Source organism: Gossypium raimondii, chromosome 1 (assembly GCF_025698545.1).
Source record: "Gossypium raimondii isolate GPD5lz chromosome 1, ASM2569854v1, whole genome shotgun sequence".
Lineage (NCBI taxonomy): Eukaryota > Viridiplantae > Streptophyta > Magnoliopsida > Malvales > Malvaceae > Gossypium > Gossypium raimondii.
In genome coordinates, this window is record NC_068565.1 from 30,904,057 (window position 1) to 30,976,145 (window position 72,089).

General features: G+C 34.1%; 3 protein-coding genes across 3 annotated transcripts; 1 reads left to right on the forward strand and 2 right to left on the reverse strand.

The window, feature by feature from the left end:
* Positions 1-1,442: 1,442 nt before the first annotated feature.
* Positions 1,443-7,830, reverse strand: LOC105785567 (uncharacterized). The gene is made up of 6 exons (XM_012611676.2): positions 7,079-7,830; positions 6,803-6,999; positions 6,182-6,404; positions 5,828-5,947; positions 4,869-5,636; positions 1,443-4,662 (listed from the first exon to the last, which is right to left on the reverse strand). The coding sequence occupies exons 1-6, from the start codon at positions 7,490-7,492 to the stop codon at positions 1,600-1,602; spliced, it is 4,785 nt and encodes a 1,594-aa protein (XP_012467130.2). The 5' UTR covers positions 7,493-7,830; the 3' UTR covers positions 1,443-1,599.
* A 14,359-nt stretch (positions 7,831-22,189) lies between these two features.
* LOC105786961 (uncharacterized) lies at positions 22,190-26,004 on the forward strand. Its single transcript, XM_012613429.1, has 7 exons — positions 22,190-22,384; positions 22,568-22,717; positions 23,095-23,395; positions 23,913-24,223; positions 24,421-24,646; positions 25,537-25,631; positions 25,705-26,004. Exons 1-7 carry the CDS (start codon positions 22,190-22,192, stop codon positions 26,002-26,004), a joined length of 1,578 nt encoding a protein of 525 aa, XP_012468883.1.
* A 15,289-nt stretch (positions 26,005-41,293) lies between these two features.
* Positions 41,294-44,851, reverse strand: LOC105785568 (proline-rich receptor-like protein kinase PERK12). Its single transcript, XM_012611677.2, has 8 exons — positions 43,496-44,851; positions 42,967-43,413; positions 42,794-42,880; positions 42,579-42,649; positions 42,417-42,493; positions 42,104-42,251; positions 41,838-41,999; positions 41,294-41,759 (listed from the first exon to the last, which is right to left on the reverse strand). Exons 1-8 carry the CDS (start codon positions 44,382-44,384, stop codon positions 41,478-41,480), a joined length of 2,163 nt encoding a protein of 720 aa, XP_012467131.1. The 5' UTR covers positions 44,385-44,851; the 3' UTR covers positions 41,294-41,477.
* Between the last annotated feature and the right edge of the window lie 27,238 nt (positions 44,852-72,089).

The window sequence follows — 72,089 nt, forward strand, 5'->3', positions numbered from 1 at the left end:
AAGAGTCATGACTTATAGGCTGTCCATCATGAGTTATAACCGAATTTTTAATGTTGAGATAATGGCTGATGTGAATATCGAATTTGAATAGTCATATTAGAGCCTATATATAGCTTGTAAAAGAACAATGGTAAGGTTAGACTACTTTGAATATAAACTTGATTTGTGACAATTATTCTCTCTCGGTTCTTCATTGAACTAAACTAAACTTATCAAACTTTTACGAGTTTGTGGCATTCACCCAATTGTCTTATCACTTCGTTTCTCATCACAGAATGTGGCAACTTCACTTATCAAGGTTCGAGTATTCTGTCAAGTTTAAGTGGGTCGTAGTTTTAATATAGCTACGGTTCCTTAAAGTATTCAAGTGTTTTGGGTCAATGTTTCCACCAATTGAACCAATTCAAGATGGTCCTTCCATTCGAGCTATTTTCCAAACTATCCAAGCTCGGGAAATCACATCACAAAGTGCTCTTCTTCTTCTCTAAACCCAACATTTATTCTCTCACAATTCAAGTCAAGATTTTACTTTCAGCTATAAATAAAATATATATTATTTTTTATGATCTGAGAAGAGCAGAGATGATGTCGATTTGCATGAAAAAAGAAAAAAAAAATGGAGGGCAAAGAAAGATGAAAATGGAGAGAGCATAAAACAACAAAGTAAATGAAAAACCGAGTAGGACCAAAGTGAAAAAACAACAAAGACTGATTTTTTAAGAGACTGGATGTGGAAAAAATAGCTAAAAAGTTCTTGGTTTTTCCTTGCTACAATTGATTTTTTATATGAATTATTTATTTATTTTACATTTTTTAATTTTATTTACAACTATTGTTAAGAAAATTTTAAAAATATTAAAATTTTTTTAACCATAGCTCAGGAATCAAATTAGCTATTAGCCCTTTGAGTTGAGGTGAAACATTACTCTTTTAACAAAAGTTAATAGTTGAGTGATAAAAATTAACAATTTCATAATGTCACTTATTATTATGTAACTTTTAAAAGTTAGTTGATTGAAATGTAATTTCAAACAAAATTTAGAGACAACTGGTGTAATTAAGCAGTCACACATCTTTGAAAACAAGATTTAAGTCAATTTTGGCAACTTCCGACTCTCGACCTGACTCGACCTTCAATTCAAGATCATTTCCTACTAGTAATTTGTGTATCATTAGGATATTTTTAAAATATTTTATATTTTTATATAGTTTGATAATTTAGTAATACACATTATATATAAGATTTTGATAGGATGGTATATCTTTTTATGTCAGTGTTGTTATGTTCAATTATTGATTTTCAAATTATATTTTCGTTTTTTCAGTTTCATTCAATTAAATATGATGATAGAGATAGTTTTATCAGTGTCGCTATGATCAATGTCATGCTGGTAACACTAGTTAGTCTCAAAACTGCAAAATATCATCTCAATAGATAGCACTGCAATTCAATGAAGTCTATGTTTGATAATAGATTAAGCAGGCTCCTTTGAATAAGGACTTATTGCACACGTCATCAAAAATTGGTGAGATATAAGGCATTGCTTAATCTAAAATATAACATCAGCTACATGGACAAAAGGTGTTAAAAAACTGAAATTACAAGTGCAAGCCTGCCGGATATGGGGTTCCAATTGTGGTCACAAAAGGCACCAGCCTTCTATATTCCCTTCGTCTCCCCAGGGCACAGCTATCGAGTACCCGCCCGAGGATCATTCTAGTGTTTTGCAAAGCCACCTCTCTAGGTGTCATACCTGACTCGGTGGATGATGTTGAACTGATCCCAGAACAAGCTCCGAAACCGTACTGTAGAGTCCCACCTCGAGCCTTGAAGGAGGTCTGAGAAGCTAGCAGCTTCTCATCCGTCCCATTTTCAAATGACCCAGACTCATATGGGTGCGAAGTAGTCAATGAAGTACAACTCTGAAAAAGAGCTTCTAAAACACTTAGTGCTTCCCAACACAAACTGCTCTCAACTAGCTGGGATACAATGGCATACATGTATGGGATCTGAGCCGTATCAATGGGAGTGTGCAAGAGCAGTGCCTTAAGCATGAGCAATATAACGCGTTGATACTCGACCGGACCTCTCTCCAGTAGCCTTAGCAAGTGTCCAAAAGCCAAGGCTGAGTGCTTAGGGAACCATTCGTTGCATAACAAGGGTGAAACACAGGCAAGGAGATTATCAATGCTTTTGATCTCACCTCTGGAGTATGCCATAAACACGGTAGCTAGGTCATCCATTGATTCTACTTGACACCAAATCGAGATGTTGGCAGCAACAGAGCAAGCTTTGTGGTACTGTTGTTGGAGTGGTGAAGCTGGTCCTACCAATGGGTCTTTGCTGAGCTGTAAACAAATCCATGGAAGCAATCCTGTAATGTGCATCAGCAGTCTAGTCTCACGATCCCCAAAAATGGAGTCGCATGAGTGCACTGTCATACGAGAGAGGACCTCTATCGCTACACCATGACTAACAGTGGACATAAGGCCTTTAAGTACAAGAGGCTGCACTCCTTCAAATGCTGGCAGATTGCCGCTAGTTGCTGGCAAGTCATATAACCTAGATTCCATCCGCTGAAAGTCACCAATATCAACATTACTTAGCTCATCTCGAGGCATGCTGGAAAGGAGAACATTTTCAATTGTTCTGTCACGAAACGATAAGCGATCAATCACGCGTGAGAAAAGCTCTAGGACCTGGCAGTAGATGTGAATGAAATCTGTGTGCATCATTGCCACACAACCCCAAAAGAGTTGTGGGAAGAGTATTACCTTCTCTGGATCCATGTTCTCAACCATTACTTGCAATGTCAGTAAAATCTCCATAATGAAGCCCAGAACATGAGGTACTGGATTTCCCAAGCATCTATGTAGGCAACGAAGGAGTAAAACACATGTGTCACTTGTTACACTAGGCCGCAATGCACGATAAATCTGGTGAGAACGACAGGCAAGGTGTCTGGAAGTGCACTCCATGGCCCATTTGAGTGCCTCAACTCCCCAAGTCTCACGAAGATCTCCTTGGAAGAAGATTGCATCAACCATACTCTGAACAAGGGCAGACAAAAGTGAAGCACTAGGAAGGTCAGTCCTTGTAACTGTAGAGTCCTCATTCTCCCACATCATGCTCCCTCGCTTTGACTGAACGTACTTGATCAGACTAACAACCTGTTGTTTGTTCTCTCCATCGTTGTTTTCAACCTCGTACAGCTCTAGATGCCTACCTGCAAGTGAGTATAGTAGATTAACAAGCAAATGCTGGCAGTGCTCCAATACAATATCCTCAGAGCTATCCATTGAAACAAATGTGACATGAAATAGCAGAGGTAAGTGCTCGCGGAAGTCTTCATCATTCTCATATGCAATTTCTGCCAGTAGAATCAATGCTATATCTGCACGAGTGAGTGAGTGCTGCTGGTTCCCTTGCAAAGCAGATTGAAGTTCTTTAGCATTGACACCAAGCATACCTACCCCAGACTGCATGATATCTTCGACAGAATTGGGAGTGTCAATTAGGTAATCTCCACTGTCCCTGGAAGCATGGCGGCTTCGTAAACTTCCTGTGGAATTCCAAGCCCCCATTAAAGGCCCTGGCATGTTTACCAATCCTGGTAGGAGCTGAGCTGACCTTCCTGCAGTTCCTGGAACAATGCTTAATTCTGGAGGCATGGAAATTAGTGAGCCTGAGGAATTTCGCCCAGCAACACCAGGTGGACGCCAACTCAGGCTTCCACTAGTATTTCTCAATGGACCATCAAAGGAACCCCGGACAAGTAATGGTGACATATGTGACTGGCTGTCTGCAAAAGATGCAATCTGGGCAGTTGCAGGCCCCTGAGAGAACTCCAAGATAAAATTTCCATTGGCATCGGCCCTGTTTCCACTTGGCCGAATTGGTTCAATGCTATCTTCCAGCATCCGCTGTGACAACTGATAAACTAGATGGTCAATTGTCCGCTGTGGACATATACGTGCTAGATACAAACTTACTCGCTTAGCAACTGAGAAATATGTGGCAAAAGCACCACTTATTTCAGTAGAGGCATTTGAATCACAATCCTCAATTCCTTTGGTGATCAAGAAATCTAAAATTGGGCTAATGTTCCGGGGCTTGCTGGCAACTGTGCTCCAGAGTTTCTCAATTTCATCAGGAAACTGATCTCCATGCCTCCACGTCACATAATAAAGACTTTTTAATAATCTTTCACTCCAACCTGAGTCCTTGAGTTTCCAAAAATTTAGATTTTCAATCCATGGAGCCATACAGGTTAACACCTGATGCTGAGCAATTATATCAACAGCATCAAGTTGTCTTTGCATGATCTCCTCACAGAGGAGTTGGCTCAACTCAGGGTGATCTTTGGCTAATTTGCAAGAGAGCTTGTACTGGAACTGTTGGTAGGAATCAGGGAGATTACCAACAACAGCAGCTCGATAGCTACCTGATCCTTCAATGCCATCTTCAGCCCATTCACGTAGAGAGAGTGTTTCAAGCATCTGAAGGGCATCATCACGGATTTGTCTAGACGGATCTACAACCTTGTAGAGGATCAGGCTTAAGAGCCTTTGAGTCTCACAATTTGGTATCTCTTGTCGCATGTAGACCTCGGCTAGTACACTGAAGTAACCATCGGCTATAGCAGGGTCAGAGTAATAGCACTGAAAATCACAAAGTGAAATGATTAAATGCAAAAACATAGGCCTAATAGGAAAAGAAAAAAAAAAAACAGGATGATGCCGCATTCCACTAGCATACTTAAGAGAAATGTGCTAGACAAGAAGCAACCTAAAATTTAAGTACATCGTATAATTGGCATACAAGGAAATGCATATGCTGTTTGTGGGGAAAAAGGTGCCTGACATACCTGATCGATGCAAGCAGGAAATAGATCCAAATTATTAAGAAGAAGATTTTTCAAAGCTAATTTTGCTAAAGCAACACGATGATGGCCACCTTTATGCCTATCTCGAGAAGCAGCTCCACGTCCTTCTCCTGTGTATTTGGAATAAGATGGAGTTCTTGGGTCAGGTGAGTAACCATATGGAGCCTTGGCTGCAGGCTCATTGAACAAACTATTAATCCAAACTATAACTCTGCCACTCATTTTTCTAGCATTGTCATCAAAACAAGGTCCATAGAGAAGTGAAGCCATAGCAGTCATAGAGGCCCACTGGATTGTGTCGGTTTGTTCACTCGAATCTTTGTCAAATGAAATTTTGTCCACAGAATCTTTTGACCTGTGTTGTAAAGCCTTATATCGTTCAACTTCACGTCGATAGTCACTAGAACCATCCTTTCCCCATGAACTTCCCGGCTCATCGCACCAGGATAAAAGAAGATCAAATAGTTTCTTCCTATATCTAAGATCAAATCGATCTGATTTTGAATCCACAAATTCAGGGGCCAGAGATCTTAAAACAGAAGCAAGTGCATAGCGAAGTGGTTGTGTTTCCTGAAAGCTGTCAGCAGATGCTATTGCAATCTGTTTAGATGTGTCTTCAATAAACCTGAGATAGTGGCGACGAAATACAGGCTTTCGGCCCAAGAATCCTGGCCAGATGTTCTCGGCAACAGTGCGATAAATATTGGCAATATGGACTCGAAGGTCCTCACGCCGTGTCTGCTTTTGACTCTGCATCCAAAGCATCGGAGTCAACACAAGTATTCTGTAAACTAGAATTACCCCTTTATTTGTCATTGGAAATGAAATAGGTTTCATCCCAAGCTGGATTGGACATTTTCTGGTCGGGAGGAGCAGCCACAAACCCTGAAATATGGAGAAAACTAAAAAAATGCATATACTGTTACAACAGACATACATACCTTCCATTTCGGCTTTCCTTCTGTCTCTGAAGAAACCTCCTCAACAAATGATGCGAGTTCACTAAACATTATCTCACAACATTCCAAGTGTGAGTGCCCAAGAGCCATGGTGGCACAATGCTAAGTTAAAAAGGAAAATATATCAATTAAGCAACAAACTTGGAATCATCTAGAGTAGCAAAGCTAGCGGAAGAGCATTATAAACAAAAGCAAAAGCAAAAGCAAAAGCATACAGACGACACTTTACCTAATTTCTAATACTCTAGCAGAAAGGGTATCTCATGGTTAGTGTGCTCATGTCATCTATACATTCAACACTATGAAGTAGAATGATCTCATTAGCATGTTACTTACTATGTGTGCTTCTGATCCAGATTTCAAAGAGGGGAAAATAAGATGGTAAAGTTCTCTTGTCGCAACTATGCTTCCCGCTTCCTTACTATCTGGTGGACATGAACATACAAACATTGCATACATGAGCCACTGATCCAGTTTGTTATCTAAATCTTGTGACTGATGAGCTTTTCCACCTAACTCAGCAGGTGTAATATGAGCAAGACGCTGCAAAACCTCCACCCTGACAAGTGAAAATGGCTTAGAAGAGGATCCATGGAATCTTTACAGTATTAAAACTAATTAACGGGAAAATTTTATAAGAACGCAAATAGAAAGTGAGCATCAATAAACAACCATTCAGAACTTCATGTTTATTGCAGAAAGATGAAACAATGAAACCCAAAGACCGCAAACATGTATGGACCATAGACATGGTTTTTTATATTCTTCCACCCATCCAGTAGACCAGTACTAGAAATGTCGCCAAGGCATAAAGATTATTCCTCGTTAGGTTTCATTTATTGATAACATTACTATCAGTATCAGTAGAACATCCAATCGGTTCTAGGCAAAACATAATGAGACTATTGCAACAGATTCCTTGGCAAAGATGCATAAGAACTATCATATTGTACGTACTTGGCATCTAGAACTGAGGTTGGGCAAATTTCAGCTGCATATTTCACAAGCTCACTAAGACATCTTGCCCACCTATTTTTATCAGGACTCTCAAATATTATAGATTGAAGAGAGACATCGGAAGGAATTGCATCAGATTCTCGTCTGTAATCAAACAAACGAGCAGAATCCCAGTAACAACTCTGAACTATGTCCTCCTGCAGTATTTAGTTTTAAGTTCTGAATAGCAGTTGATAGAGATTAAATAAATGAAATAATAAAGTAAATATATCCCACCCCATGTTCTTCCAGCACGTCAATTATAAATATGGGTTCAACTTCATATCTTCTGTTATAATCTAGCTGCTCATGAAGTGAAAGGTCTCTTATGTCATTCCTTAAGGCACGTGCACAACGCAGTAACTCCAATGCTGTGTGACGGATCTGGCTATCCACAGAGCTAAGGAAGATAAGACCAACTGCATCTATCTCTGATGCACGAAACTCCATAGCTTCCGCTTGTTGATGGAAAGAAGACTTCTTGAATGCAGTGTTGTGCTGCACTGTCCGTTTTACATCTTGAGCATCTTGTTCCAGTCTATCATCAATAAGACAAGCTCTCCAAAATCGCATAAGTTCTAACAATCGCCCTAGTGATGTTTGAATCAGAAGAGGGAAGTCATCAGGCAACCGGAGGATGAAGTTGGCCATCCCTCTGATAACTGCAAACCGACGATGTGGAAGGTACCGTACAATGCGGTTCAGTACCTGAACTGCTTCCTCACGAACACCAGGATCAATGCTTATCCCGTGTTGAGGGATTATTTCAGTTATCTTATCGCTTCGGCCAACTTCTTCAATCAGGTAAGGTATGCACTTAAGCGCTGATCGGAACAAATACCCTTGAGACTTTTCCTTGGTTACAGCATCTGGAAAGCATACATATCATTTGCATCCAGATAAGGGATAAAATACGCAAGTCAAAAGTGGAAACCTAGCATTCATAGCACCGACACATCTTGAAGCAAGTAAACGTTTGATGGATGCTCACAAAACATAAAATATAATTGCCAAACTGATTGATAAACAAATAAACTAAATGCTAAATACACAAATTTTTTAGCTTCTTTGTCCTTTTTTGCTTCATATGATGAGAAGCAAATTTAGTTAGTTAAATACTCATTCTACAATCAATAGGATTTAAGAGAGGAATTACCTATTGTTGTCCTTGAAGAAGTCAGAAGAGCCTGACTATATGTCCTATGGCAAGACCTTAATATTGACTCAATTGCAGCCTTAACTTTTGGCATGTAGTGACCAATATCATGACCTGCTCATACAACATAAATAGGCGAATGATTGGTATGAAAAATATGACTGTTATTTGGATAATAAAGTTATGAGTTACCTTTAAATATTTCCAAGCCAACATGCTGGCTTGAAGGTGACATAACTATCGCAAGCAAGGCACGTAAACCAATAACCTTTGCTTCACTTGGACTATCTTGCTTCAACAATTCCAAGATCATGTGATTCATGGCAAAATCAAGGTTATGTTCCGCTATAGTCACACAGAATTCCACAAGCTTATCATGTTGTATATCCTGAGTTAGCATTCCTTTCCTCAAAAGTATTAACAGTTGAGAAGTTACACTATCAAGGTAATCCCATATACGGTTTGGTGGTTGGTTAGCTGCATGAACGTTTAAGTAGAATCTTAAAACTTTATGAAGACAGTCCAAAGACATGAAACGATGATTCTTGTCCTGCATATATAGTACCAGATGCTTCATTACAAGGACAGCTGAAATGGAAACTGATGAATATGAACAGAGGTTAAAAGCATAAGAAGAGTTGGAAAATTCACGTTATGCGTGCCTGTCCAGCACTCAAGGCCCAGACGATATATGTGTGTGTCTGGGTGTGTAAAAGTCAACTTACTCGTAGAAGCTTGTAGAGTTGCTCCATGTGAGAGCTTAAGTTGCTGTGGAATATTTGAGGATCTCCAAGACATAGAAGTAGAGTCACCAAAGGATAACCAACCTAAAACAGAGAATTGTTTATGTGAAAGAGAGAGAAAGAAAAACTGATCACAATGCACAAAATACATTAGAGACAGATGAAAACAATGTTTAATAGAAATTTCCAACAAAAAGTAAAAATTTGAAACAAAAAGGTTATTATCATCTTGGAAGCAGGATTACATTATGACCGTGTGCTACTGTAAGCTTAAAAAACTAAAAATTAAGTGCTAAATTTTTAGTATTGAATTTTATAAAATTAAATTTATATTATAAAATTATTTGATGCATTTATAAAAATTAATCGTTGAATATAATTATTTTGATTATAATAATAAATTTTATTTTGAAAATTCATTATTTCATAATTTTAATGTTATTGATTATTTGGAATAGCTTTAGAAATATTTTATTTTAATCATAAGAATATTTTCAATATTAACTAATAAATAGCTATCACTCATTTATTGTATTTAACACTTTTTGAAAATTTAATATTAAGTAAAAAGTTAATATGATGATGAAATATAATTAACAAATTAAACCTTAAAATTTTCATTTTCAATGAAATAAAAATTTCTAATAATTTATCAAACACATCTTTATTTCACCAAAACTAAGGAAACTTATCACTTAACTAACATCCTATAAAAATAGGATTCCTATATGGTATATACACTGTTATCTAACATATACAATCCACCAAAATTTATATACTCACGTTATCACAATATATGATACTTCCTCTCAAGTTGGTGAGTAGTTATCCTCCATTCCAAGATGGTTAACAATTTCTTGAAAAACATTTATTTGGTGCTAGTTGATCCTTTATTGAAATAAATGGTCTTCAAATAAATTCATTGTGAGTTCATCCTTGATCAAATGTCTATCTTTTTCCACATGTTTGATTCTTTCATGTTGCACTACATTATATGCAATATTGATTGCCGTTTGTTGTCACAATACAACTGCATAGGGACTTTTGATAACTTCAATAACTTAGAATTTTTTGTCTTTTATTTTATTATACTTTAGGACCAAAGTTTGGTTTTAGGTTAATTTTAATAGATTATATGAATTTTTATTATTTATGTTTAATTTATATTTTGGGTTTTTAAAATATATTATTAGTGTTGATTTGGACTTGTTTTATATAAATTTTTATACATTGTAGGCGAAGAATGAAAAAAGGAGAGATTAATTTATGCAAGAAATTATTTATTCACTCTAACAGATCTTACTTTAGATAGAACCTGCATTTGATGCGAGTATTTTGAGAACCAATTTTTACTCTAACAAATAATTACAAGGCGATTCTTTAATGATACAAATTTTAAAGGGAAAAAGAAGCAAAACCTCAAGAGGAGAGAGTGAGAAGAGAAAAGCTGTGACAGCTTTGAAGCATCAATAATTTACAGAAATCAATAAAAACTCAATTTCTCCATCTCTTTTTTTTTTTTTTTTTTGCTTTTATTTTTTATGATTAATTTTGCATGAACTAAATTTCCTTATTAGGGTTCATATTTATCCATTCTTTGTTTTTTATAATAGTTTGGTTAACTATTAATTTGACAAAATTAAACAAAGGTGAAAAATGACTTTACATTTTAGGTATGAATTTAATAATTTTTACTCTAAATTAAATGGGTTAAATCTTGATCTATAATTAAGATAAGAATATACTTAATTATCTAGCTAAAATTGTAATTTATTCTTAATCAATTTCGTTTAAATCATTGGCATAAAAATATAGCTTAATAATTAGATTAAATTTATTGTTTAATTGCATGGAAGATAATTAAGGAATTTTAATACCCATGTTAGTAATCAACTTTATTAAGATAAACAAAGTGGAGATTAGAACAAATAACTATGCATTAGATGAAATTATAATCTTAAGATTTTATTATTATTTGATTATTCAATTAGATTTTCTTTTTAATTTTATTTATTAATTTAATTTTAAAAATATTATTGTTGATTTATTTAGATGAGTTATAGAATAATAATTGGTGATTAGCATTGAATAACTCTATGTGGAAATGATATTTTATACTACTTATTACAATATGTATACTTGCATATGCGATATTTATCCAATACCTTCCAATTTTATCTTTAGATCATCAAGAATTATTTTAATTCACATATTCATAGTACCATTCGCCTGAACTCTAACTTTGCACTTGACCTTGCCATCACATTTTTCTTTTTCCTCTAAGTATAATAGCTCAAAGTTGTCCTCCAGTCAACTAATGGTCTAGCATACTCAATGTAGATATAAGCTTTTATAGTCATGCTTTCTAACTTGAATAAAATTGTTTTTTAATATTACCCTTCAAATACTGCAAAATTCTAAATAAGTCTTGAGATGCATTTCCTTTGGATTGTGTATAAATTCTCTGACTACACTTAAAACAAATGTGATTTTTGGTATTGTATGTGTCAAATAGATTAATCTTACGACAAGTCTTTCGTAAGAACTTTTACCCACAACAAAATCATTTTGAGCACCACATAGTGTATAGTTTTACTCAATTGTCATATCAATTAGTCTAAAACTCAACACTCCTACTTGCTTCAATAAATCAAGCAAGTGTTTCTACTCTGAAATAAAAATTCCTTGCTTTGAATGTGCTACTTCAATACCGAAAAAGTAATTTAATTTTCCAACTTCTTTGATGTCAAATTTTTTCAGCATGAACCCTTTTAAACTTTGCATCTCTTCCGTATCATTACCTACTATGATAATATCATCCACATATACCAACAACACTATCATGCACCTTAACTTTGAGTGCCTTACAAACAGAATGTGACCACCTTCACTTTATTTATATCCCAAGGTAGTCATTAGATCTATAAATCTTTCGAGCCAAGCCCTTAATTATTGTTTAAGCTATAGAGGTCTTTAAACTTACAGACCATACCTTTTTTCTAGATTTAAGCCTGGAGGACTCTCTTACAAATCTCCTCTTTTAAATCGCCATGGTGAAATGATTTTTTTTTTGCATCAAACTGTTGTAGGTTCCACCCTAAATTTGCAGCCAATGACAACATGACATGTACAGTATTAATCTTTGCAATAAGATAAAAGATATGAAGGTAATCAATGACATAGGTTTGAGCATACCATCTGGCAACCAATGTTGCCTTATGCCTTTCTACTGAACCATTAGACTTGTGCTTCATCTAAAAAACCCATCAATGTTCAACAACTTTATTTCCTCTCGACAGTTCTACTAACTCTCGCATTTTGTTATTTTTAAGAGCTTCCATCTCCTATATCATAACATTCTCTCACTTACCTCTTATTTCTTTAAACTTTTTGGTATAAGATTTGTGTGAAGATTGCTATGAAAGGCTCTATGGCTTTGGAATCATAAAAATGCCATTTGATCCATGGATCTGAAATCTATGGCACAAATCATTGAAAAAAGTTCCCTTGAGGCATTAACAACAAAATTCTCAATTTTTTCCTCGTTGAACTCAAAAATTCAACCTTGTGAGTTTTCTTTATTACACAAGCAAGCACTAGCCATATGTGGCAATCCTTTGTCACATCTCTATTAATCATTAAGGGTTGTCCATTAAGTTTCTGTGACTTATCTCTTATATAAGACGTTTCTAGTAGTATGTGCAATAATAAGTCCCTATTAAAAGACTTGGACAAATTAGAGTGTTTCTTACTACCTTTAAATTATTGCAAAACTCCATAATCCTTTAATCTTGCAATCTTGGTGACAACAATAGATCCATCTCCCATCAATGTGTCCAACATAACACTTCGTCGTTCTTCTTCAGTTCAAGTGATAAAATATTTCCTCATTCAAAGGTCAATCCTCCTTCCCTAAAATTTGGGCTCTCACAACATCAAACTCAGAATTGAGGCCTTAGAAAGTTGTTGATATGATCCTTTTCCATGAACTTCTTTAATGTTGCAATATCTCCTTTGGATGCACTAATAGGGATCCATTTCCTACCATAGACCTAGCAAAAGACTCAAATATTCAATAATAGATCGATTCCAATGCTTGGTTGTTGAAATTTGTCTTAACTCCATAGATTTGGACAATATCATTGACCTTGGAATATCTCAGCCTAATAAAATCCTAGATCTCCTTGGCAATGATAAGGAACATACACGTATCACTAATCTCCGAAAGCATCGATTCCACAACCATGGAATCTTGTGCATCCCTGTCCTCTAATTGAAGATATTTTTTAGAAGATTTGTGCCCAACAAATGACTTAATTTCCCTTGACCCTTCAAAGATGTATAAAGAAAATTGGGGACCATTTCAAATAATTCTTTCATTCAATCGTTAGGATGACTAAATGATTTTCAAATTTTCAATGATTGAAGTAGTTGTGTTTTGAATCATGGTAGTCTCTAAAGTAGAACTAGTTTTAGTGGAATCTAACATGATTGCTTAGAAATGAAGCAAACAAGGGTAAAGAAAGGAGTTGGGAATTGGATGAACAAAAGAAACCATAAATTTAGTTGGTAAAAAATCTTTTCAAGAAAGAACCAAAAACATCTGATATCGTGTAGAGAATTAATTTAATCATTAAAAAACTAGAGATATTACAGACTCTTATGCACATAGTTATAATCTTTATCACACTAGGGAAAAACATCACTTAACTAGTATCTTGCAGAAAAAGGATTCCTATATGATATATACAGTCCACCAAAACTCAAATACTCAAGTGCATTATCCGACAATAGTGTTCAAGCATCATCAATACGAAAACTTTACAATGTTACAAAAAAAAGGGGGGAAGAATACATTTTAAATAAAAATTCACATCTAATCTAAATGCATGGACAACTTTCTATCACTCTACCTGAAAATATGTTCATGGAGAAACAAAATAAAGTATAGAAAAGTAGTTAAATAGGTACTTAAGCATTCTAATTGATGGAAATTGTCAATAATCTCACAGAAAGTATGCAGTAAATAAATTTTTTTTTAAATGATAATGTGTCTTGAATGACGAATTACTTGCTCATCTCAAAATTCCAGTTATAATGAAAATCAAAGAAAACATACATGAAAGCAACACAAGTGAAAGCTCTAGTGAATCTTTCTTTTCATTTTAATTAAGCATTGACATATAAATATAACTAATCCTACACAGTTGAGGGTCTTAGTGAACCCTTTTTTTCACTTTAACTAAGCATTGAAATTTAAAAATAACTAATTCTACACTTCCCCTACTTATCATGAACTTGGTGGTGAAAGGAGTAATAGGGCCTTTGGAAAGGGATAAAAGTTTTGTTATTACTCTCTCTATATTAGGAATTCTACAAAAACAAAATTCTTAGAATTTCTCTTCCTTTATAACTAATTTACTAATTTCCTTCCTAGTTTTTTAGGGTATGAAATCTAGAACATTAACGAGTAAAAATGGAGAACATCTAAAGACCTACCAACAACAAAGTGACATAAAAAAATATTTTCAACAATGTAGTATCTCCTTTACCAAAAAACACAATTTATTTTATGATTGAGTAGATTTCATTTTTTCCTAATCCTTAGAAGCATCTATTAGAGATTAGTCAATTTATTCCTATAGATTGTGTAACTGGTAAATGAATATTTTCTAGGCTGTGAAGTAGAATTAGAGGCTAACCTTTATTCTGTCATCTTATTAGACAACCAATTCAAAATTCCAAGAAAAATAGATAAACAGATGCCCTTACACCTATATGTTTGCTCTGTTTGTCCATCCAATGCATGAGGTTCTCTCTAATTCGCCCAACAGCTTCATACCATAGAGTGATAGCAAGGTCTACACCTATAGGAGGCCATTGGTTTTTCCCACCATCTGCAAGTGGTGCTAGAATGTTTGAAAGCATGTTGCATAATGCATGATACAACTCACTTTTCCGTTTATGTGGAGCACGATTAAGAGGATTTGCTTTTGCCACGAAAGAAGCTGATGCATTCAATCCTCCCTCAGTCTTAACCTGGAAACTAGTTATTGTCAAACACTGGTCATCATGATGTCTTTTTCTTTGAGGTAAGAGAAAAACATAAAAACAAAATGTATCATACCCCTAACTTTAGGTAGCGCATCCCATTTATAATACTAAGTGTTTCACTTCTGGCAACACTACTATCTATTCGACGAGTATTAGATTCCATGAAAAAACGCTCAGTTACAGAAGTAAACCTGTGAAAGAAAAGAACAATTAATACGTATTAATATAATAACTTTGGATACCTACCATTAAGCATTTCACCTATTTTTAAAATAAGTTTTCAGACATAGCTTAGATCTTTAAGAAGTCTAGAAACAATCAAAAATATGATTCTCTTTTATAGTTACAAAAAAAAAAACTCTTCCCTTCACCCACTGATATTACCTTTGTTTTGAGTACATAGAAAACCTATTGGGTTTGAGCCATAATAGGTAAAAGAAGGTATTCCATGAACCTAATACAACCTTTCAATCCCAAATTCTCAAATTTGAGACATCCAATATATATTCCAAGACCTTTCACGAGAAAAAAAAAAGGAAAAGAGAATAAATCCCTTGGAGATGTCCTCTAGTAGACAACATTATTACCATCTTTTGACATATAGGTTTGATTCTTCATCAGATATTTCTCACTAATAGGGAGGGGGAAATATCATCAACCATTTTAAAATGGTATGACAAGTACAACATGAACAACATCCCTATCAAATTCTAATGCCACCGTACAATAACACAAGTACCTGATCCGAGATAAGGCGCCTAAGAGTTGTGCAACTAAGTCAAGAAGGAGACTCCGTAAATCAACTAGTGAGGGATAATCAACCTGACTAACAACCCTGTAATAAGAATGTATTTTCAAATCAATAATCCAGCGAGATCAGGCCAAATAAATTGTTCAAAAAATTAATCTATGCAAACCCTATATTATAATAATACTTCAATGACTATAATATAATTAATGACAACGAATACAAACTAATGCCTATAAATTGTATATAAAACCTGAGCACTAAAAAGAACATAATTAAATCCACAACTTCAATTTGAGCAAGTCTAGACTTATCCTTCACTGCCTTACCTGTCAGCATTGATTAACCAATCAAAAACAAAGTTCTCAAGACCAGACCAAAGCTTCTCTGCAATGAAAGTCTAACATTTTACCAAATTCTGAAAAAAAATGTATAATTGCAAATGAGAAAAAATGGAAATGAACAAACCAGTAAGTCCCTCTTGCGGACAGCACTCAACAAAACGAATACAAGCTGAACAAAATATGCACTCCACAGCAAGCTAGTCCCCATGAAGACAAATTAAACTCACAGTGAATTAAGCAAAATAATTAAAACCATTTGGCAAATTTAAAAAAAAAGATAAAAGGTAAGCATCATTTTATAATGGGTCTAACATTCATTTTTAGTTTCCTTTAACTTGTTATTTCTTTCTTTTGGATGGAAAAAAGACACTCTTTACAAGCCATTGAATGAATTAAAAAAAACATGAGCTTTTATGTAGTAAAATCTATCAGCTATTAAAGAATACAAACCTTTCTCTGGAAAGTAGATGCATCATTTGCACCCTTTGGGGGTTCACTACAACCAAGATCACAAAAGCAAAAGTAAGACAATGAAATCCTATAGTCATAAAACAATTAGAATTAATGACCATATGCCTTGATTAAACAACATTAACTTCACATTGGCTTAAAGAAAACTTAAGATGATTGATTATTGATTGTTGAATTAAGTATGTTGATACCTGTACTTAACCTGTAAAGTACAGTCCACTTTGACTCAAAAGCCTTATTATTTTGTCCCACTAAAGGCACTTCACAAGTATTGGTTTCAGTCTCCACATATAAATTATTACAAATCCTAAAAGTTTTTCAAACTGGGATTGGGGTGTTACGAACTCCCCTATTAAAGCTTGACATCCCAGCTAAACCCAACATAAAACATACGAAACCAAAATCAGTCAAAGAGTTGGGATTCTAGAGATGGCTCTCATTATGTAGCACTTATCTCCCTCAGGGTTTTAGAGGTAGTTCTCACGATATAACATTTACCTCTCATATTCTAACTTGATTGATTTGATACCACTTTTAGATACCCACAATAACTTACAAGGTACTGTCCACTTCAAACTAAAAGTTTGACGATTTTTTCCCAAATGTGCATCGCAGGCATGGACTTATATCATAGTAGATCTTCAAAGTATCCCAACATAGTATTAAGGTGTTACAAGCTCCTCTCCGATTAAAGTTTGGCATCCTTGTCAAGCTCAACATAAAGTAAACAATGCTAGTATAACATCATTTTAGAGGTGGCTCCCACACGACACATGGCTCTTATATTCTTATTGGTTGTTTCTCTAGTACCATTGAGACTCGTACCAAACCTGTGAGGTATTGTCAACTTTGACATAAAAAGCCTCATAGTTTTGTGTGCGTGCGTGTATGTATATATGATAGTGGATCCTTTGAACTTTTCCACTCTTTTTTTTTGTATGAAAAGTAGTATTAAACTATCAATTTCGATCAATAATATTGCAGTTAAAAATAATATAAGAGACAAATGATACTAAGACAAATCACTATTAGAAACTAATAAGGGATTTTAGAATAAGAATTTGTAAGAAGAGTTAAATGGCAAAGTAAATAAGAAAATGATTCACCTTTCTCGCCATCTTAGAAGGGCTTCTAAAAGAGGAACAGGCGTATGTTGTGCAACCATAGCCAAGGAATCTAGTACTTGTTCATAAGCAGGGTCGGATGGTCGAAGACACTGTCCATCCTAAAAATTCAACAGGAAGAACATAAATATATTATTGAGTGTATGAAATGCTAGAACCGAAATAACAAAACACTAGGAGAATGAGAGAATGAAATTCTATGTATTATACACCATCAAATAATACATATATATAGGGGTGAGCAAAACTCGATTTGATTTGAAAAAAATAAAAAAATAAGTTAAATTTCGAGTTAATCGAATAGATTTATTGGAATTATTGTCAACTCGAATAACTCAATTCGAGTTTCGAGTTCGAGTCTAGTTGAATTTCACAATTTGAATAACTCAAATAATTTAAATCATAGAATTGTGTAAATACATTTTTAGTCTTTGTCAACTTTGAAAATAAGCATATTGATTCCTCTTAACAAAAATTACAAATAAAATTAAAATATTTTTCAAAAATTAAAAAAAATTTAATTCAAAATATTTATAAAATTTCAAAATTTATATTTTAAAAAATTATAATTTTATTTAAAATTCTAAAATATATCCAAAAAAGTTAAAATTTTAAATTTTTCTAAATAATAATTTTGGGGCCTAATTAATGATTCAAGTTTATCATACTCAAGTATCTTATTTTTTATTATTTTGCATTGAAATATTTTTCAAATATATATGGTTTCAAATTTATGTGCTCTAAAATAGGATTTGTTATCTTGTAACAATATTTTTATTTGACAAGTTTAATTTTTTTAATTTAACTCGAACAATTTCACTCAATTTGAATTTTATTTCACTCGACTCGATTCGAAAAATTTTCAAATTGAGTTAGGATGATAAATAGGACTCGTGAACTCTATTAACTCAAAATTTTTCACTCGATTCGACTCAATTCGATTGAGCGCTCACCCCTACATATACATATACAAGTTAGAACCTACTTTATAAGGAAAGAAATAAAATCAAATCAAATCACAAGAAAATCAAATCCCTAATAATTAGCTAACCTACAATTACATATCTACACATTCTTTAACACTTTCCCTCAAGTTGGAGCATGGATATTAATCTTGTCCATCTTGTTACAAATATAATTAATACGAGGCCCATTAAGAGGTTTCTAAAAGATATCTCCTAATAGATCTCTTATTTTGACATAACTCGTTGATATAAGTTTTTATTGAATCTTTTCACGAATGAAATGACAGTCGACTTCAATATGCTTGGTTCGCTCATGAACTACTGGATCGAAAGATATATGAAGAGCAACTTGATTGTCACACCATTTTTTTTCTAGTAATGACACTTTAAAACTCAATTCATTCAATAACTATTGTAACAACATAATCTCACGCATAGATTGTTTCATAACTCGGTATTCAGATTTTGCACTAAACTGGGAAACTACACTCTGCTTCTTGCTTTCCAAGAAATTAGATTCCCACACAGAAAAACACAAAAATCTATAGTTGACCTCTTATCCATCTTCAATCTTACACAATTTGCATATATGAAGCATTCAATACCTATGTTCCCATAGTTCTAATATAGAAATCATGAATTGGAACCCCTTGTAGGTAATATAAGATTTTTTCTAATGCTACCCAATGTGACGAGTAAATGTGAGATAAGTCAATTTCCCATCTAGTCCCCTATACCTCTCAGGATCCTCAAAAGGATCACTATCTCTCTACATAAATTGCAAATTGGAATCCATTACTATGCTAAAAGGTTGGCATCTCGACTTTGTAGTTTTTTTCAAGTAAGTCAAGGGTATATTTCCTCTTAAACAAGAAAATAGCTTTCTTACTCCTAGTAACTTCAACTCCAATAACATATCTTAATTGCCTTAAATCCTTCATTTGAAACTAAGTATAAAGGAATGATTTCAAAGCAAGGATGTCAACATCATCACTCCAAGTAATAAAAATATCACCAACATAAACCACTAGTAGAATTATACTTGCCTCCGAGTGTTTGTATAAAACCAAGTGACCACAAAAACTTTTCTATAACATCTAAACATGCTCGTAGGCTCTATTTCAAGCTATATAAAGATTTTTGAAAATGACATAGCTTCATATACCATCTCCCCCTGGCACAAAACCGAATGGTTGCTTTATATAGACTTTCTTCTGTAGTTTACCATGTAAAAAGGTATTTTTTATATCAAGTTGGTACAAAGGCCACTAATATGTAGTCGTCATAGAAAAGAACAAATGCACAAAAGTCATCTTAGCCACAGGAGAGAAAGTGTCCAAGTAATTAACCTCATAGGTCTGAGCATATCCTTTATCAATAAGATGATCTTTTAGTCACGCAACTGATCCATCAGAATTAACCTTGAGCGTAACCACTCATTTACATCCAATTACCTTTTGTCTAGTAGGAAAATTAACCAATTCCCAAGTACCATTACTATCTAAAAAAATCATCTCATTTATCATTACATCTCGCCAACCAAGAATACAAAAAGCCTCTCTAACAGTTTTACAAATTGAAATAGAGTTCAATGAAGAAATAAAAGAGCTAGCGACAGGAGATAATTGATCATAAGAGACAAAAGAGAAAATGGGATAAGTAGACTATCAATTACCTTTTCGAAGGGTAATGCGAAGGTCAATACTAGTGTCACAGGTCATGTAAGGAAGCCCGCGACCAAGGCACACTTGAAAGATCCATCTTGTTCACAAAGGGGTCATTTGGCCCAACAGGATTGACCCGTTGCTTGGAGAGGTCGTAGGCCCATCTACATAGCCGATTAAATATGAGAAGTAATATTAGAAGATTTGATTTTGTAATCTTAAAGGATCTTGTAACAAGACCCCTTAAGAATCCTAATTTGTAGATTGCCTTTAGTCTCAACCATTAATTTATTTTAATTTGTCCCATTGGATCTAGGGGAGCTTAACTATAAATAGAAGTCTCTCCCTCTCATAACCACTTCATACTTAAGTAATAGAATACTTTGAGAGCATTGACTTAAACACTTTGTAATTGCTTTCTTGTGGATTTTATGTTATTTCATTACTTTTTTCTTTGAGTTGTTTCTGTTTTATTTTCGACGCTTTAGAAAATTTATATCGAGAACTCTCACTTTACAAAAGTTAGGCTGACTTACACGGGTTTGAACCTAAGAAATGGCCTAAGGTTGCACAGATTGTGAAACGAAAATTTTAGCCCCGTGAGAGTTGGTAAAAGAGTCAAGGTTTCGAAGGCACCGAGCAAGATGTCAAAAGGAGTGAAAAAACAAATTGAGACATGTGGAAGGGCCAAGAAAACTATCCAATCGAGGGATACAAAAAGAGGAGTGGTGTAACATCCCAAACCCGACCTAGACGTTATGGCTAAATTCGGAGATGTCACAAAGAACAGTTTTGAAATCAGAGTCATTACAATAAATCATCCCAGCTGTTTAACTCATATTCACTTATATCAATTGTCAAAAGTATTTTTTTATTATTTTATTTTCCACAAACATCTAAAACTTGGTTTTTACTAAAATAAGGGTTTTTCAAAATTACGAATAGATTTTTTGAAAATAGCGTTTTCTATGACTTCCGATGTAGATCATGTTTTTGCAAATAAAATAATAAAACAATGCTTTTGACAATTGATATAAGTGAATATGAGTTAAAAAGCTGGGATGATTTATCGTAACGACTCTAATTTCAAAACTCTTCTTTGTAACATCTCTAGTTTTGGTCATAACGTCTAGCTCAGGTTTGAGGTGTTACATTTAGTGGTATCAGAGCCAAGTTGTAAAATTTATGCTGTGAATTTTGGGTTTCAAAATTGTGTTTCAAAAAGAATTGGTTTTCAAATAATTTAGATAATTTGAGAAAGTATGTGGTACACCGAGTCTCCAGCGCCAATCCTGTAAGTATTTTTGAACTTAGATAGAATATTCTGAAAACACTATAGTTAGTAATTTCTGAAATTATACTGAGTTAGTTAGAGACTGAAACCTCTAAAAACATTTCTGAACATTCTGATAATTTATGCATAAAATATCTTTTAATAAATACTAGAACTGATGCATAAAATTTTATAATGTAGACAAATTTGAATTTAATATGAACGCTCACAAAACTCGCGGTTGTGGTATTCGTGGGCGTGGTAGAGGTCGTAGGAGGCTCAAGTTGAGTCTTCCTCTTTGGGTAGTATGTCAAACTTAGATACGAGTGAAACACCAATTTCATCTGCAACTAAAACTAGGTCTTAAAGCCGTTCGACTGGGGATGACGCACTGTCCCAAGCCATGTTGAAGGTGTTGGAGAGGGTCGCTGGACCCCACTCTAGATCTGAGGGTCGTGGGTCGGTAACTGAACGACTCTAGTCCAATGGAGCTGAGCTATTTAAGGGTGTCACTAGAGTCACCCCTATTGTGGTCGAGTATCAATTGGAGGCCACCGAGAGGATTATGAATGACATAGATTATACTCCCAAGCAAAAATTTAAAGGTGCAGGCATATCAGTGGTTGCTATGGGTTGAGGAGGGTACTCAGGCGGAACGTCTGAATTGGGATTTCTTTAAGACTACTTTCTAGGGAAAGTATGTGGTGGACGCTCGTAGGCGTGAATTCATAAATCTCACATAAGGTGATAGATCTGTGGCCGAGTATGAGGCCAGGTTTTTGAGGTTGAGTTACTACGCTTGAGGCATGGTGGCGTCTGAGTATGAGAAATGCGACCATTTTGAAGACGGGTTTAGGGTTCTGATTGCTCCGCAAAGGGAGCGTGAGTTTTCTGTTCTTGTGGATAAGGCAAAGATCACCGAAGAAGTTAAGTGCGTGGAGCGCCAAAATAAGGACCGAGAGAGAGGAAAGAATAAGAGGGATTCCAAGCCCTCTAATTCTGTTCAAAGGCCTAATAAATAGGTCAAACCTAATAGGTAGGTTAGAGTGGGGGTTCTTGTTGATCCTACGAGTATTCAGCCATGTGGTGATTATGGTAGGCACAATCTGGACGAGTGTTGGAGGAGGTTATGGGTTTGTCTGAGGTATATGTCTTTGGATAATTGTATTAGAGACTGTCTACAGCGGGCTGATCAGATGCAAGCTTCAGAACCGAGTTTTGCACAGCCTCAGAGCGCAGTTCAAGAGCCACCTAAGAGCCATGGATCAGCTAGGTGTGGTAATGGTATAGGCCGAGGACAGAGAGCATTGGGTCGAGGTGCTACTCAGACTAAGGCGAGGCAGCCTGCATTAGTTTATGCTACTCGATGCTAAGAGGATAGAGATGTTCCTGATGTTATCACGGGTACGTTCTTTATTTTTGATATACCTTATACTGCTCTGATAGACATAGGCTCTACACACTCCTATGTAGCTAGTATTGTTTCTGAAACCTGAGGATTTGTGTTGAGAGCACTTCTAGTGAGATTACTGTACTGAGTCCGTTGGAGCAGTCTGTTCGGGTTAACAAACTTTACAAGAATGTTTCGTCAGAAGTGCAATGGGTTATATTTCTGGCAAATTAGATGGAGTTACCGTTTGGGGAGTTCGACTTGATTTTGGGAATAGATTGGTTGGTTGAGCACTGAGTTAGTTTGGATTGCGCAAATAAGAGGGTCATTCTGAGGACTGAGGATGATAAGGAAGTGGTTGTGATCGGTGAGCATCGGGATTATCTGTCCAATGTCATCTCCGCTCTTGTTGCTAAGAAATTGGTTCAGAAAGGGTGTGAGGTGTATTTGGCTTACGTCAATGTTTCTATTTCTAGGGGCTCTTCTGTCAAAGATATCAGAACAATAAGAGATTTTCTGGATGTCTTTCCTAAAGAGTTACCGCGTTTACCTCCGAATCAAGAGGTTGAGTTCAGCATTGAGCTTCTACTGGGTACAGCTCTGGTGTCCATCGCTCCATATCGTATGGCACCGAAAAAGCTTACAGAGCTTAAGGCTCAACTTCAATAGCTTTTGGATCGTAGTTTCATTCGCCCTAGTGTGTCTCCATGAGGGGTACCAGTTTTGTTTGTAAAGAAGAAGGATAAGACCATGAGGATGTGTATTGATTATTGATAGTTAAATAAACTGACTATGAAGAATAAGTATCCACTTCTAAGGATCGACGATTTGTTTGATCAGTTCTGAGGGGCTTCAGTATTCTCGAAAGTAAATCTTCATTCTGGTTATCATCAGTTTAGAGTTAAGGAGGTGGATATTCATAAGACTGCATTTAGCACTCATTATGGGCACTACGAGTTCCTAGTTATGCCCTTTGGTCTGAAAAATACTCCGACTGCATTCATGGATTTGATGAACCGAGTCTTTTAGCCGTATCTGGATCAATTCATTGTGGTATTTATCGATGATACTCCGAGAGAAGCAATTCTACGCTAAGTTGTGTAAGTGTGAGTTCTGGTTGTGAAAGGTAAATTTTCTAGGTCACATAGTTTCTGCTGAGAGGATTCGAGTTTATCCTAGAAAGATTGAAGCTGTGCTAGATTGGAAACACCCGAAGAACGTATATGAGATCTGTAATTTTTTGGGTCTTGCGGGTTATTATTGGTGGTTTGTTAAGGGGTTCTCTCTGATTACAACTCCTTTGACTAAGCTTTTGAGCAAGGGAGTTCCTTTTATTTGGACTGATGCGCAAGAATCGAGCTTCGAGAAGCTCAAGTTTGTTCTAACTCAGGCTCTCGTTCTGATACATCCTAGATCTAGTAAGGCGTTTGTGGTGTACTGGTGTAAGATGGTAAGGTTATGGCTTATGCATCTTGTCAACTAAAGGCACACGAAGGGAATTATCTAACGCATGATCTCGAGTTGGCTGCTGTGATTTTTGTGTTAAAGATCTAGAGGCATTATCTGTATGGTTAAAGGTGTATCGTCTACACCGATCACAAGAGCCTCAAGTACCTCCTTACTTAGAAAGAGTTGAATCTTAAACAGCGTCGATGGATCGAGCTGCTTAAAGATTATGACTGGACAATAGAGTATGATCCTGGCAAGGCTAATATGGTGGTCGATGCTTTCAATCATAGAGCGATGACTGATTTAAGAGCGATGTTTGCTCGCCTTAGTCTGTTCAATAATGGAGGCCTGTTAGCCGAATTGCAAGTTAAGCTGACTTGGATTGATCAGATTCGAGATAAGGAGTTAGAGGATGAGTCTCTGGGTATACAGTTCTGTTAGATTGAGAGTGGCAACACTTCTAATTTTGGATTGAATAAGGATGGAGTTTTGTGTTTTCGAGGTCGAATTTATGTGCCGAGTGATTCTGATTTGAGGTAGTCGATTCTGAAGAAGGCGCATAGTAACTCTTATGCTATGCATCCTTGTGGTAATAAGATGTATTAGGATCTTCGTGAACTGTACTGGTAGTTGGGTTTGAAACGTAGGGTTACATATTTTGTTGCTTGTTGTTTGACGTGCCAGCAAGTTAAGGCTGAGCATCAATTACCATAGGGTTTGCTGCAGCTGGTTAAGATTCCTTTATGGAAATAGAAACGAGTGACGATGGACTTTGTTAGTGGGTTACCATTGACACCCATTAAGAAAGATTCTATTTGGGTCATCGTGGATCAATTAACCAAGTTCGCTCATTTTATTTCGGTTCGAACGGACTACTCTTTATAAATGTTAGCGAAGCTCTATATCTCTGAAATTGTAACACTGCATAGGGTTTCTGTTTTGATAATTTTTTATAGAGATCCTCACTTTACTTCTTGATTTTGGAAGAAACTACACGAGGCTCTGGGTTCAAGATTGGACTTCAGTACTGCGTTCCATCCTCAGATTGATGGTCAATCTGAGAAGGTGATTCAGATATTGGAAGATATGCTTCGAAGTTGTGTGTTAGATTTCTGGGGTAGTTGGGAGGATTTTCTGTGATCAGTTAAGTTCACCTACAATAACAGTTTCGAGTATAGCATCTAGATGGCGCCTTACGAGGCTTTGTATAGTTGTAAGAGTCGTACTCCATTATGTTGGATTGAGTTGGGTGAACGACAGATTTTAGGTTTTGAGATGGTTTTTGAAACCGAAGATAATGTTAGACTGATTCAGGATCATCGAAGGTGGTTTCTGATAGACAGAAGTCTTATACAGATTTGAAAAAGAGATATATCGAGTACTCTGTGGGTGATTTCGTGTTTCTTAAGGTTTCTCAGTGGAAGAAAGTTCTGAGATTCGGTCATAATGGCAAGTTGACTTAGGTTTATTGGGTCGTATCAGATTCTGAAGTGTGTGGGACCGATCGCTTATCAGTTGGAGCTACCTCCAGAATTTGACCATATCCACGATGTGTTTCACGTTTCGATGTTGAGACAGTATCGGTCAAATCCATCTCATGTTGTCTCTGTCGAGGAGATCGAGGTTAGACCGGATTTGACTTTTGAGGAGAAGCCAGTTCAGATTCTAGATCGTGATATTAAGGTTTTGAAGAGGAAGTCCATTCCGTCGGTAAAGGTTCTGTGGCAGAATCACGGCAATGGGAAAGCCACGTGGGAACCTAAGGACTTGATACGTCAGTAGTATCCTCATCTGTTCTGATCAAGTAAATTTTGAGGTCGAAATTTCTTTCAGGGGGTTGAGTTGTAATGCCCTGAATAATATATTTATGTTTCTGTAAATATCTAACACAAATGAGTATCTTCTTCAGTGGTTAAGTGTTATGGGTCTGTGTGTGAGGTCTTGGGTTCAAGTCCCACTTTTGCTAAATTTTGTTATTTTTCTAATTCTAGCCTTACCCTTGTTTAGTGGGGTTATATAAAATTTCCTATAAATCCACATCAGAATAAGCCTCCTAGTTCGAGTGGTAAGGCATCAATGTATTGGAGGTCCTATGTTCGAGTCCTTGTGCGAGCGTGGGCGTTATTTTCGCTCAGTTGCATGACAGAGTTTCAATGGAGTTGGAATTCTAAAGTAGTTGTTGGTTGTGTGTTAGTGGGCAATTGGGATTTTGTTTGAATTAAATTATTTTGTTTTATTATTTTTTCTCTCCCCAAAAATCCCTCATTTTTTTCTTTTGACGTTCTTCTTCTTCCAAAACAAAATCCCCATAATTGTTCTTTTGGTTTTCTTTATTCCCTGACAGAAAATTAAACTCTTTCTTTCGTTCATTGTCTCTGCCACTAATCCTTGCTTTTGGGCGTTCCAAATCCTTGGTTTTTCGTGTAATCGGTAAGTGGGCTTTTGTTTGTATTCTTTTAGTTTGATTTTTAAAGGTTGAAAATTTGTTGTATCTTTTGCGTAGGAGACGTTAGTGAAGCAGCAGTTCCTTTTCAACGGTCTAATTTGTACGAGTGAACAGGTGTGTTGGCGGTAAGTGGGTGCACATTACTTGATTTAGTTTTGAGGGGTTTGTGAATTGATTGCTAAATTTGTTATGGGTACTCTGCTTTAAGGTTTCGGAAGGCTCGGGATTGTTTTTGCATTAAAATCGTACCAGGTGTGTTCCCAAAACATGAAAAAATAGCTTCGGTGAAAGCAGAAAAACTACACTATCAACGCTACACGGGCGTGTGCTTGGCCGTGTAGTTGGTCGTGTGCGAGACATGACTATGTGTTTGACGAAGGCATGGCCATACGCAAGACACGACCGTGTGGTGGTGTGAGTGTAGCCGTATGAGCTACACGGGCTAAGCCAAATTGAGTGTGTGGGTTTTGGGCCAGGCCATGTGGGCTACATGGGGGAGGTCAATCTAGGCGTGTGGGCCCACACGGGCATATGGGCCCATATTTCTAAAATTTTCCCTAGGGTCGAACGATTCATTCTGATCGACTGTGGGCCTACCGTAGGGTCGATAAGGGCTAACCAAACCCTAAAATGTATGGTCTGATATTCTTATAATCGGCATTGTGTAGGATACTGATATGTATATCTGTTCTGTTTGAATATATATATATATATGCTACCAGTATGTGAGCATGTTATGCATGATATTTCTGTAACTGTTATTTCTGTATCTATGATTGGGGTGGATTTGTATATGTGGAGAAAGTGATCTGTACGGCGACACGTTACCTATATTCTAGCAGCTTAGCTGCATATTATCTATAATGTGTCGCATCGACACTATATAGTGTGTAGGGCTGGATGGGTATTTTTAACCCAACATGGTGTGATGGGATAGTCGGAGATGGCGTACAGAGGATACGGGTAGGATTTTGCATATCTGTACTGCTTATCTGATTCTATTATCTGTATCTAAAATGAACGTAAGTTTGAATCGTATCTGGCTGTATATGAGATTTTTGCATGTCTAATTCTATTGGGTTACACACTAAGTTTACCAAAACTCACATCTGTTTGTCTGTTCTATTCAAGTAATCCACAGACTTAGGCAGATCGGTGTGACGGAGCTTATTGGTGACCACGAGTTTGTAAACGGTTTATGATTATGGTTTCAATTTAATTTAAAGTTTATTCTGGGAGTTTTGTAATAATTGGAATCTCCAGACTGTTTGTTTCTTATTTTGGGATTTGGATTTCGATTTAACATTTTATTTGCGACAGACATTTAAAACTTGGTTTTTACTAAAATAAGGGTTTTCCAAAATTACGAATGGATTTTACAAAAATAACATTTTCTATGACTTCTGCTGTAAATCATGTTTTGGAAAATAAAATAATAAAACAATGCTTTTGACAATTGATATAAGTGAATATGAGTTAAAAAGCTAGGATGATTTATCGTAACGACTCTGATTTTAAAACTCTTCTTTGTGACATCTTCGGATTTGGCCATAACATCTAGACCAGGCTTGGGGTGTTACAAGTGGTCAATCTCAACTAATCTATGGGGGATGTGAAGGAAACACTCAAAATAATGGAAAGACGCACCAATGAGCTAGACTCAATGAAAGAGCAACTCAATGAATATATGGTGGAGCCCTTTAGTTCCAATATAGATCCATTCCAAGCGCTCCTCAACACCGCTGTGGGCAAGTTGATAGTAAAGAATGAGGCTCTGAAAGCTTTGATGATAGTTATAAAGGCAGAAAATAAAGCAACGGTGACATCTTTGAACACAAAAATTGAGGAGCTCGAGGAGAGCTCATTGTGTGCCGATTTGTTGTGGGAAAGGGATGTTGGATGCGACACCAAACCATAAGATTTTTATGTCCCCAAGTAGGAGAAGTTCGACGGGGTAAGGTCCGCTAGGGGAATGGACAACTTTGGAGATGGAGCAATACTTTTGTGCTATGGGCATTAAGAATGATATTGTTCTATTGTGGTGAAGTTATAGGTCCATAGGTGAACAATAATGTGGGGTCAAAATTAGAACTTGGGAGGAGTTCCAAAAAAAGTTTAAGGTTTTACCCACAATATGCCGAGAAGGAGGCCTGAGCTAAGTTCCGTTGGTTTTCGTAACAAGACACGGTTAGGGAGTATGTCAATGAGTTCAGTGTGTTGATGCTCCACCTCACTAATCTAAGTAATAATGAGACATTATTCTTTTTCACTGATCTAAGTAATAACAAGGCACGATTTTTGCAAGAATTGGAACGTCGTGGAGTTGAGGAACTTACCAAAACCATGACTATTGTAGAGTCGCTTCTAGAGCTGGGTGCTAAAAATGTGGAAAAATCTAAGTCTTCTAAGCCCAAATTCAGACCAAATGGAAATAATAGATGAGACAAAAATAAGTCAATAAGGAATGACGATGGTAAGACCCAAATTATTCAAAAAGCTAAGCTAGACAAGCCTTAGGAGAAAAAAAACCAATGAGTTTCTTCCTTTTTGAAGGCTTGCATAAGGTATGGGGTTGTCTAAAACGATCTTTGTTTTTTCTGTCAACGGGGATGATGAGTCAGAAAAAGCACCATTGAATTTTGGTTCAATATTGAGTGGCGTCGAAGTCAAGAAGGGTCAGAAGAGAAAAGGGTTGATGTTTGTAGACATTATTGTGGCTAGTAGATGATTAAGAGCGCTTGTTGACACAAGTTCATCGAATTTGTTCATGTCTGAAGAGCCTACTCAGAAACTTGGTCCCAAGGTTGAGAAATAATCAAGTTGGATTAAGATGATGAATTCAAAAAGCGTCTCGACAATGGGTGTTGCAAAGGGAGTTGAACTTCAACTCGATGGTTGGAATGGTAAGGAGACTATTGAGGTAATATCATTTGATGATTACAACTTTGTGGTTGGAATAATTTTTTTTGGCTGGGTTAATGCACTTCTCATTCCTTTTGTCGATTGTATATGCATTTTAGACTCACGTCAATTTGTGGACCAATTAAACGGGACGACGACGTGGAAGCCAAAGTACTATTAACAATCCAGTTCGCAAGGGAGTACGCAGAGATGAAGTTTCCTACTTAGTAACCTTGAAAGTCAATGAAATTATTGAACCCATTAGTGAGATTCCTAAATAAGCAGAATAGTTACTATAGTTTTTTTTAGATGTGAGACCTGTCGAGTTGCTAAAAACTTTACCACCAAATAAAGAGGTGGATCATAAGACCGAGTTGATGCCTAATACTGAGCGACTAGTTAGGGCCCCATATCGATGTCTCCACCAAAATTAGAAAAGTTACAAAAATAATTGAAGTAACTTTTAAATGCTAGGTTCCTTAAACCATGTAAAGCCCCATTTAGCTTACCAGTTTTGTTTCAAAAGAAGCACGGTGGGTCATTAAGATTTGCACCGATTACTGAGCATTAAACAAGATTATTGTGAAGAACGGGTACCTAATTCCACTCATTGCAGATTTGTCTAATCAGTTTGGTAGCGCAAAGTGGTTTACCAAGTTGGATTTGCAGTCAAGGTACAATCAATCAGGATAGCCGAAGGGGATGAGCCAAAGACTACTTGTGTGACGCGTTATGGCTCGTATGAGTTCCTTGTAAAACCCTTTGGACTAATGAATGCTCCAGTGATATTTTGTACCCTGACGAATAAGGTACTTCGACCCTTTTTAGACCATTTTGTCGTTGTTTATCTTGTTGACATTGTGGTGTACAATAAGCCACTTGGAAAGTACGTAGAACATTTGAGGGAAGCGTTCCAAACCTTGTGTGAAAATGAGCATTATGTCAAAGAGGAGAAATACTCATTTTCTCAATACGGGGTACCTTTTTTAGGTCACATTGTGCGAGGTGGAAGAATTTGGATGGATATGAGCAATATTCGAGCTATTATTGATTGGGAACCACCTACCAAGATAATAGAGTTATAGTCATTCCTTAGGTTGGCGAATTATTATCAACGCTTCATTGAAGGCTACTCTAGAATCACTGCACCCTTAACAAATTTGTTGAAGAAGGGAAGGGTATGAGATTGGGTATTCAGTGCCAAAAAGCCTTTAATTAAATGAAACAGGTAATAATACCTGAAGGAGCCCATTCTTATTTTTTTCATATTATTTGAAACTGTATAAAATACATATGAATACATCAAACTATGTAATTGGGGGAATATATAAGCATTCGCTTGCTTTTGAGAGTCGAAAACTTAATGATACGGGGTGTCAATATACGGTTCAAGAGAAAGTGATGACCAGAGTGGTGCGTTGCTTGTGCATATGGAAACACTATTTGTTGGGTTTCAGGTTCGTAGTATTTATGGATAATGTCGCAAATAGTTAACTTTTTACCCATAAAAAGTTATCTCCTAAGCAGACTCGTTGGCAGGTTTTCTTGGCCTAATTTGATTTCAACATTGAGTATAAACTAGGGAAAGCCAACGTAGTGGTTGATGCATTAAGCCAAAAAATAGAGTTTGCAGTATCAATCAGCCTAATAGCCCTCTATTGGAGTGCATTCAAGAGGGATTGTCCCATGATCCCACGGCCAAAACTTTGATAGAGTTGGCCGATAAAGGGGAAACAAGGTGATTTTGGCTTGAAGAAAAGTTGTTGTACACCTAGGGGCATCGCCTTTATGTGCCTCAATACATGAATTTGTGCAAGAAAGTCATTAATGAGTGTCATGATTTGAGATGGGTCGACTATCTAAGTATGCAACACACAATTTCTCTTTTAAATGACCATTATTATTCACATAGGTTATGATATTGAGACCTATGTGGAAACTTGTCTAATGTGCCAACAAGACAAGGTAGAGTTGAAGACTCTGGCTAGATTATTGCAACCTTTTCCCATTTCGAAATTCTCATATGAGAGTGTATCCGTGAATTTTATTATTGGTTTGCCTAAATCTGACAGGTTTGCGAGTATTTTTGTTGTAGTGAAAAAATTTTCCAAGTATGGAATCTCCATTCCAGGAACCAATGAATACCCTATTGATGAGGCATTAGTTCCTTAGACATGTGGTGAAATGTTGGGGCATACCATAATCTATTGTTAGTGATCGAGATGGGCAATTCATGGACCGTTCTAAAAAGAGATGTTCAAGTTGATGGGGTCAGACTTGAACTTTTCCACTAGCATGCATTTGTAAACCAATGGACAAACTGATAGAGTAAATTCTCTGTTGGAAATGTATCTTCGACACTATGTAAGTGCCATACAAAAGAACTAACCGAAAATTTTGGATGTAGCCCAATTTTTTTATAACTTGTAGAGAAGTGGGGCCACGAATTAGAGTCTATTTACGATAGTGATGGGGCAACAATCACTCACACCCAATGTTGTTCCAACCCGTTATGCAGGACCAAATTCAATAGCTTATCAATTTTTCGAAGGATTGGTAAGAGTAGAACGACTTAGCCAGATGTTGCTTATACAAGGCAAGTAAGTGCAATAAGAAGTGGATTGATCAGACTCGTAGGGATGTACAATTTCAGGTTGGTGACTTAGTCCTTTCAAAATTACACTTTATTTTTCACCAGAATGGCTTGTACGAGGGACATTTCCAAGTTTTGAAAAGAGTAGGCAAGGTGGCTACAAACAAGAATTGCCAGCAAAACTCAAGATTTATCTAGTGTTCCATATTAGTATGCTTAAGCCCTTTCATAAGGATCAGAAAGATCCAGATTGAGCCAAGCTTGTATGAGTGACAATTGGGGTAAAGGTCTCCTATGATCATGAATTTGAACACATAATGGAAAATCGAGTGATTCAATGGAAGTATTATAAGCCGAAACATGAATATATTGTTCAATAGAAGGGATATTTTGACAATGAAGCTAGTTGGGAACCTGTTGAGGCTTTGTGGTAGTTTCAAGACAAGATAGACTAATTCCATTCCAAATATGAGATGAGTGTGTCGTAGAAACAAGTGGGGGAGAATGTCACAAGTCGTGCAAGGGAGCCAGTGACCAAGGCAAACATGAAAGATCCATCTTATTCACAATGGGGTCATTTGGCCTAATATGACTGGCCCATTACTTGGAGAGATTGTAGGCTTATCTACATAGCAAAGTAAATATGGAAGTAATCTTAGAAGATTGTAATCTTAAAAGATTTGATTTTGTAATCTTAAAATATCTTAATATTAGAAGATTGTAATATTATAAGATTAGATTTTCTAATCTTAAAGGATCAAGATCCCTTAAGAATCCCAATTTTTAGATTGCATTTAATCTTGATCATTAATGTATTTTAATCTATACTATTGGATCTAGGGGAGCTCAACTATAAATATAAGTCTCTCCCACTCATTTGTAATCACTTCACACTTGAGTAATAAAATACTTTAAGAGTATTTACTCAAACACATTGTGAGTGTTGCTTTCTTTTTTTTATTCTTTCGTTGCTATTTTGTCTTTGAGTTACTTCTGCTTTATTTTTAGTGCCTTGGAGAATTTTTATCGAGAATTCTCACTTTGCGAGTCCTAAAGCTGCGCGAATTGCAAGACAAAAGTTCTAGCCCCCTAACATTAGGATCAAGTTGACTAGGAATAGAATCTCCCGACAAAGAGACTGGTGGCGGGCATATGTCTGGAAGTTCTTGTCGTATTGAATAAACATGAATGATTAGTGGTCGAGTTGTTTCATGTTCTAGCATACCTATTTTAGACGATATAACAGCACAGTTTACAGTATATAAAAATATATCATCATCTTCTAAGGATGTATTATAAACATACGACACAAGATAAAATAGTGTGTTTTTAGGAAAAGTGACATCAATAGATACAAGATAACTCTTAACATAAGAAGAATAACTTTTATAACCCTTTTTAAAATGACAATAATTAAGAAACATGCACTTAAGAGACTTTGGGTCCAATTTTGTGACTTGTGGATGAACATCACAAACAAAGCAAGTGTTACCAAATATTTTAGGCACAATAGGAAACAAAGGTTTTGAAGGAAAGAGGATATGTTAAGGAATGTTACCTTAAGCAAAAAAGATGGCATACAATTAATAAGAAAAGAAAATGTTAAACCTGCATCATCCCAAAAACATTTAGCAACACTCATTTGAAAAAGAAAGGCTCTGGCTACTTCAAAAAAGTGTTTGGTTGTTGTTTTATCTACGTCATTTTATGACGGAGTATCAACAAAATATGATTGATTAATAATACCATTCTTTGTCATATAAGTTGAAGGTATCAAAAAATATTCCATTACATTATCACTTCGCAAAATACGAACATTAGCATTAAGTTAAGTTTTTATTTCAGCACAAAAGGTATAAAAAATAAAAAATAACTGAGAATGATTTTTCATTAAATATAACCAAGTTACACATGAATAATCATTCACAAATATAACAACATAACAAAACTCAGACATCGAAGTAATAGGACTCGAACCCCAAACATCGAAATGGACTAATTCAAAACGAAACTCAACTCTTTTATTGACTCTAGGAACATAAGGTAGACGATGATGTTTAGCAAATTGACATGGTTCACAATATAATGATGAAAAACATTAAAATTGATGACAAAACTTCAAGGAAGGTAATGGCGGATGACCCAACCGATAATGTACCTCAAAAGGAAACTCCATGCTAGAATATGCGACAACTCTCGAACTTTTGTATCAAGTATGTAAAAGACCGCCAAACTCACAACCCCTACCAATAATATGTTTTGTCATAAGATCCTAAAAGATATAATGATCAAGAAAAAATGATACACAATAGTTGAAAGCACGTGTAAGCTAACTAACAGATAATAAGTTAAAAGAAAAATCGGGTAGGCTTAACATAGGATTGAGGGAAATAGATAATGTAGGATTAACAATGCTAGATCTAAGAACACGAAAGGTGGATCCATCATCTAAAATAGCTTTAGAAGTATGTGTATTGGGTTTAAAGGTTGAAAAGAGACTTGGATTACTTATTATATGATCTATAGTACCAGAGTCAATGACCTAGTTGGAGGATAAGGAAAGGAAACATTTAGTGGAGTTACCTAACTTGGTAATAACAGTGATAGGAGGAGCAAATTTTTAGATGATGAAATGGTTTCAATACTTGTTGCTGCAACATGTGTTAACTGTGCTCTCCTAGCCTTATTATGATGCTTTTGGCAATAACGCTTAGTGTGGCCAAGCTAATGACAATAGTAGCACACAACTCCCCCTATCTCGCGATTATCACTACTTTTGTCATGACTAGTTGATCCTCGTATCTTATTGCCACAACTCATCAAAACATTACTATGAGTATGATCAATACATGTCACGAACCATATCTTGTGAAGACATCCTTTAGAGATGAAATTTTAGAACCCGAAAGAATGTGAGATTTGGTAGCCTTAAATTCTAGAGGAAGACTAGAAAGAAAACTCATAACCACCATTTATTCTCACTGAGATTGTTGCACTTTAACATCTGAACTAAATGAAAACAACATATAGAGTTCTTTATACGCTCTCTTGAAATCCATAAAATAAGTTGTGAATGATCTATTATGCTTCTCTAGACAATAAAAGGCCTAACACACTTCGTACATAGGAGATATGTCTTTGTCAATGCTTCTCAAATAGATAAAGATCATCTTACTCCAATCAAAACAATTGGTTCCATTGAGCTTATGTTTTGTAATTTTAGACATTATATGATTTATATCATTCACCTTAACTTCCGTCTCCTCTAATGTATTTCTCAATAAACAAGAAAATTAAAATCATACCAAAACGAACAATCCAATCCAAGTCAAACAACAACAAAAAGGGTCTTGAAACAGTAACCAAAACTTAAATAGTACCAGAACAATGCGAAAACTCAAAAAACAACAAACGACCCACAAGCCTTTCACCTTTCACCTTTCACCGATTGAGCAGTCGACCACTTAGCTATGCTCGAAACAGAGAGTCGACGTTGGGAGCGAAATCTGGTGGCCAAAAAATGCTCCACATCCACATGCTCACACATGTCAGCTCGTGAAAGTGGACTATTGACCTTTAGGCGGTGCGTAAACTTCACACGCAAGGTTTCAATAGTTGAAATTTACAAATCATGTGAAGAGATGACGGTGCACCTCTTTGTGCCAACGATAAACCCAAAAAGTCACTTCACACAAGTGACCCACAAAAAATCCAAACCATTCACGTTCAAAACAACAAAACACAAACTCACTAAATTGAGCCAAAAGACTTTGATACCGATAGGCTCTGACACCATGTACGAAATGCTAGAATCGAAATAACAAAACATTAGGAGAAAGAGAGAATAAAATTCTATGCATTATACACTATAAAATAATACATATATATATACACAAGTTAGAACCTACTTTATAGGGAAAGAAATAAAAGAGAATAAAATCAACTCCCTAGTAATTAGCTAACATTCGATTATATATCTATACATTCCTTAACATTGAGATAGACTAATCCAACAAAATCAACATTCATTAGTTATACCCTTAAATCAAAATTCAACATTTTTTTTAATTTTTAAACCAAAAATTAAATCAAACAATTCAAACCAATCTTCAATTTTTTCAATTTTTTTCTCAGCCCTACTTTCTTCAACTAAGGTGGAGAAAGAAAAGTAGGCAGAAAGTCAACCTTCCTTCTCCTCCAAACTCTTTTTATTTTATTTATTACTCTATTTAAATATTTTGCATTATAATTATAAAATATTGTTTTGATTTCTCAAAGAAATCTCTAAATTATAAATAAAAGGGCACTGGGCCTTCCTTAATTGACTTGTGTCTTGTTAATTCTTTTTTCACATTCTAATAAAATGATAATATTTTAATTTTGTTCTCTCTATTAGATTTAGATTTGAGATTTAATTTCTTTATTTTAATTTCTAGCATAATTTAATTTTATATTTTTAATGTTATTAATTAGTTCAAATAATTAATATCATCAACTATTTAAATTAAAATATTGAGGTGATTTTTATTAGAACTATTCTAAGAAAACAAAAGTTTCATTTTGACATTTATAAATATTTTAAAAAATTATGTTTGCTAACAAATCATCAAGGGTGCTAATTATTATTATTATTATTATTATTATTATTATTTGAACAATCTCATTATAGGTTCTAATCATATCTACTCTTTTTATACAATTCTTAGAACTACTCATAGCTCCTTCTAACCCATAAATGGGAAGATAATGTGCTTCAATGCACTCGAACCCACATCCTCCTATAATGGAAATACCAATCGATTTAAGACTCAATCAACAAGGTAAACTAACGAATAATATTATAATAATTGACAGCAATTTAGATCAAATAAAAAATATACAAATTAAATCATAATTTTAAGCATAGTACAATGATCAATACTATAAAATGGCTTAAGAAAATCTTATACCTAACACAATCGTTCATTAAATATATTATCAGTTAATGTATAATAGAAAATTAAATATTCAACACTTTTCAATATACTTTTTATGGATTTATATATATTACATATTTGAATATTAAATTTATTGTTTGATATTAATTTATAGTGCATAGAAAAATGAGGCAAAAATTTTTATCACTTCAATTTATTATGATTTTAATACAAATATTTGGATATTTGAATTTTAACAACAATTCAATTTACTCGCAAAATAGAATTTTCATATATTTAAATCGAATATTTATTTTATTTTTAAAAATAAATTAATAAATTTTAATATTTTCGAAAATCTAATTAATGTATTTTATTTCGTATTGTAATTAGATAAACATAAACAAAAATATTATCTATTCTTTTCAACTATATCTATACTTAATTTTCTTATATTTTGTATTTTTTATCTTTTGAGTAAAAAGATAATTATAGAAGTCGTCAGCTTTCATTTTCACAAATTAAAAAATGAAATCTTAATAACGAAAAATTGAACTAAATTTTAATCTTATAAATTTGTAACTTAATTTAGTAATAAGTTGATTTCTTTTGTAAAAAATTGTTTTTATTTAAACTTTGGGAATTTTATTTTTTCACCATTTTTATTTTTGGTTTCTTTTAAAATCGAACAGTTTAATATTAGAAAGTAAGGTTTAGTTTGGATGAGCGGTGCGTTTATCTATGATTAGTGTAAAAACAGATGTAGCGGTGAAATTAGATATTATAGTGATACTGTAATGTAAAGCAAAAAATAAACTAAATGCACTGTACCACACCACACTCAATTACTCATTCAAATTCTACCTAAATCTTTAAAAGATTTTAAGCCATGCATATGATTGAGTAAACTATACTCATGATAACTCTAAAAAAAGGTTTTCCTTATTATGATCATTTTAATTTTTTTAATTTAATCATTCTAATTAAAATAAAATTTCGAATTAATCACCCCCATTAAAAATTTCGATAATTCCTAATGGATTTAGATTATTAACAATCTTCTCTCAATTGAGAACCCCAACATCCCCTTTCTGTCATCAATGCCTTCGCGGCCTAAGCTCCAGACCTCCAATTACATTTTTCGGCCGTGCTCACTGTTGTTGTCCCCTTCTATTCTTTCTTTCTTTATTTGTTGTTTTTAAAACCCCTGGTTGTTGCTTCCCAACTCACCGCTACCATAAGTCCCCTTCTTTGAGTTCCACTTTGAGTTTTTCGGAACTCTTCAAAATAAGGGAATATATATATATATATTTTTTTTTTCGATTGAGGCTTTTTGGTTATTGGCTCACTGTTGCTGTTGTTTGAGTATGATAAGGGGTACAGGGACTTCAATGGGTGGGGCGATGGTTCACGACAATGGCGATGGTTTAGGAAGCAGTAAGTGACGGTGATTAGTTGGGAAGCGACAACCAGGGACAACTCAAAAGCTATGTTCTTCATTTTCTTGTTTTTGTTTCTCAAAAGATTAAGACTAATGTTGAACACAACGTTGGCTATCTATTTTCTTATATTGTTGGGTCTGAGATTCTTGGCACCGCAATTGCTTTTCTCCATTTCCAATCCAAAGCCAGATCCGGATTCATTATCGAAGGCGATGGGACCAAAATCCATGTCTGTAGGGTTGTAGGCGTGAGGGCACAAAGGAGACCAAAGCATGCTTTGGGTGTTATCAAAATCAAAGGTAGAGTTGTCTGGGAACTTTCAAAGAATCTCCCTTGACGTTGTTGGAGCTTAGGCGGTGGTGGCATTGGTCGCACAAAGGGGAGGTTAGAGTTTTCAGTTGAGGCTAGGGTTTTCCGTTAGTGATTAACGAAATTTTCTGATTAATACAATTAAATGAATCCTATTTTAGGGTAACTATGATGTAGTTTATCCTATATGATTTTACCTTCCCATGCTTCAATGCCTAGTACAGACCTTTAATCTTAAGTCGTGCAATTTTCAGAGTCCTTATCTTGTTTATGATTTAGGGTGGGTTAGATAAACCATAAAAAAATTTCAAAATAAAAATTTTCAACATTTAAAGATAATTATTTTAATTTTTCACTTAATATAAAAATTTTCAACATAAGTAAGATAAGTAAATAGATAACTAAGAAAATATTAAGTTAATTTTATTTTATTAAAAATTTAAAAATAAGATATTTAAAGTATCATATATATCTTTTATCCAAAACTATCTAAAATAATATAAAGATTATATTAAAAAGATTAAAATAAAAAATAAATCATTTTAAAATCAATATTTACATTTATCAAATAATATACTAATATTCACAAATTTAATATATATACTTATATATAACTTAACAATAAATATTCAAAACCTAATTTTTAAAATTTTAATTTATCAAACACTTTGTATTTTAATCTAACCCCATTTAAAATTTGTGTACATTTTAACGACCCACACCAACCTCATGTAAAACAAAGCCAATCCACATTAGATACTACCACCAAGGACAAGAGTGGTTTTAATTCATAAGATTTAAGCATGGCATTGTTGTTATAGAACAACAATATTCTTATCCAAGCATTTTACTCGTTATAGAGGATAGTCAAACTCATGTTCTAAGAACAAAGTATGCGCATCTAATTAAAAATTCCTTACTCCACGCGTTTAAAAGAAGTGTCATTTATGAGCAAAATCCATTCTTCTTCTATGGGAAACCACTTTTTTAATTCAAATTTTGGTTTTAAACAAAAATAATTTAAACTGTGAGATTTTAATTAAAACTTTTAATTTTTTATTTTTAGAAAAATATTTTTCTAATTGAATTACTTTTTATCCATCATTAAATTTTCAAAAACAACAATGATCAAGTTTTCTAAAAAACTTTTTTCATATAAAAAACATTTTTCAAACCAACTGTGTACTTTCTGCTCAAAATCTTTTTCCACTAAAACATTTCCAAATGAAAGAGGTTTTGAGCTAAAACATACTAGAAAAAGAAAAGAGAAAAACCTGAACTTGAGCTGTTTCGATGCGGCGCCTAGCGAGAGGAAGGAACCGCTGTAGCAATGCATCTACGATCAGCTTGGCAGCACTTCCTGCCTTCATTTTTTGTCGCTTTTGTTCTCAACCTACAAATTTTCAAAACATTAAGAAGAAAATAGTGTTCAAAAAGCAATTACTATATATGTATGTGTATTTGCTAAATCAAAATGCAGGAAACGAGTTAAAAATGGGAAAGAGGTAGACAAAGTAATAACCAAAATTAGGGTTCGTATGAATAATAAAATATTTTAAATTTGTAGAAAGATAGAGATGAAGAGGATCAGACCTGTTGTTACTTCCTTTTTCCTGATCGATGATGGTTAAAGATGAGTTTAATACTTTTGATTTTGACGTCTCTAATTAAAATTATTGGCTTCAATTTGATGTCGGTAATTAAATTAATCGAGCTTTTTTAATTAAAAAAACTATTTGTGATTTTTCTCTTTTCTTTTTATGGAAATAAATAAGGCGTAATTGCAAACTGCAGATACGATAAATTCGGTTTGAATCCATCAAATTTTGAATTTTTGGTTAAATTAGTCTAATTTGATTAACTATATTATTAATTAATAAAACTTATTTTTAAAAAGTAATTATAAAATATATAACTATAAATATTTTAGTATATTTATAATAAAATGATTTTAAACTTGACATATGCAAATTAATCAATGAGATACACTCTAAAATGACATTGTTAGTAAAAGAAATGTTAGAATTTCTTTTTTTTCATAGTTTTGTTTCTGCAAGACAAGTTGGTATGTTAGATGTGTTTCCAAATTCCACATTAAATCGGCAATTCTATGAATGAGGAGAAATGCAATTTGGTTATATAATTTCTAAAAAATAAAAATAAAAATTAGAACCTAAGGTTTTACATTGGAATCAAAAGTTTGTTGGTGAGAAGTGAAAGGGTAAAAGTATCATGAAGGTCATCGAGAACCAGATCTCATTTTATCTCTTTTACTCAGAAAATAGATAAATTAGTTTTTATAGGTTAGATAAAAGAGCAAATGATCCTTTTTATTTAAAATTTCATTCATTTGTACGGTTAAAAACTGTTATGGTTAACAGAATAATCAGACAGTGATATAATACCTCAAGTTTTATGATTTAAAAACTAATTTATCTATTTATTAGATAAATGGAGTAAAATGTAATTCTGAAAGCATGTGAAGTTAGTTTTACCTATATTATTAAGCTTGACAAGCTTTTCCCACACCGATATTCCATCAAGGGGAAGTAAACAAAGTAGGACTTAGATGTGGGAATAATTAATTAAGATTCATCTGAAGGCAAAACTAGTGTAGCTTAGAGGCACTTCCTCCTGTATACTCCCTACTATCTAGTTTTTAAGGCTCGAGTTTCTAACTCCCCACTAGTGTAGTCACCCGAACTGTTTTGGGACTTCCAAAAGTCGGACTGTCCACGTTCCATTTCCTTCGAATTGTACTCACTACCATACATGTCAATTTCGGAGCTGTTCTCAGTACTACTAAGTCCCATCCTTCTGAACTCGGCAATTTCTTCACTATACTTGCCTGAATCATATGCTATGCTGTCACCGTATTTCACCCCATTTGAGAGATCGGGATCCCCCTCGAAGTCCAAAGCTCTTACGACCTGTAACATACATACGAACATACATACATGATCAAAGTGTAATTATATATATTAGAGGTAGTTGGCTAATGTTATTACCAGTGCCATGCGAGGCCGCTTTGAAGAAGAATGCCGAACGCAAGCTGCAGCTGCCTCGACCATCCTAACCATCTCACTCTTTACATAATGTTTTTTAAGCCGTGGATCTATTAGTTCACCAAAATCACCACTCTCAAGGGCTTGTATAAGGAGCGGTCGTGCCTGCCAAAATTATATAATATGATTGACATTTCTCAGTTCGACACTGATCGTATCATATATAGCAGACTCAAAAAGACATGGTTATTGGTCTAATCCCTTCGTACCCATTCGACCAAACTTTCGTCTCCCAAAGGTTGAGTTGAATCAATTGGTTTTCTCCCTGTAATAAGCTCTAGAAGCACCACCCCAAATGAGTAAACGTCTGATCTATCCGTTAGCTTCCCACTTGAAGCATACTCTGGTGCCAGGTACCTGAAAAAACCCTTTAATTATATCTCCATGCATAGTCTTAACTCGGTTTTTTAGTATAAGAGGTTATAAAGTTTGCGGATTATAGAGACACAAAATAATGCTCGGAGAAAAAACACAAGAGTTCCAACCCATGAAAGAGCCTCAACTGTTGAAACCATTACCTACCCAAATGTCCCCATCACTCGAGTTGAAACATGCGTTTGACTAGTGTCGTTAAGTCTGGCAAGCCCAAAATCTGCAACCTGTTTTCAACAAATTAGTATTTGCATGTAATGCTAAGCTTCACAAATTAGTCTTGCGCGTTCACAAGTTAATTAGTTAACTTGCCTTTGCTTCAAAATTGTCCTCCAATAAAATGTTTGCCGACTTAATGTCTCTGTGAATGATTTTTGGATGACCTATAGCACATGATAAGAATGGTAAGAAATGCTAATACGATGAACAGAGATATGAGTATCAGTTGAGTACTAATTTCTGAAGGGTATGTAGTGCTTCTAATATGTGAATCCATATGTTTAGGAGTAGGAGGAAGAGATACATACAATCTTCGTGTAAATATGCCAAACCCTTTGCTGCTCCTAAAGCAATCTTGACTCTTTTGTCCCATTCAAGCAACGACAGTTCTTTAGCTGGTGCACAACAAAATTCCCAATATTATAACCTAAACAAGTATATGGGTTTCGTTCTAGGGGCAAGGGGATGAAACGATTCTTACCATGTAAATGATGCTCAAGAGTGTTATTTGGAACAAATTCATAGATTAGCAATCTTTGTTTTTCAGCCATAGAATATCCAACCAAAGAGACCAAATGTCTATGATGAACGCGACTAATAATCTCAACTTCAGCTCGAAATTCTCGCTCCCCTTGCCCACTACCTGCCTTCAATTGCTTAACAGCCACAACTCTCCCATCTGCCATCCAACCCTTGAAAACGCAACCAAACCCACCCTCACCAATAATGTTCTGACGAGCGAATCCGTTGGTCATTTCCATCAACTCTTCGTACGTGAAATATGTCTTAGAACCAGCCATAATACCCGAGTCGGGACCATGGTAATTCTGTTCCTTTTGAGGGCTGTTTACCATACTAGATTCTTGGCAATGTAATTGGGAATTATAATGGAAGGTATCATGTTGGGGAGAATGTCCCATTTGAGCATCTGTATGACTAAGATAATTATTAAAATCAACTAAAAATTAACGCACCACACACAAAAAAGAGAGAGTCACGTTTATATATACCTGAAGTCACTAAAAAGTTAGTCGGTGGTGGCCTGTTATAATTAGCATAGGGACTTTTTCGGTTCTTCTTTCTTCCCCTTAAATAAAAAAACAAGATAATGAATACAACGACCAAAACACCCACCACCGTCGCAGCAATCACAGCTTCATAGTTGAGAGTTTTGTCATGACCACTAACATTGTTTTGTTTACTATTATTGGAGCCTCCTGAAGGGGAGGATCCATCGCTTGAGGTAGAGCTGGGACTTTTTGATGTACTTAGAGTCGTAGGACCTAATGCTTTAGGAGAAGAAGTAGACGATGATGTAGTAGAAGATCCATTTGCTGGAGCAGATGAAGATATTTGTGGAGACGATGAAGTGGAGTTGGCTGAAGATTGTGATTGTGAGGTTCCCGGTGAAGGTCGCGGTGGTGAAGGACTACTTTTGGTGGAATTATCTGGAGAACTAGAGGAAGAAGAAGAACTTCCCGACGAAGACTGAGATGATTCCTTAGAATGGGTGTTGGGAGCTGGTGGTGATTGATGTTTCTGCTGCTGCTGTTTAGGAGGGTTTTGCGTTTGAGGTGTCGCTGGCGGTGATTGCTGCTGCTTAGGAGTTTGAGGGCTAGGAGGTGGTTTGGAGGATGATGGCGTTGAAGAAGACGATGGAGGCGGGGGTGATTCGTTTTCCTGTGGCGCAGGGGGTGGAGAGGTTTCAGGTGACTTCTTTTCTGAAGATGACTGGTTATTTGAAGAATCATCAGGAGGAGGAGGAGGTGATGAAGTTGACGTTGAAGTCGGAGAGGGTGCTGTTGGTGTATTCTTGTTGGTTTCGTTGCCAGCGCCGCTTGCAGGAGGGGAGGAGCCTGACATCGCTGGCGGAGAAGAACCACCCCCCGATTCTGACATTCCCCAATTCCAGCTTCCTCTTTAACTAATTGTCTCTTTCGTTCCTTTCCTATCTCTATATATCTCAATCACAATCCTAATGTTTCTATATATGTTCAAGGACCAAAATGCAACAAAATCAATAATATGTCCCTCCCCACACGGACAAAAATTGTGTGTTTCAATATCCTATACCCATCCAACTTCAACTCCTTTTTATGATCTCCTCAAACTTCTTAGCATTGCTTGGTAAAATATAATCTATCGGCACGTATAATCATTGAGGAAAGAAGCAAAATAAAACCATGAGAAAACCCTTGTCTTCAACACCCAAAAGGAAAAAAAATTTGTTGAAACCAAATTAAAGGTCGAGAAGAAGGGCGTTGAAGGAGGAGAAAATGGAAGAGAGAATCCAGGGAGCCTAAACCATGAGAAATTCTCTGCTTTACTTAAATTAAGGAAAATTTTCATTATGTATAGTTAGTTAATAGTTGTAGCCTTTAGGCAGGCGCAATGGGTTTTTGTTAGTAGTAACAGCCGCTCTTCTTTTTTTGAGACAAATTCTCCTAGAGTTTCGGCTTACCGTCCAACTTAAATGTGCTTCTATCTCTTTTGTTATTTTGTTGTCTTTCATTTTGTACATTTGATATATGTAATAATCCCAACACACTTGCATATATTGTTATTGTTATTTATCAACATAGAAAGTTTTGTTCTATTTTGTAAAAATAAAATCATCCATCAACAATGTTTTGTCTGTTCCTTAGCCGTCTCATAATATCTATGTTAAATGATAAATTTAAACCAAAATATAAAATAGTGCAGCTCAAAATTGTCCTTAAACTCCTATCTCAGGGTGAGTTTGGATAAGTGTTGAGGTGTGATGCGATATGTTTAGCTTACTTTTTGTCTTGCGCTATAGTATTTAATCTCATCACCACTGCTTCTTTTATACTAACCGCAGATAAACGCACCGTCCATCCAAACTCACTCTCAACCTATGAAAATGTTTTAGTGGTAAAAGAATTATGAAGGCCCCTGTACTAGGAGTCAAATTGTATTTTGCTTCATCTATTTAAAAAAATAGACAAATAGTCCATGTACATTAGACTAAAGTGCAATTTGGTCCTTGCAATTAAAAATTTCATCCATTTTTAATGTTAAAAACTTATGTAGTTGATGGAATAACTAGACAATGACATGTGTTGTGTCAGGTGTACCCCATGCTGAAGTACAGAAATCAATTTTTAATAGTAAAAATGGATAAAAATTTTAACGTAATGACCAATTTACTTTTTAATTTAATGTACAATTATTAATTTACTCATTTTTTTAGTAAAAAGGGTAAAATGTAATAATCATTTGAAATACTTTTAACTCCTCTAGTTTATTTGAAATACTTCTCTTAGAGTTATTTTATTCTGACATCTACAATAAACATTTGGCATTCTATATTAATTAATGTTGAGTGTGATTTGATTTTATAGAATGTGTCAAATTATCCCAAAATGTAATAATCATATTACCCAAAATATTTTTTCTAAAATCCATATTACCCAAAATAGCATGTAGCAATCTGGTATTATTCTTCGTGAAATACACCAAAATTAGGTCCCATTATTTGCTTAGACCAGCCTATATCAAACTTGAGTTATGCTTAATGTGGAAGCCGCCATCCGTACTAAGTAGAAAATGTACAACTGATTATGGATGCTAATTAAGGCACAATTTAGAGCTTGAGTTGTGCTAACTCCTAATCTAGCTTTTTCAAAACTGACTCAACATATGAAAAAAAAAGAAAACAATTATATGATTCCCATGTCTCATGCTTTCATGCATGCATTTGAAGATAAGCAAAATGGTTTGAGTCTTGGGTGATTAACTCCTCGGTAATAGTGGTGTAAATCTGTTAATCGCTTCAAAGTTTATTAAAAAATTCAAACGATACGAATAAAAATAATTAAATTTGAAAAATGAGTATAGATAAAAGAAATAAGTCTATTTAAAATATGAATTAGGTTCATATTTTATTTTTAAAACTTGAGTCCAGTTCAACTTAATTTGTTTTTAAATTTATAATTTTATTTTATTTATTTAATATATTATATAATTTATATCATATTAAAATTAAAAATACTATACCGTAATGTAAATATTAAAATGTATTAATTTTTTACATATTTATTTTTAATTACTCTTATAAGACACTTATCAACCCATGATGATCTTGCTTGGTAGAGTCTAAAACCTTCATAATGTATCAAACAATTTCTCTAAAATAATATATAAATTTATTATGATTTGGATATTAATATTAATATATTATAATTTAAAATATTATTAAGAATTTTTTACAGGTTATTTATTAATTTGTTTTAATGTGTGTCAATGTAATATTGTTTAAATAGTTCTAAAAAATTACATTTAGTTAGTTTTAAACTTTAATTAGTTGACTCTATATTAATAACAAAATCAATATATGTTTTATTCTATGATTTCCAAATATTATATTACAATGGTAATAATAAAAAATATGTCAGTAGTTAAAATAAGTTTTAAAAGCACTGATTAAGTACGAAAAGTAAAATATGTACACATTATTTTAATATTTAAAAATAATTTAATAATTGAGCATACTAACTTTGAATTAAAATTTTGTTTTAAAATATTCTTATTTATGAGTTAGTAGAGATTATGGATAGTTCTAGGTATTTTATCAAAAGAGTAGATACGATTAGAACTTATATATTGATAACTTCAAAACATATAGACCTTTATAGCACTTTATGACTAACAATTCATGTAAATTCCGAGTGTTTTTTTTTATCATATTTTTGTAATTTTACTACAAAATATCTAAGTTGGACAAAATTAAAGACAAATCTTTATTTTTAATTATTTATATGTTAAACTTACACAATTTTGTCAATTTGAAGCAATTTGGTGCATTTGAAGAAATGACAGTTTTGGAGGTCACATTTTGGAGCTCAAATGCTGTAGCATCCCTAGAGCACAAGCCATACAAAGGAGGGATGATTAATAATCAACTTTGGACGCCCCAATTAAGGGATTATTGGATCATGGGATATGCTTGACCCAACTCAAAAATTGGACAGAAAAAAAATTGGACAGTCTGTTAAAGAGAAGAGAGCCTGAAATTACCCATTAAGGGAGAGAGGCCTACTCGTCCATCAAAGAGCCCAAATCAGCCATCCAAATTTGATTTAAAATATTTAAAAAACAACCACAAACTTTATCATATTGCCGTTCAAACCCCTCATCTTTTCAAGTTTTTTCTCTTACGCACCAAGCTAAAAATTGCAAAGCTATCAACACCCTTCCCTTAAAGCTAAGGTCGACCATGGGGGGAGATATTTTCAAGGTTTCAATTTTCTAAAAATAGCTACTCCCACCATGTATAAATAGGCCCTAAATGATCACTCAATTCATCATTTACTCACTCATCTTCTATTCTCCTCTCTTCCATTTTTCTACTTCCCATTTGAGAGAAAAACATAAAAAGCTTAGAGAAGCAATTCTAAAGGCATGTTGGGCAGTAAAATTTTGGCATTCTTAAGGAGATTTGTGCAAAATGAGTGAAGCAGAAAGAAAGAAGGAAGGGAGCACGAGTAGAAAAACATTTGAATTTGTCTTCTTGTTCTTCCTCTTTTTACTTTTAGTTTGTTTTGCATTGATGAACATGCTTGTCAAAAATTTTTTTTTGTTTTCAACTTAATCATAATGATTGATTATGTTCTTAACTTAAATGTATTAAAATGTTGTTAGTGATGCTATGTGCCTTGGTTGTCCATTCAGTCAGATAAAATCATGACATGTTATTTGTGCATTATGAATATGCCTTGGTTGTGTTTTTGTCCTAGATAGCGAGTCCATTGTGTAGAGAGTATAAAGAAGACTTGTATTGCTGACTTCACTATGGAGGTCGAATATGTGGCTGCTTCTGAGGCTACCAGAGAAGCAATATGGCTTCAAAAGTTCCTCACAGATCTGAAAGTCGTTCCTGGTATGGAAAAAACTATCACATTGTATTGTGACAACTGTACGACAATAACTAATACCAAGGAGACGAGAAACCACAAGAGGATGAAAAATATTAACCGAAAGTATCATATCATAAGGGAGATAGTTGCAGACAGAATCGTGGATGTAGTCAAAGTCGCATCTAAAGACGACCTTACAGGTCCGTTTACCAAGACTCTACTAGCTAGGAGTTTTGAGAAACACGTGGAAAGCATGAGAATGTAGAATACAACTCATCTACTTCACTAGGCAAGTAGGAGACTACTAGATCTGCTACCTCGAGTGTAGTATATTCGTTTGTAAACTTGTAATTTTTTCGAACAGATTGGTTAATAAAACAAATTTATTTCTTACAATTAATATAATTTATATTATTGTTCTCAAATGGTTTTTGTAAGCAAAGTAAAATACAGGAAAATGTTACTCATTGGTTGTCTATTATTTCAAATAATACAAAGCAACATTAAATGGTCGGATTGTAGTATAGAAAGACAACTTGTATTAGTAAACGAACCTAAACATGTCCTTAGTCTAATCGAACATGAGCAAACCAATTGAAATACTAATATATCATCTATCAATTCCAATTGGGGAGATGTCTTGTCTTGGGCATATGAGCGGATGACTCCCAGAATATAAAAATATAGATGTGACTGACCGGATTGACAACACTTCGGATAGGACCCAAGCAGAATAGATCTTGAATCCGTTTATGGATTTATTCACTTGTGAAGTTCATAGTGTGACATACCTAAATCTTGAGTGGATGGTGGACTATGTATGTGTGACTCGTACACTTTAATGTAAGTAAAAGTCTGAGTTCAAATAAATAAGGAACCAAAAGCTGTGAGTTGGGCGTATGACTTTTTCAATATGTAGCATCATTTACAATAATAGAATTCATAGCCCAAGACAAGGGTAAATGATATCCTCTCATAGGCATTACATGGTTGATGAAAAGTAAACGTGGTCGTTGGTCGTTCGTGTTTGTAATGGATGACTTGATCACTATTTGATATTTATTGACTTTTCATGAAGGAAGATGTAATGGTTACCATGAGATAAAATAGGATCATATTGGGAAAACGGATATTATCCTAAAGAGATAAAGAATATACTATGAGGGTAACACACTTATGATATGGTCATTAGACGAGCATTAAGTAAATACTTTTCTTGTGGGTTGCGCATGGGAGCCCACAACCATGACACAATTGTGCGATCCATCATGTTCAAGGGAGGTCATTTGGCCCAACTGGACTGACTCATTGCTTGGAGAGATTGAAGGCCTATCTACAAAGCATGGCCAATATGGAACGTAATTTTAAAAGATATGCAATCTTATAGATAACTTGTAATCTTAGAAGATATGATTCTATAATCTTAGAGATTTGATTTGTAGATAGCTTTTAATTCTAGCCATTGATGTACTTTAATCTGTACCATTGATTTTAGAGGGGCTCAACTATAAATAGAAGTCTCTCTCCCTGATTGTAATTCCTTCATTTAGTAATAGAATTCTTGAGAGCATTCACTCAAACATTCTCTATTGTGTTCTTACTTTTGTGGCTTTGTTCATCTTTTGAGATCTTTCAAATTTTGTGTTGCTTTGGAGGAATTCTGTTTGAATCATTAATTGTTGAGAGTTGGGCTGACATAGGCATTTTTTGAGCGAAAAAATTACCTAAGGCCACACGGATTGCGAAACTAAAGTTTTAGTCCCGTGACACTTTCATAATGGTATGTCGTAAGAAGAGCTCAGTCACGATACTATAGTGGAATGACTTCGTGACTTAATGAGTTTATAATCAATAGGTAAAAGGCCGGAACTTAATTATAAATCATTTGATCCCTAATTAGATATGTCCAACCGGTCCCTCCGCTAGCTGATTCAAACTAGAAATGAATTGCGTGTTTGAATAGGAAAAGAGAAATGGGGAACATTCAGGAATGATTATGGTTTTTTTCGAAATGGAAAAATGGAATCATTTGGAAATGAATGTAGGTTTCCAAAATGGAAATGGAAATTATTCATTTGCAATTCTATATGGATTACTTAAAAATTATCGGAAGAATAAGTTTATATTTTTTGAACTATTTTGAAGCTCAAAAATTAAACAAACCATCCGGTCACAGTGGACATGTTGAGTTATGAAATATTAAATATATTTTCTCCAAATTTTATCAATGTTAAAATTGTCAAACTTTTGCTAAGGGTAAAATCGTCAAAATTTTATTTAGGGTAAAATAGGGATAGGAAAATTTTTTAATATAAAACATTAAAGTTTATTTTAGGATATAGAAAAATCGAATCGGGTTGGATCGAATTATAAAGTATTGGGTCGAAAGGCCCATGAAGTACTCGTAATTGGACCCAATGTGAGAGAGGCCCAAAACCTCTCATATAACATGAAGGGGCGACAACCCTAGTAGAAATACTAGGGTGTTCCGTCCACCCCACTCCTACTCTAAGTAGGAAGTTGTTTTTCTATTTGAAATAAACCACTACAACTCAATAAGGGTTCTACATTTTATTCTTATAAATAGATAGCATCGGTATACATAACTTTGAGAGATTGTTACTCTGTTGAAAATAGAGAGAATTTATTCTCAACTATTAAATATATTTTTCGAAATAACAATTCTATCAGTTTCTATTAAGGAAGAGAGAATTTTCTTTTTCACCCCAAATAATCGAAAGAAAATTTTTTCTAGTTATGTTTTTTGATTCAATTGGTTTGAGCCCACAATCGAAGCAATTTGTGGTATGAGAATAGTGGAGAAGATCGTTTGGTTGAAAGCCAGGAACAACGAGCGTTCGCTATACCAAAAATATAGGTATGAATTCAGTTAGGGTTTATTGTTATAAATATCATAAATCGGGTCGGTTTTCAAATTTTTAATTTTTTGCTGTACAAGAAAACATTTTTCAAATAGGATTTTTTCCAACACAACGTGGTTTTGTCGAAGCCTATTTTTTTCTAATTAAGGGTATCCCAATCGAGGCGAGTCATAATGAAGGAAAGAAAGAGTGGTGACCTCTTACGATCGAGATGTACAAGAGAGAAACACAGTTCGAGTTAGGCGACAATAGAGACATAAGCCGAAACGAATGTTCCGAGGGGCGAAACTACCTGATAGAGAGGTTAGTAGGGAATTGGCTGAGGCTTTAAGACAGTTTCAAGACGAGTAAAATAAATGTCATTCTGAGGACGCAAAGAGGATATCGTGAGAATGGGTAAGAGAGAATGTCACGAGCCGTGGATCAAAGCCCATGATGGATGCACACAAACCATCCCATAGAGGTCAACTGGTGAAATAGGGCTCATTTAATCCAATTGCACTAGCCCGATTCGTGGAACACATGGAGAAGCCCATCTACTTGAAGCATTGATGGGTAGTGAAACACTCCAGTTAAACTAGAGTTACCGTAACCAAAAAAAAATTATAAAATTTTATTAAAACCAGAATATAAAAAAGCATTTAATGGAATTTTAAAGACTTTGTATCCACCTATGTTAAAATCTATAGAGAGAGACAGTTTGCTTAGGGTTCATTCATCTTTGAGCTTGTGTTAGACTATGTTTGTGTTAGACTATGTTTTCAATTGCTTTATAATAATTTATAAATTTTATGATTTTAATTAATTTCTAATAATTTTATAATTTTTATATATATTTTTTTATGAATTGTAATTAATTTATAATCATTTTTATAATTTTTATGTTTTTTATATACGGAATCAATCTAGATAAATGGGTATCCATATTCAAATGAATATGGACAACTCTTTGTCCAAATTTATTGTGTAATTATTTTAAAAACAACTTTAACTTTTATTTATTTACTAACGTGGCAGTGACACATCAACTATAGGTGATGATGTAACATTGCAACATCAACATTAAAGAATGATGTGGCACTGCCACGCCAACACTCGGCAATAACGTGACAGTGCAACACTAGCAAATAGTGCTGACATGACACCTATTAACAATTACATCAGCGTTTTCGGTAAATACTAATGATCAATGTTGATCAAATGGCCTTTGGCCAGTTTTGTTAGTTCAGGGGCTCAATTAGGTGCAAAGGTTGGGTGGCTTAATTGATTTTTTCGAAAAAGTTTGAGGGCTTATTAATTATATGAGGACTAAATTGGTCCATTTAATAAATGTCAACTTTGTTACAATTTGGCCTTTTTTAATTCCTTTTAATAGTATAATGACTAAATTGGTCCATTTAATAATAGAGTGACTAATTTAGTTCGGCCTCTATAGTAGGACCTATTACAAATTTTCACACATGTTATGATGTACAGCAAACCCTTTCTATAACAATCACCCAATATAACCAAGTTTGTTGTAAAACTGATTTTTTATGTCTTATTTTTACCCTCTATAATAACTTTTCTTCTATATCAACAACCATAAAGTATGAAGTATATCTTTACTAATTTAGTTTTCTATAACACGATATCGTCTTATATTTTAGTAAAATTAGTTTTTTTCTACATGAAATAAAAAAAATTTAGTGAAGATATTATTTCTATAAAATTTTCACATTCTATATAATAATATAATAATATTTTTATAGTAGTTAATAAATGGAATTGTATTTTAAATTATATTAAAGATATATCTCCAATTAATATTATTAATATATTATAATTTTAATTTAAAAACTTTAAAAATTTAAATATGATCAAAATCTCAAATGTTGACTTTGTTAAATTGGGTGCAAAAGGTTGGGAGGAGCTTAATAGATTTTTTCAAGAAAATTTGAGGGCTTATTTTACCAATAAGCCTGTTATATATTACTATAGATTTAATTTAACTGTTATAAATTACATAATACAAAATAACATAATACAATATATTATAAACATTAAAAACGAGTCGAATTGTGCTCAAACCTTAAATGTTTAAGCCCGTATTTTAACTAGAATTAATTTTTTTGTCCAAACCAATTTTTCAAACTTAATATTTTTATCTAAACCCTTCTAAATTTCAGACTGACTTTCGAGTTTAAACGAATATCCCAACTTATAAACAGGTATAACAGCAACGAAAGACAACAAAAGAAACACCTATATTAAAGTTTTGCACCAACGACTACGTACAATAAAAGGCACCTTAGGTCCAAAGATCCAATAGAGACTTTTTATATGTTTAATATTTTGCTGAAGAACTCGAGCTGTTTAAATTATTTGGATTAATTAACATTAAGTTGAATTGATTTGATGATTTGTTGTTTGCAAAATGTAATGTGATATAATTTAGGTGTGTTTGTAAAGTTATTTATTAATTAAATTTGATTAAATTACTTATAATTATACATGTGTAATATATTAAGGTAATTATTATAATTAATAGGTTTCACTGCATCGAGTGTATTTCACTTTTAAATTTTTAATGAAGGGTGAAAATTGAAGTAATTAGAAAGAATGAAAAGTCCATCATTCCATTTTATGAAATCATCACTATGTATTTTGGAATTAAATAATATATTAAATGTAAAATATAATTTTTAATAAATTTTATTTTAAAAATAAAATGTGAAATTGATACCAATATAAAATTTTAACACGAATATTTTATGGCATAATTAATAATTCAATTTTAATATAAATATTCAATATAACTAAACAATTCAATAATATAAATAATATAAAATGTGAAATTTAATTTAATAATATAAATAGTAGATATAAATAAAATTATTACTATTTATGTTTAGTGATTTTTTTTGGATAATTTTGATTTTTTATTTGAGAGTAAAGGGTGAGAAGTAAAAGTTTAGGGGGAAAATAAAAAGTTTTGGGGAATAAAAGTTTGAGGGAAAGTAAATAGGGGGAGTAAAATTTTGGAGGGAAAATATAAAAAAAAAATTGGAGGGGGAGGGTTTGGGGTAGATGGGAGGTGGGATGGGAAGGGAATAAAAGTTTTAGGGGAAAAGTGGGAGGAAGTAAAAATTGTGGGGGAAAATAAAATGTTTTGAGGGTTTTTTGGAGTAAAATTTTGAGAAAAAGTAATTGGGAGAGTAAAATTTTGGTGGGAAATGGATTTTTGGTAGATTGGGGGTTGGGAGGAGGAGTAAAAGTTTTGGGGGAAAAGTGGGAAGGAGTAAAAGTTTTGAGGGAAAAGTAAAAAGACTTGGGAGTTTAGGGTAAAAATGTAAAATATTATAGTTTAATATTCGAATTATTCGAATTATTCGAGTTATTCGAATTCGAAAACTCAACTCGATTCGAACTCGAAATTCGAAAAAAAATTCGAGTTGATTCAAATAACTCGATTAACTCAAATAACTCGATTCGTTTAACTCGAAATTCGAATTTTTTTTTCAATTTTTTTGAATCGAATCGAGTTTTGCTCACCTCTATTGCGGGTTGATCGAAGGAGGCTGCCGGAAGTGATGGCAGGTGAGAAGAAAAGAGAAAAATGATGAGACAGAGGGAGAGATAGAAAATTTTATTTCCATTTAATTAAAATATATCTTTTTTAAATATAACTTAAAGTGATAAACATGTTGGTGGAATTTCTTTTTCCTAATGTTTATTAAAAAAAAGATTAAAAAACGTAACAAACAAATATTTTAAATACCAAAATGAAAAAAATATAATTTAAGGGTTATAATTAGAGGTATCGTATATATATCTAAAGTAGCATGTATGGTAATAATGAGTTCTAAATAAGTTAAATGATTGACATTTGTCACACAATGATTAGATAATTATTTGGATTATAATATATCAAATTCAAAGCTTTAAATGTTTTCACATTCCATAATTTAAATATGCTATATTCTGCATTAAATTGAGAATATTGAAATCCATTCGTAAGGATAATTTATGATAAAAAAATGTTACTTCTTTGACTTTTCAAAAAAAAATTCCCAAAACTCAAACTAAACATTTTCTTCAACAAAACTAAACATTATATAATAATATCCCGCAGTGAAAATTTATGGTACTATTCCACTTCAAATTTAGTCAACATTATTATAAATTTAACCCAAATGAAAAATTAGTCACCATATTTAAATGCATTATATCAAAATTAAAATAATTTTACAAATAAATAATATTAAAATTATAAAATATTAAATTGTTAAGCTTAAAATATAGTTTTAGAAAAAAAACATATTAACATCATTTATTAAATTAAATTTATATTTTTCAAATATACAATAAAATTTAATTAAACGAAAATATTAATAAATTTAACATTAAAATAAATTAATTTAACAATGTATAAATTAAATAATCTATAAATATATTAATATTTTTAAATTATAATAAATTAATATTAATTTTCAAACCATAATAATTTTTTTTATTGTAATATTAAGTTTTTAAGATTAAATAACGTTAATATAATTTATTATAAATTAGCTAAATATTTTGTAATTACATTTGGTGGGCGTCAAAACCACTAAAAATAAATTTCTGCGACAAAATATAGTAAATAGCAGTATAAAGCAGTAGGGCCGAATCCACAGGGATTGACTATCAAATTTCGCCTTTTTCCATGATCAGAATCGCTGTCACGGTCACAGCCGTGCCCACGACCTGTGCGTAGAAATGCTAAAAATAAAAATAAAAATGAGGCGTTTAAATTGATTAAGATAATAAAATAAAGAAATACGAAAAATAAAATAAAAACAGATTTGAAAATTCAAAAATAAATTTAAGAAAATAAAATAAATGGATAAATAAAATATTTTTTAAGTTTAGCCTTAACTTCAGTGTACTCCAATCTTAAATCGATCCTTGAAATAAATTTTCCCTTACAAGCAATAAGCTGGTTATAGCGACCTATAACGTCCTGATCACCAACTTTTCCTTATGTAGTCAATCCCGGTATGACTTGCAAACTGACTCTTGCCAAATTTCTAATTGCGATACACATGTTCGCAATTTAAGATTTCGACGACCTTGCGATCTGAAAAGCCCAACTCGAATCGACGGCCTTAACCGCGTGGGTTATTTAAATTCGATCTCTATCTCCTTTGAAGAAATCCAACTAGTTTTTCCCACCTAGACACGCCAATTTGTTTGTGGGAATTCGAACACAACACGGCCGATTCGTCTTCCCAACTGTACGCCAAACAACTCCAACACAACGTGCACTTTTTGAATCGAAGCTGAATCAACTTTAAGGGACAAATTTGTACTATCCCATATACTGGAGAGATAGAAAATACTACATTGAGAGGTTTTTCTGAGCGGGTTCGTATCTCACGATGGTTTTGTTGGAGTAATTTTCAGGCTAAAGCTAAAAAGAGTTTAGTTAATCATAAAAAGAATCATGCTTGAAAATAAATTATTTAAATAGAATTGTGGAAAGTGGGAATGGGAAGGGCTTGAAAGGCAAATAACCAAAAAGTTGAAAGTAAAAGAAAAAGAACTAAAATAGCATAATGGAGCACTCACGTAGGAAGGGAGAAAAAAATAAAGAATGTGTTAAATGCCATAGGTAAAGTGTGTGTTCAATTGACTGTAGTCACTAGGTATTTATAAACACTTTTAGTGTTAAAATTTAGCTAAATTTTTTTCTAAATATTATCCCTAAATAACCCTAAATATTATTACTAAATACTTCTAAATATTATCACTAAATAATTTAAAATTTAAAAATTAAATTTAAACTAGAGACTAAATTTAAACTAATTGCAGAGTTGTAACAATATAAAAAATCCTTCGATCTTTATCCAGACACTTTTTAAAAGAAATCTTCAATCCTTCAATCTTTATCCAGTCATCCTTGAATCTTCAATCTTTCAATCAAGCCCTCCTCTTTGCTTTTTGTTCCAATTTAGCTCCTTTGTGTAAAAGTTTGAATTTAGCACACTAACTTCATTCCTGATTAGAAAAATCCAAATTTAATAGCATTTTATTTGATAATTAGCCAAAAATAAATATATTAAAAATACGAATTTATCTTGCTATCAAATTCCCCTTCTTAGCCGATGCTTGCCTTCAAGCATGATATCCATTAAAAATAACTCGTCAATCCTTTTCAAAATCAGAATCCTCTTTCCTAGTCAAGCATACTTCAAACAATTGGGTACAATTAGGTGAATAGAAAGTAAACAATTGCTAAACTCAATCAATAAGCATTTTATAAAATCTTGAACAATATGTCAAATTCAACTATTTCACTAAATTTAGGCTTAACCAAACATGCGAAATGATCATACCCGACATATACTTTTATCAATATTTTATTTTTTATTTTTTCATACGTAGTCAAGTCTTTTGATGCAAAGTGAGATGACAACCTAAGCACCTCACCTCGGTTACTCAACCCGACACATTCTCTTTATTTAATTATTTATTTTTAACAAGTTCGAGACATAATCAAACCTTTTGACGTGAAACGAGATGACAACCCAAGTACCTCATCCCTGTTACTCAATTTCATATGTCCCTACTTGGTTTATTTCTCCTTTCTCAAGGCAAATCGGTTAGCGGAGTGTTCCAAGTTTCGGCTCGTCACCAAACCTTTTGACGCGAAATGAGATGACAACCCAAGCACCTCATTCTAGTTACTCAACTTGGTCACATTTTTGAATCTTCACTCTTAACCAAGCTATTAGCAACTTTATTTAAAATGAGTACTTTCATTAGGCAAGTTTAAAAAAACCCAACAATTTTCATGAAATATCGACTAAGGCATAACATTTTCAATTCTACAAAACATTCATTGATCAAGCAAGCAATAGTTATTTATGATTCACCCACTTATTTAAATAAACTAAACATAAGAATTAGAGGTTTATTTTCGAAACTGATAGAAGGTTTGCGCGTGGACCAAGATCGAGCTACCAAGTCATGAGAAAACTCCTACGAAAGGCTCTAAACGAGCAGATCTGAAACGAAACAGCAAGATCAGTTTTCAGAATTTCCAGATTTAAACTTAGAACCCTAAAACAGCAAGAGATGAACAAGAAACGAAAGCACTTATGAAAGAGATTTCGTGGAAGCCAATAACACGGAATAGCAATTTAGATCAGCTCCAATCTGCCGAATCTGAAAGAACAACACAAAACAGTAAATTAACTTTATAATTCCAGCAAAACCGATTGGACAGAAAATAGGGAATTGGGACGTCAAGAGCAACTGAAATTGAAGAGATGAGAACCTTTCTTGATGTCAAATATCATGCAAAATAGATCTGGATCTTTGAGAATGGGCTGAAACGAACAAGGATAATTAATTATGAAACTAAAGAAAATAGGATTTAAGAACGATTTTTTTTCAGCAAACCGAATTTAATTGGGAATAGGATTTGCAGCCGATAAGATCAATTAAAAGGGACAACAATGAACGTTTCTTGCTGCCAATAAGACCACCGAATAAGACCTTGAAGATTTTGATGGCTGCAAAACAAAGGAATAAAAAGATTAGTCAAAGGAATTCAACGCAAATAGCAAGAAAACTTAAAAGAACGAACAGCAATAAAAATTAAGATAAAGTCCTAAGGATCCTTGAAATCCCGAAAGACTTCACAAATCCCTTCAAACGGCTCTAATCTCCCCTCCAAAGAATATAAATGAAAAGAAGAAGGTTGAAGATGTCTCCCACAATCAAAAGATTGTTGAAACAACTTCTAAAGAAAGCTCAAGAGAGAATTCTTGGAGAAAATCTCAAAGAAAATTCTGCACTTTAACAAATCTGAAATTTTAATGTATTTGAGTAGTGTATACAAGGGGTGGCCGGCCATCACTTATATAGGCCTCAAACTAATCCTAACCTTATTAGAAAACTTAAAAATTAACCCTAAATAATAAAAATAATAAAAGAATTTCGGCCTAACACTTAAATGGGCTGTTTTGGGCCGAATTTAACATGTAATATCGCTAGAGCCTAAAAAATTAAATTAACAAATAAAATGTTTACAAATTGGGCCCTTTGACATTTTGGCCTGATTTTCAACTAAGTTTGTATGGATTTCTTGATTGGGCTGGGAATTTGCTTATTGGGCCTCGCCTTCAAGAATTTGGGCTTGTGATCCATCTTTTACCGAAATTAGGTCGTTGATGCTCGTAACAGAGATCCAATGCGTTTTGGCTGCAAGATTCAGTTTCTTGGATCAAGATTTCCAAGATTTGAAATCTTGATTTTCTTGATTCTTGAAATCGCTTCAAACAGTAAAATTGGACCAAGATTCGGTTTCTTGATTTTCTTGAAAACAAGAAAGTGAATCTTGATTTTCTTGTTCTTTCGTGTATGCATCTAAGGCCTTGCTAACAAACTCTTGAATGGTCCCATTTAGTTTGGAACGCATTTGTCAGGCCTTGATCTCGTTATTGGGCCTTGTGGTAATTTGAGCCCATCACGTTCTTGAACTTGGATTGGGCCTTTGTGACTCGTATCATTCCCCCCTTCCTCAAAAAGATTCGTCCTCGAATCTGAAAAATCAAATGGGGACAAGTCAGCCACATTAAAAGTAGAGCTTACGTTGTACTCACCAGGTAGATCAATTTTATAGGCATTGTCATTGATCCGCTCGAGTACTTGGAAAGGCCCATCGCCCCTTGGGTCCAACTTGGTCTTTCTTTTAGTAGGAAATCGTTCTTTCCGCAAATGGAGCCAAACCTAATTCCGGGTTCTAGTACAACCCGTTTGCGCCCCTTGTTTGCTTTGTTGGTGTTAGCATCATTTGTTTTGACTATTCGTTGCCTAGCCTTCTCATGTAAGGATTTCACCAACTCAGCTTTCTGTTCGCCATCTAAATTAATAATATGTTCAAGAGGTAGTGGCGCAAGATCAAGTACTGTTAGTGGGTTAAAACCATAAACAAGTTCAAATGGAGAATAACCAGTTGTAGAATGAATAGATCTATTATATGCAAATTCAACAAATGGTAGACATTCTTCTCAATTTCTAATGTTCTTTCCCACAACAGATCGTAATAAAGTCCCTAAGATCCAATTAACTACTTCAATTTGGCCATCAGTTTGGGGGTGACATGTAGTAGAATAAAGTAATTTAGTACCAAGCTTACCCCACAATACCTTCCAAAAGTGGCTAAGGAATTTGACATCTCTATCAGAAACAATTGTTTTAGGGATGCCATGAAGTCTTACCACCTCTTTGAAGAATAAGTCTGCCACATGTGTAGCATCATCTGTTTTGTGACAAGAAATAAAATGTGCCATCTTTGAAAACCTGTCAACAACAACAAATATACTATCTCTTCCTTTCTTAGTTCGAGGCAAACCTAGAAAAAAACCCATGGATAAATCTACCCAAGGTGAAGTAGGAATCGGTAAATGAGTGTAAAAGCCATGAGGCATTACCTTAGATTTTGCTTGTTTGCATGTAATGCACTTGGAACATACCTTTTCCACATCCTTCTTCATATGTGGCCAATGAAAGTGTTCTTGCAAGATATCTAGTGTTTTGGCCACTCCAAAATGTCCCATTAAACCTCCACTATGGGCTTCATGAATCAATAAATCTCTCATGGAACATTTTGGTACGCATAACTTGTTTATTCGAAAAAGAAAGCCATCTACAAGATAAAACTTTTCAAAAGCAGTATGTCCACAATTCTTATAGATATGGCCGAAATCAGCATCATCATCATATAACTCCTTAATATGTTCAAACCCTAAGACTTTAGCATTCAATGTAGTTATTAAAGCATATCGTCTAGACAAAGCATCTGCAACTACATTATCTTTACCTGTTTTATATTTTATCACATAAGGGAATGTTTCAATGAATTCTACCCATCGGGCATGTCGTTTATTCAACTTACCTTGTCCCTTTAACCATTTAAGGGATTCATGATCTGTATGTATGACAAATTCATTAGGCAGCAAGTAATGTTGCCATACTTGGAGTGCACGAACCACTGCCAATAGTTCTTTGTCATAAGTCGAGTAGTTTAATTGTGCACCATTCAATTTCTCACTAAAATAAGCAATAGGTTGCTTATCTTGCATTAAAACGGCGCCAATTCCAATTCCTGAAGCATCACACTCAAGTTCAAAAGTATTAGAAAAATTAGGTAATTTAAGAAGAGGAGCAGAACATAACTTAGCTTTTAGGGTCTGAAAAGCCTTTTCTTGGGTTTCACCCCATTTGAAACCCATTGATTTCTTTATAACCTCTGTCAATGGGGCAGCAATAGTAGAGAAATCTTTCACAAATCGTCTATAAAAACTAGCTAAACCATGGAAAGATCTCACCTCAGTTACCGATTTAGGAGTCGGCCACTCCTTGATTGCCTTAACTTTGTCCTCATCGACATGAATACCTTGAGCACTAACTATGAAACCTAAGAATATTAGTTTATCACAACAGAATGTGCATTTATCAAGGTTGGCAAATAACTTTTCAGCTCGTAGAATATCCAAAACGGTTCTAACATGGAAAACATTATCATCTAATGACTTGGAGTAAATTAAAATATCATCAAAGTAAACTACTAAAAATTTACCTAAATGAAGCCTTAAAACATGATTCATTAATCTCATAAATGTACTAGGTGCATTAGTAAGGCCGAAAGGCATAACTAACCATTCATACAATCCAAATTTTGTTTTAAAGGTTGTTTTCCATTCATCCCCTTCCTCATTCGAATTTGATGATAACCGCTTTTTAAATCAATTTTAGTAAATATAACTGAACCATGTAATTCATCAAGCATATCATCAAGTCTAGGAAGTAGATGTCGATACTTTACCTTTATCTTGTTGATTGGGCGACAATCAACACACATACGAAACGTACCATCTTTCTTTGGCACCAATAAGATAGGAACAACACAAGGGCTTAGGCTCTCACGAATGTCTTTGTCTAGTAATTCCTCAACTTGCCTTTGCAATTCCTTTGTCTCATTGGGATTGCATCTATAGGCTGGTCGATTTTGGATTGAAGCTCCGGGTACTAAGTCAATTTGATGTTCTATCCCTCGTAAAGGTGGTAAACCTTTAGGGGCTTCACTAAAAACATCCTCATAATCCTGCAAAAGAGATTGAAACACATTAGGAAAATTTTCGTTAATGTTAGATAAAGATAAATAATTTTACCTAAACCTCACAAGGATACAAGGCTGTTTATTAAGTAGGGCTCTCTTCACATCTTTTTTTGTTGCCAAAAGATTTTTTCCGCTCATTTTACCACTAGTGGATTCACTCACCTTTGGGCTTTTTAAATTTTGACTTTTTCCACTATTAGCCTCTTTTCTCTCTGTCTTTTGTACTTGCTCTTTCTCCCTTACCCCCTCACAAAATTTCATCATCTTTAATTGATCTTTATATACATCAGTAGGATTTAAAGGAGCAAAAGTGAATTTCCTACCTTTAAACACAAGGGAGTATCGATTAAGTTTACCTTGGTGTGTAACATCATGATCAAATTGCCAAGGCTGTCCAAGGAGCAAGTGTGCCGCATGCATTGGGACCACATCACACTATACTTCATCCTCAAAATTGCCGAGCTTAAAAGTGACCAAGGACTATTTTGTAACTTTAACTTCGGAGCATTCATTAAGCCACTGAAGGTGATATGGCTTAGGGTGTTTGGTAGAAGGCAACTTTAAAGAATCCACCAAATAGCTACTCACTACATTCGAGCAACTCCCACTATCAATAATGAGTGAACATAAGTTACCTTTAATAAAACACCGAGAATGGAAAATATTGGTCCTTTGGCTATCATCACCTTTCATCTGAATGTTAAGGGTTCTGCGAACTACAAGGCATTGAAAATCAGCAAAGTCCCCTTCTTTTGGTGGTTCGACCAACTCTTCGCCATTATCACTGTCATCCACAAGTTCTGGCATATCTGGATCTGTTTTATCAGAGTCGGAAGTGTACTCACCATTATCTTTCAGAAGAAGTAATCTCGTGTTAGGGCATTCCCTACTATAATGACCACGCCCTTTGCACTTAAAGCATTCAATCTCACGAGTCCTCTTCGCACTCGAATCACCTAAATTGGGCTGCTTAGAAGGTGTTTGCGTTTTAACAGGAGCCCTTTTTTCCAATCTGATTGCTTACTTCCATTACCCAAAGAAGACTTAATAGTAACAAAAGGTGATTTTGAACTCTTAAAATCAGAATTGGAATTGTTACCTCGGTAATATTGTGAAGTAGAGAAGGAACCAAACCTTTGTTCCTTTAGTTGTTGCTCGATCTCAATGGCTTTATGAACTGCTTCTTCCAAATCAATGTAAGTTTGAAGCCGCAATGTATTAGCTATCAGCCTGTTCAAACCATCAATAAATCGAACCATAGTTGTTTCCTCATTTTCCTCCACATTAGCTCTCTGAATGAGCATCTCCATCTCCTTAAAATATTCATCCACCGTCCTACTACCTTGAATAAGTCTTCTCAGCTTTGTTTTGATCTCTCTATAGTAGTGAGGTGGAATAAACCTTTTACGCATAATCTGTTTCAACTCATCCCAAGTCGAAATCTCACCTTCATAATTCCGATGACGATTTACCCCAAGTTAAGTCCACCAACTTAATTCATAATCTTAAAATTCTAGCGTTGCTAATGCTACCTTTTCATCATCCGGACATTTATAATACTGAAACATAAGTTCAATCTTAGATTCCCATTCACAATAAGCTTCAGGATCATTCTTACCACGAAATTGGGGAGTTGTGAACTTTGGTTTTGCCAACGAAGGTTGTCCACGATCATAAAAATCAAAATCAGTCCTAGTGACACGTCGAGGACCGTGCCTATGAGCAGCAGGCTGGCTATCCATATATTCTTTAATTGGGTCTCGATATTGAAACTCTTGATTCAATCGCACTCATTGATGGTAGCAGTCAAAGCTCAAAGTGTAGCAGCCTGTTCTTCCAACTGTTGTTGGAATTTTTTAAATGTGTCATCATTATTATCACCTTTAGACATTTTCAAAAATCTGCAAAAAATAAACACTCAACACTCAAAAATAAAAGTTAGCAAACCTCACCGTTAATCACTCAAAAAGAAAACCAAATTCTCAATAAGGTAGAATTCAGGCTTGTGAGTTCTTTAGTAGAGTTTATATCAACCAATTAGAGAGTGTATGAACCGTACTACCAAAGAATCCTAATTTGCACTAGGATGCCAAAAATGGACGAGACACCAACTAATTTGTGTTGCACCGAGGAAGAATTGTGCACACTTTAAAAATCCTACTAACACAAGAAACAAGAAGGTGTTAGATAGTGTAAAGGAAAAACAAAGGCAAACAAATGAAAACCTAAAGCTAAGAATCAATAAAAATTGCTGAAAATAGAAAACTCGAAAAACTGCGGAGTAACTTGACAACTTCGTTCGAGGTGTTCCCGATCTCCAAAAATCACAAAATTAAATCTTTGAATTTTTGATCCGAAAAGTTTGGGCACCAAATTCAATCTGCTGAATATTTTTTTAAACTTTTATTGGATTTCATATTTTTTGATTTTTTTGAAATTTTTGACTGATTTTTTTGCGGGATTAATTTTTTTATATTCAATAACAGTGCCACAAATATGTATGTAAAATTTAAGATTAATCAGACAATGTTTACCCACTAAAATGAATTTTTTCGAAAACTTTTTCTGGGTAAAACTCCTGTTTGTAGTTTAAAAAATAGAGATCAGTTTAGAAATCAACCAAGAACACCCAAAACGCCCAAAATATGATACCAAATGATAGAGGGTTTGCGCACGGACCAAGATCGAGTTGCCAATTCACGTGAAAACTACTACGAAAGGCTCTAAACGAGCAGATCTGAAACGAAACAGCAAGATCAGTTTTCAGAATTTCCAGATTTAAACTTAGAACCCTAAAACAGCAAGAGATGACCAAGAAATGAAAGCACTTATGAAAGAGATTTCGTGGAAGCCAATAACACGGAATAGCAATTTAGATCAGCTCCAATCTGCCGAATCTGAAAGAACAACACAAAACAACAAATTAACTTTATAATTCTAGCAAAACTGATTGGACAGAAAATAGGGAATTGGGACGTCAAAAGCAATTGAAATTAAAGAGATGAGAACGTTTCTTGATGTCAAATATCATGCAAAATAGATTTGGATCTTTGAGAATGGGCTGAAACGAACAAGGATAATTAATTCTGAAACTAAAGAAAATAGGATTCAAGAACGATTTTTTTTCAGCAAACCGAATTTAATTGGGAATAGGATTTGCAGCCGATAAGATCAATTACAAGGGACAACAATGAACGTTTCTTGCTGCCAATAAGACCACCGAATAAGACCTTGAAGATTTTGATGGCTGAAAAACAAAGGAATAAAAAGATTGGTCAAAGGAATTCAACGTAAACAGCAAGAAAACTTAAAAGAACGAACAGCAATAAAAATTAAGTTAAAGTCCTAAGGATCCTTGAAATCCCGAAAGACTTCACAAATCCCTTCAAACAGCTCTAATCTCCCCTCCAAAGAATATCAATGGCAAGAAGAAGGTTGAAGATGGCTCCCACAATCAAAAGATTGTTGAAACAACTTCTAAAGAAAGCTCAAGAGAGAATTCTTGGAGAAAATCTCAAAGAAAATTCTGCACTTTAACAAATCTGAAATTTTAATGTATTTGAGTAGTGTATACAAGGGGTGGCCGGCCATCACTTATATAGGCCTCAAACTAATCCTAACCTTATTAGAAAACTTAAAAATTAACCCTAAATAATAAAAATAATAAAAGAATTTCTACTAACACTTAAATGGGTCAATTTTTGGGCGAATTTAACATGTAATATCTCTAGAGCCTAAAAATTTAAATTAACAAATAAAATGTTTACAAATTGGGCCCTTTGACATTTTGGCCTGATTTTCAACTAAGTATGTATGGATTTCTTGATTGGGCTGGGAATTTGCTTATTGGGTCTCGACTTCAAGAATTTGGGCTTGTGATCCATCTTTTACCGAAATTGGGTCGTTGATGCTCGTAACGGAGATCGAATGCGTTTTGGCTGCAAGATTCGGTTTCTTGGACCAAGATTTCCAAGATTTGAAATCTTGATTTTCTTGATTCTTGAAATCGCTGCAAACAACAAAATTGGACCAAGATTCAGTTTATTGATTTTCTTGAAAACAAGAAAGTGAATCTTGATTTTCTTGTTCTTTCGTGTATGCATCTAAGGCCTTGCTAACAAACTCTTGAATGGTCCCATTTAGTTTAGAACGCATTTGTCAGGCCTTTGATCTCGTTATTGGGCCTTCTGGTAATTTGAGCCCATCACATTCTTGAACTTGGATTGGGCCTTTGTGACTCGTATCAAAAACGAATTAAAAAATTATTCTTAGCAAAACACATGCAAAGAAGAAAGTATGGCATGATCATAATCCCCCTACTTAACCCACATTACCTCCAATGTGCAAAAAAAATAACAAGAGTGGAGAAAAGCGTACTCCCCATTTGTACTTAATAGGCCGGAGGACGGAGGAAGTGACCGCTTTGTGAAATGGTGAGGATGGTTGAGATGTTGGCTTTCATTGTTTTGAGGCGAGCTTCAATGCGATGAAGTCGTTCATCTACAGCTGAAGGTCGTTGCTCCTGCAAAATAGCACGATCAAATAGATTAAAATAATATTTTATTTAATTCTCAAACTAAACTAGAATTAAATATTAAAATAAATAAATAAATAAATAAATAAATAAAATGTGGGTTACCTCCCATAAAACGGTTTTGTTTAACGTCGTTAGCTCGACGACCTGAGTGTTATTAGTTTGGTTTCTCAAGAATTAATTCTTTCATTATGTGCACTTGGAAATTTTCAATTATTGGTGGATTAAGGCACCTTTGAGCTTCTCCGTTCAGGTTTACCTTTTCCTCTATCGAAATCTTTAAATGTTTCGATAGCGTTTTGAGTTCTAGTTCTGAAACTTGTAAAATAGAATGCAAGAGTTTAGTTTTAGAAGGAGAAAGTTCAAAATATTTACCTTGACTTTTAGGAAATTGTGGAGTCTCCAATAGAATAACGATTTCACAAATCGGTTCTTTGAACGTCATTAACTCTTCCAATTGATCCATCGTATCGAGGTCTAAACTATTGCAAAGTACAGTTTGTAACCCATCCTCTTCATAATACTCAAAATGAAATTTTGTTAGTGCTTCAATAATATCAGCACTAGAAATATTCGACATCTTTTTGGGTTGGCTTATCGCCTCATAAACATTAAATTTTACCACCTCACCGTCGAATTCCATAGTGAGGGTTCCACTTCGAACATCAATTTTTGTATGTGCGATACTTAGGAATAGTCTCCCGAGTAAAATATCAGAAGCATTTCTTGAGCGGTCGTCCTCCATATTAATGATGTAAAAGTTTGTAGGAAAAGTTAGTTCATTTACCTTTACGATGACATCTTCCAGTACCCCTTCTGGATATATGCATGGCCTGTTTGCCAATTAAATAATCACCCCTGTTTCTTTCAAAAGACTCGTGTTTAGTAATTTAAAAATAGATAAATGCATTACATTAATAGGTGCTCCTAAATCACACATGGCTTTCTTTATGCCAATATTACCTATTTTGCAGGATATAGAAAACATACCTTAGTCCTTACACTTAGGCGGGATTTTCCTTTGTAGTACTGCAGAAATGTTTTCCCCTATATTTACCCATTCGTTTCCTTGGAGCTTATTTTTTCCGGTGCACAATTCTTTAAGTAATTTTGCATAGCGTGAAACCTATTTAATTGCATTAAGTAAGGGAATATTAATTTCTATCTTCTGGAATATCTTAGAGATTTTTTTCCTCTCGTTCCTTTTTAACTTGGGCGAGCCTTCCAAGGTATGGGGGAGGTATAACAAATGGTTTATGAGGTGCCAGCTCAGTGGGAGCTATTAGTTCAGCCTCTTGTTCTTCCTGTTCAGTGTTGTGGTCACGACTTGTGCCATACACTAGTTTTGACTCTGCTCCATCCTTTACGATCACAACACTTGCATTTTGACGGGGATTTGGCTCAGTTTGAGATAGTAGTTTTCCTTGGTTCTCCAAACGACTTATCATAAGTGCTAACTTACTTATTTACTGATCCATTTATTGGAGATGCACTTCAGTCTTTTATTGGAACTTTTCGGTGCTAAAGGTTAACCTCTCTACTATGGTTTCAATAGATGACTTTAGAGGTTGATACTATTGAGGCGGACATGGTATTAGTTGATATGATTGATTATATCGAGAATTCGATCAATATTTTAGATTTGGGTGGTCCCTCTACCCTGGATTGTATGTGTTCGAGTATGGATCATAGCACCTTTGCGGTGGCACTGGGAAATTCCCAATGGCATATACTTGTGCAGTTGTGTCCTCAAGTAAAATCAAGCACGAGTCGGTAGGATGATCCGGCTTAGCATAAATCCCGCATAACCGAGCTTGGTTTGTCTATCTTGCAAGCATATTTTTAACCACATTAGTAAGTTCATCAATCTTATTTGCTATGGAAGGAGTACTTAGCTCATGAACCCTTCTCATAGGTTTCATAGGTGGTCGATATTGTTGAAAATTTACAGCAATGGTCCAAATTAATTCCCTAGCTCTTTGGGGAGTCATGTTCACAAGAGCCCCTCCACTAGTGGCATCAATCATCTACATTTCTATTGGGAGTAACCCCTCGTAGAAATACTGTAAAAGTGATTGTTTAGACATGCCATGTTGTGGGCAACTTGCGTACAACTTCTTGTATCGCTCCCAATATTCATAGAGTGGCTTTGCTTCTTTTTACTGTATTCCGACTATACTTCTCCTTACTTCGACTGCTCGAGCTACTGGAAAAAACTTGTGAAGAAACAATCAAGACATATCAGTAAAGGTATTAACAGATCCCAGAGGTAAATAAAACAACCACTCTTTAACAGAGTCGGCTAATGAAAAATGAAAAACTCGTAGTTTTATTTAATCCTCAATTACTCCTTCTAGTTTCATGCTCACACAAACCATGTGTAACTCTTTCAACTGAGTATGAGGGTTTTCATTTTTCAAACAACGAAAAGTAGGCAATAAATTTAATAATCTTAACATTAACTCAAACGGTGTTTCGCCCGCTGGATAAGTTATGCATAGTGGTTGTTGTTCATTTGGTGCAGCTGCAAGTTGGTGTATAGTTTGATCTACCATGTCGTTTGAATCTTTGGATAAGTAAATTTCATCGGCGTAAGATCCTTCTTCAAATTTGGGTTGTGGTTGTTTACTGCGCTGAATAGCTTCTCTTCGAAGTGTTCGAACCAACTTTTCTATTTTTGATTCAAATGCTAGAGTCCCCAATTCTGACTTGGTCATAAAGAAAACAAACAAAAATTAGAAATTTTTACCAATCCTTAGTAATGGCGCCAAAATTTGGTGGGCGTCGAAACCATCAAATTTAAATTCCTATGACAAAATACAGTAATTAGCAGTATAGAGCAGTAGGGTCGAATCTACAGGCATTGGCTATCTAATTTTGCCTTTTTCCATGACCAGAATCGCTGTCGTAGTCACAGTCATGCCCACGACCTGTGCATAGAAATGTTGGAAATAAAAATAAAAATAGGTGGTTTAAATTGATTAAGATAATAAAATAAGGAAATACGAAAAATAAAATAAAAAAGATTCGAAAATGCAAAAATAAATTTAAGAAAATAAAATAAATGGATAAATAAAATATTTTTTAAGCTTAGTCTTAGCCTTAGTGTACTCCAATCTTGAATCCATCCTTGAAATAGATTTTCCCTTCCAAGTAATAAGCTGGTTATAGCGACCTAGAACGTCCCGATCACCAACTTTTCCTGATGTAGTCAATCCCGGTACGACCTACAAACTGACTCTTGTCAAATTTCTAACTGCAATACATATGTTCGTTATTTAAGATTTCGACAGCCTTGCAATCTGAAAAGCCCAACTCGAATCAACTGCCTCAACCGCGTGGGTCGTTTAAATCCGATCTCTATCTCCCTTGACAGAATCCAACTGGCTTTTCCCACCTAGACACGCTAATTTGTTGGCAGGAATTCGAACACAGCACGGCCAATTCGTTTTCCCAACTGTACGCCAAACAACTCCAGCCCAATGTGCACTTTTTGAATCGAAGCCAAATCAACTTTAAGGGACGAATTTGTACTATCCCATATACTAGAAAATAGAAAATACTGCATTCAGAGGTTTTTTTGAGCGGGTTCGTATCTCACGATTGTTTTGCTAGAACAATTTTTGGGTTAAAGCTAAAAAGAGTTTAGTTAATCATGAAAAAAATCATGCTTAAAAATAAATGGTTTAAATGGAATTGTGGAAAGTGGGAATGCGAAGGACTTGGAAGGCAAATAACCAAAAAGTTGAAAGTAAAAAAAAAGGAACTAAAATAGCATAATGGAGCATTGACATAGGGAGGGAGAAAAAAATAAAGAATTTATGAAATGCCAAAGGTAAAGTGTGTGTTTAATTGGCTATAACCATTAGGTATTTATACACACTTTTAGTGATAAAATTTAGTTAGATTTTTCCTAAATATTATCTCTAAATAACCCTAAATATTATCACTAAAGAATTCTAAATATTATCACAACCATAAATATAAATGTTTTATTACATTAAAAACACAAATAAATATAAAAATATTTTACTTAATTAAAATCATTTTTAAAATTTTATATTTTGGATTGGGTTATTTAGTTGTGTAAGTTTTTGGTTTATAGGTTTTGGACAATAAGTTTAATTGTTAATGGGTTAGTGATTTAATATAAATATAAATATATAATTATTATTTAACATATATAATTAATATAATATTTTTATAACATGATATATTTAGGTTGGGCCGAGCTCAAGCCAAAAAATATTGCCCAAGGTCAGCTCATATAAGAAACGAGCTTTAAATTTTACCCAAGCCCAATTTTTGAGTCTCATATTTTTGTCCAAACTTATTATTTTTCGAGCAGATCTCCGGGCCTGGATGTAATACCTAAAAAAAAAATTACTACAGTAAAAAAGTAAGATAATATTCCTGATATAGTAAAATAAGGAAATAAAGTGATAAAAATGGTAATTTTGAGTTATGTCAACATTGAGAAGTATATTATGACATATTAATTCAAGAAAGGATTAAATTGCAAAAGTGAGAAAAATTTTGTGACCCAAGAGTAAATACTCAAAATTTAAGGGGTTAAAGTGTAAATATGAAAATTTTGAAGGACCAATAGTGTAAATATTTTAAGGGTACAATAATCTAGAAACCAAGGAAAATAGATGAATTAGGACCAAATTGAAAAGGTCAAGAATTTTGAGGGACTAAATCGCAATTTTACCAAATTAAGTGATGACTCAAGGATGAAATTTTAAAATAACATAAAGGGCAAAATGGTCAATTAGAAGAGAGAGAAATCTAGAAGGTAATAATGATGTTGGTGATATTTTAGATTAATTAATTAAATAAATATTAGTTTATTAATATTTTAATTTAATTTTTAAATGATATTTTATTATTTTATTATTAATTTATTTAGTATATATATATATGTGGAAAGAAAGATGAAAATAGGGGTGAGCAAACCTCGATTCGACTCGAAAAAATCGAAAAAAATTTGAATTTCGAGTTAAACGAATCGAGTTATTCGAGTTAATCGAATCAACTCGAATTTTTTTTCGACTTTCGAGTTCGAATCGAGTTGAGTTTTCAAATTCGAATAACTCGAATAATTCGAATAATTTGAATAATTCGAATATCAAAGTATAATATTTTACATTTTTA

Coding starts and splice junctions, on each gene's coding strand:
- LOC105785568 (XM_012611677.2), bottom strand. CDS start 44,384: ATGTCAGAATCGGGGGGTGGTTCTTCTCCGCCAGCGATGTCAGGCTCC. Junction 43,414..43,495: donor TAACTTTTTAGTGACTTCAG/GTATATATAAAC, acceptor TTAGTCATACAG/ATGCTCAAATGGGACATTCT. Junction 41,760..41,837: donor AGCGGCCTCGCATGGCACTG/GTAATAACATTA, acceptor TGTATGTTACAG/GTCGTAAGAGCTTTGGACTT.
- LOC105785567 (XM_012611676.2), bottom strand. CDS start 7,492: ATGGCCAACTTCATCCTCCGGTTGCCTGATGACTTCCCTCTTCTGATT. Junction 5,948..6,181: donor CTGGATCAGAAGCACACATA/GTAAGTAACATG, acceptor TTTTTAACTTAG/CATTGTGCCACCATGGCTCT. Junction 4,663..4,868: donor TTCCTGCTTGCATCGATCAG/GTATGTCAGGCA, acceptor TGTGATTTTCAG/TGCTATTACTCTGACCCTGC.
- LOC105786961 (XM_012613429.1), top strand. CDS start 22,190: ATGGTGGCGTCTGAGTATGAGAAATGCGACCATTTTGAAGACGGGTTT. Junction 24,224..24,420: donor TGGTGTACTGGTGTAAGATG/GTAAGGTTATGG, acceptor AATCTTAAACAG/CGTCGATGGATCGAGCTGCT. Junction 25,632..25,704: donor GTGATTTCGTGTTTCTTAAG/GTTTCTCAGTGG, acceptor GGGTCGTATCAG/ATTCTGAAGTGTGTGGGACC.